The 72089-nt window shown below is 39.3% G+C and overlaps 1 protein-coding gene across 1 annotated transcript; it reads left to right on the top strand.

The window, feature by feature from the left end:
* The first annotated feature begins 25823 nt into the window (after positions 1–25823).
* ZRANB1 (zinc finger RANBP2-type containing 1) lies at positions 25824–70915 on the top strand. The gene is made up of 10 exons (XM_065894458.1): positions 25824–25864; positions 27177–28027; positions 48062–48249; positions 54391–54544; positions 56722–56793; positions 59078–59276; positions 66838–66958; positions 68469–68598; positions 68703–68932; positions 70100–70915. The coding sequence occupies exons 1-10, from the start codon at positions 25824–25826 to the stop codon at positions 70316–70318; spliced, it is 2205 nt and encodes a 734-aa protein (XP_065750530.1). The 3' UTR covers positions 70319–70915.
* The last annotated feature ends 1174 nt before the right edge of the window (positions 70916–72089 follow it).

Raw genomic sequence — 72089 nt, 5'->3', positions numbered from 1 at the left:
GCAATACAGCTGAGAATTTGTTCTCGTAACAACTGAAGTTTCTAGCCTTTCTTTTGAGGGAAGCTCACCAATTTTGTACAACTTGCTTCGTAAAAGCACAGATTCCCCCAGCAGTCCCTGGGAAAGCTGGACCTGTCGTCATCTCCTTCAGCTAAGTGCCTTTAACTTCCCTGATTTGGAAATGTCCGCCTCTAGGTTGCCTCTGCCGTCTGGCCCCCCTGTTCCAGGCCTGACTCTGGGCTGCTGAAGCATGTTGGGAAAAGTGACTCCTTTTGCTTTTCTTTCTTCACTCTTCTTGGTTTGCTTCCCCACAACCTTTATCCCAAAGTCCCTCTGTTATCCTCCAGCTCCCAGCCCAGCCCTTAGCAGGTGACCCGCACTTGACTCCCCCAGGAGGAGAAAGGGTATGAAGTCCACTCCATCACCTGTTCTCCTATCAGAATTTCTCTGCAACTCTATTTTTCACATCTTCCTTTTCTCCTGTTTCTGGGAAAGAAATTGCCCCCTTCCTATTCCCTTAGCTAGCTAAGACGCATCAGACCGCTCTGGATTACCTGCCTCCTGGATTTCAATCCTTTATTTTTTCCCCTCTCCATCCTCTCTCCTCTGTTTATAAAAGTGCTCAGATATGCTCATTTTAAAAAGTGTGTAAAAGAAAACAAAACCTTTTCCTCATTCCTGTTACTCCCTGTGTCTATTCTTATATCTCCTGCCTTCCCTTCCTTGCCAAATGCCTTGGACTGGTCTGTAATCACTGCTTCAAAGCCCACACATGCCTTCAGCTTTTGGAATCTGGCTTCTGTCTCCACCATCCTACTGAGACCTGTTCTCTGGTAGGTCACTAAGACTCTTGTTTGTCAAATCCAGCAACCTTTTCTCTGTTCTAATTCCTAAGTCTGTGGAATCTGACACTGTTTGTTACCATGTTCTTGAGGCTCACCACCCCCTGGGCTTCCAGAACACCTTTTCATCTCCTGGCTTTCTGACCCATCTTTTTCTCTTCCTTTGGGAGTTTCTCTTTTTCTATCCCACTCCTGTGGCTTCAGTGGCAACTTCTACATAGATAACTCTCTGATGTTTATCTCCAGGTCCAGCCTATCAAATTTTTAGCATTTCCCCCTGCTTACTGCATATCTCCTCCTGAGACCAGCATCTCAACATACCTCGTCCAGCGGTCAACATCGCCTCTTATTTAGTTCCTCTCCTGTGCTTTGATTCTGACTTTCAATTCTTTCATCTGCCCCAGATTCAGACACCGGAAAACCCTGAAGTTCTATGGTCACCCTATTTCATTTCTGACCCCTCCTTTCCATTCCCACAGCTACTTTGGTTTTGGGTTCTTGACTCTTAATTGGTTTCTCTTTCCCTGATTCTAGTTCTACCCTGGTTTGTCCCACAGGTATTCCAGGTTAAGGTATAAGTACTGGCTCTTGCCTGCTCAGAACCGTTCCATGGCTTTCTACTAGTGAAGGAATTAAGTACAGAGCCACAGTTTGGCGTTCAAGACCTTCACAGCAAGGCAGGAAAAGTAAAATGGAATTTTGTCTTCTCTAGGTAGTTTGAAAAACACCTGAAATAAAACTCCAAACAAACTAGTTGTCAACAAAACTATAATGTCCCTACACTTTAGTAAAAGGGTTGTAAGAAAAAGAATATATATTTTTTGCAACAGTGGATACTTTTTTCCCAAATAAAATATTTCTCAGAAATATATGTAAGGAGAATAATTTATTCTCTGTGCCAAACAGCACGAATTAGATCCTTCTTTGTGATAGTGCTGTCTGCTGCATTTGCTGACATCCTTTTTACTCAAATGTGGTGCATTGGGAAGGAGATTTGACTGGGGAATCAAGAGCTTTGTGTTCTAATTTTAGACCTAGATGGTCTGGCTTTTGGTAAGTCACTTAAAATCTCTAGGCACTAGTTCACACATCTGCAAACTGCAGGCCTGGGACAATGTCAATATCTGGCTGCACATTACAATCACCTGGGGAGTGTGTTTAAAACCTAGCCAATGCAAACTCTCGTCCTGGGGATGGTTTCAGTAGGTCTGGGTAGGGCCCAGATAGGTATATTTTGAAAAGCTCCTCATGTGTAGCCAGGGCTGAGAACCACTGGCTTGGTAACAAGTGCCTTTTCAGCTTTACCGTAGAGTCACTTTTGGATTTGCTCTTTCTCTCAATTACAAGATGGTTTTCGTTTGAATTTACTCAGCACATTCCACCTCCTATTGTCATTATGGTTATTTTTGTCTCATCTGCTTTCCTATGCTGTAGTTCCCACAAACACAGAATGTGTCTTACTCACCTCTGTGTGCTTGTTATTCCTTGACACATGGACTTTAAGTTTGCTAAACTTCATGAAGAGTTAACAAGCTTACTTAAACAATATCCCTTTTCCTTAACAAAATGAATTACAACTCAAACTAAACAAAAACACCTGATTCTGTGGTACTTGGTAACTTGCTGGTGAGCTTCAGGAAGGGCAAGCTGGAGGTTCTCAGAGGCTCTTAAAATATTTTCAAAGCGAAATGTTGGTGGAACCATTCGTTCTTACATAATAACGTGGTTTAATTTTATCTACAATTGTGTTAATTATATGTTTGAGAATGTGTGTTAAGTTTTGTAGGTAAATGACTGTTGCAGTTTAAACTCTGTTGATGAGTCCTTGAGCAAATAATGTTGCTCCGGGAAGGTGGTGGTTATTAAAACTCTCGACATCACAGGAATGGCTGCAAGGGTAAAATATACCACTGATTAGGAAAGAGGTTGTTGATGAGAGGAAGCTATATCAGGTATTTCTCTTCAGTGGCCATAGTGAAGCTATGAGAATACCAGGCATAGTTTTACTATATGAAGTCACCGTCCGAGTTTTAAAAATCCAGTTAAACTCTGAATAATACATTCTTTCTGTTGAAGCTGAGGCGTCTGAAACTTCAGACGCCTCAGTGCTTTTTGACAGTGCTAAGAAGTTTACAACTTTTAAAGACTCTCTGTGTTTTTACAGTCATTCGAATTCTTGAAATAAAATTTGAAGTATGAAAAATGCAAGGCAAAGTCTCATTGAGAAAAGCAAAGCTCTCCAGCCTGAAAAATATGACATACTCATGGGGTTTTAGTAATTGGGTAAGTGATTTAGACTACTTGGCTATATTTACATTAAAAAAAGAAATATACTAAACATCACCATATAACATATTCTCTTTGGAACTTTGGCTCATGTAATTCTCCCGGCAGTTCTTTTCCCCCCCATGGCTATAATTTAATCTCTCCCTTACATTTACAATTTACAGTAAAAGCAAACCATTAGAAAATTAGCTTTACCCAATACTAGAGCTATAAAGTAGTAAAAGAGAGCGAAAAGCAAAGTATCCATGGCTTTTTAAAAAATTAATTTTATTGAGATATAATTGGCATACAACTCTGGCTTTTCATCACGAATATATGCATGTACTTAGGTAATACATACATTATAAATTTACACATTCACAAATATAAATGGATAGCTACCTCGAAGACAGGAATAAAAAAAGACATTGTAAAAAAAAGATATATGAAAATGAAATTGTCTCAACCTAAACATTTATCTTCCCTGGTGTCTCATCAAGAGTTTGAAGCTGTATAAGAAAAAGTGATGCAGAATCTGTCACTAAGTAGTTCACTTGGTGAGACTTGGAGTTGACTTAGAAGTCGGCTGTAGGAGCAACCGAGACCGAGCACTAGGAGCTGGGCAGCCACAAGAACGTCCTCCCGCCCGCCCCGGCTGCGTCCCCGTGCCCCGCGCACGCCGCGCCGTCGCCTCCCGGCGTGCCCCGCACGTCGCCGAAGTCCCGCAGCCCCAGCCAACCGGCCGCCGCACAGGGGGCGGGACCCAGGGGCCGGCACGCGCCGCCGCCTCACAATCGGGGCCCGGCGCCGGCGTGACGTCCCCCTTCCGCGGCCCGCCTTCTGCGCCCGGAAAGAGGCGGCCGACCATTGGCTGCGCCGCTGGCGGCCTCGGGGCCAATGACACGGCGACGAGCGGCGGGGTCTGGCCTTGACGTTGTGCTGCTTGCCGTGGGGTTTTTTTGGCTCCGGGGCCCCTCACCGCCGCCATTAGGAGCCCGCTGCTCCCGAGGCCACCCCCCCTCCTCTCTCCCCCCTCCCCCCCTGTGTCCCCCCGCCTCCGTGCCTGCTCTCCGCCCCTCTGCCCCCGCCTCCGGCAGCGGGAGTCGCGCGCGGGCCCGCGGTGACCATGTCCTGACTGAGGGGAGAGGGCGGAGGCGGCAGCAGCGGGGCGGGCGGCGGCGCGGAGGGAGGCGGAGAGGGGCCGGGCTCGGCTCGTCGCCGCGGGCTGCTCGGGGAGTCGCTGCCGCCGCCGCTGCCGCCGGGCGCCGACCGTCGGACGGGGAGGAGGAGCAGGAGCTGGAGGAAGAGCCACCGCCGCCGCCAGGTAACCGGGCCCCGGGAGGACGCCCCGCTGCAGGCCCCTCGCGGCTCTGCCGCGGCCTGCCCGGGCCCCTCGCTCCCTGATGGCGCCCAGGCCGCTGGGTCTCCCGGGCCGTCCGCCAGCGACCCCCGGGTAGGCGTCGCAGGCGAGGAGAGGGGAGGCGGCAAGGTCTGGCCCCTCCACGCTTCCATCTTGGGCTTTCCCGATGCGGGGACAGGCCCGGGGCTGTGGGAGGGTGGGTCCGCTCGGCTTGTTTACCGACCATGGATCAGCCGCGGCTGGACGCGCCGCCTGCCTTGCCACCTCTCTTCCGCCAGATGACCCCCCTTCTCCCCGACTTCTTTTCCTGCCACCTCCGGGCTGGGGAGTGGGGTTGCGCTCGCGCTCTGCGGTAGGCCCTAAATACTTGGGTCCATCGCCACAAGTTGGTACTGGGCCCCAAACTTCGGTCCCTTGGCCGCTTCCTCTTCGCCTCCCGCGGTGGCCTTCCGTTGTTGCCTTTTCTGTCCTAGAAAGATGGGGGGCGATGGGGGTGGGCTGGGGAGGAGGAGCTGGAACTCGTGGCAAGATCGTCTGGCTCTTTCGCTCGCGATAACGATGGTTCCGTGCAACTCTCTCTTATTTTCTCCGCTGTGGTTTGGTGTGGGTCGTTTCACAGACAAAAGGACTGTAATGAATACTTGTGTTAAGCACAAGGGACCAGCAGTTTAGGTTCAGCCTGGAAGTTTGAACCGGCCCATTATCTTTGAGATAACACTGGTGTTTTGAAACTCTGGCTGAGAATTTGGTATTTCAGTCAATTGATTCCATAACTCCGTAGGCTATGAGGTTAAACGCCGTCCCCTCTATCCAATATTTTGGTCTGTTTGCTCACCGTATGATCTGTTATGTTGTCAATAAATTTAATGTACAGTTGAAGAGAAATCTTTACCTCATGGAAACGTTATATAATGAGTGTTTTTTCTAAAGTCTCTTTTTTTAGTTGACTTCTTTATCACTTGTGCGACCTCAAGGGTACCCATGTTTTGATCAAACGTGGATGACTCAGTATTCAAACTATAAGCCAGGGGAAACCATAAGGAATATTGATCTTGGCTTGTGCCAGGGGTCTTAGGAAAGTCATTAAACTAGGTTTGTGAAAAATTAAGCTGGATCTCTCCTCCTGGTTATTAACATTATTAATTAAATGAGGAAGTTGTAAAGAAATCTAGAATCCTGATTCCCCCTTGATTTCTGGATCTTATGATATGCAGTCACCTGCTTATACTAAAGTTTCATAACATTGTTTTTATAGGCTGTCAGGGGGACTGAGAGGACAGTAATGGCACATTTTAATCTTTGGGGAGGATATTATTTGAATGTCACAAGGGATTTTTATTTCTGTTGATGTTTCAACACCTTTTGTTAATGCTTCAGAACATTGAGACACCCATTTATTTACTCTTGAAATGTGCTTGGGTTAGTATGATGAGCTCATTCATGGTAGCTTATGGCCTTGATCCAGCTCTGTATGCTGATGAGGGTTTGGCATATTGCATTTAAAGTCAGAGGATTAGCATAGTTTTGGAACTCATGATCCAGATGTAGGATATTTGAGGTAAATTGCCTCCTGTGTGTAACTGATACAGTGAGAGCTCTTCAATGTGCTTTATACTTATATCGCTTTTATAGTAGATGGAGGCTTTAAATAAATGGGAGCTGCAAAAGTAGACCACTGTAGCTTTTTATTTAACTTGGTTCAGTGTTATTATTTGAGCATTGCTGCTCACTTCCCTCCTTCCCCAATAATAAGCTTTTGCACCTGGGCTTTGAATACGTTTTCTCCCAGTGATGTGTTTCACCTGGACTATTTGTGCTCCGCTAATGCCTTGGGTAAATAATATCTTGCACATTTTAACACTCACCTTCTCACATCACAACATAAAAAGTTCCGGAACTCTCCTTGTTACATGCAAAGTAAGGTTTAAGCTCCTTGGTGTGGTTTTCAGGTTTCTCTGTAATCTGGCCCTGATCCATTCTTCAGTCTTAACACATTTCTTCCCTTTGTGAATCTTTAGTTCCAGCCAAACTAACTTGTTTGTTGTTCCTGTGAAGTCCCTCCTCTTGGCCTTTCTTTGTGCCTTTCTTTCTGTTTGAAACTCTTTTCTGCTTGTATTCACGGATACTCCCTTTACTCTGGGCCCAGTCTCTTGAGAAGCCTTTTTGACTAGTTCAACCCCAAGGGATCTATTCATACCTCTCCTGTGTGGGACTGTTTTCTTCTTTTTTTTTTTTCCTTAGCATATGCTAGCCTGGATTTCAGTTTATCTTTTAATGTCTTTATTCGGCTTCCCAGTTAGATTTTTAAGACCTTTGAGGAGTGGGTATGAATCCTAAACCATGTATCTGTGGAGACCGTATATTAAGTACTGAAAATATGAATACGTTGACAAAGTATTTTGGTTATAGAGTTGTTCTAGAATATGAAGTTTGTACTCCTCTGAGTATTGGAGTTGCTGATTTCAAAGTTGGACTTTGATGGGTTTTTAAAAAAAATTTTATTTTATTTATTTATTTTTGGCTGCGTTGGGTCTTCGTTGCTGCGCCCAGGCTTTCTAGTTGTGGCGAGCGGGGTCTACTCTTTGTTGCGGTGCACGGGCTTCTCATTGTGGTGGCTTCTCTTGTTGCGGAGCACGGGCTATAGGCGTGTGGGCTTCCGTAGTTGTGGCACGCGGGCTTAGTAGTTGCGGCTCGCGGGCTCTAGAGCGCAGGCTCAGTAGTTGTGGCACACGGGCTTAGTTGCTCCGTGGCGTGTGGGATCTTCCCGGACCAGGGCTCGAACGCGTGTCCCCTGCATTGGCAGGCGGATTCTTAACCACTGCACCACCAGGGAAGCCCGGGCTTTGATGATTTAATGAGACAAAATATTTGAAACCATGGCTGTCTCTAAAAAGTTTTTTTTGGCCAGTATGTTTATATCTATTATCAGCATGGTTCTCTTTCTGTAGAGGATGCTCAACATTTTGATAATGGTATAAGTGGTACAGATCTGTAGTTTACTTCAGATTTGAGTTTGGGGCGGTTACTCTGGTTTGAGTTTGGCACCAGTGGCACTGTTGTCGTTCCATATTTGTACATAGGTAACATTTAGCATCATGGGCAGGAGACAGTAATCTGCAGTCTCAGTTTGCATCCTTAACCTCAGATGTTGGCGGCATGTGTCATTGATCATGAGGCAGATGAGACTCAGGAGAATGTGTGATTCACTGCTACCTGTCAACACTGTTGGAAGAAACACAAACAAGCCCATCCATAGTATTTTTGTATCCCAAGGATAATTACGTGTAATTATGTAGCACATGGGTGGTTGCTGATGTAGTTGGAAAACAGGTGTGTACGTTCCTCTTGTGTTGTATGTGTGAGTGAGAGGCCTGATGTTTTATGGATACAGAGTCTCCTAGCAGTAAATCATCTAGATTTATCCACTGCATCTTTGTGGAAACTTGTGTTCTTCCTCCAGTTCATCAAAATATTTTTTTTCCCCTGAAATTGACTGGTTTTTAGAAACTAGTTTACATAAAAACTTTTTTTTAAGCTTCAGAAACCTTTTTAGTATAATTGAAGCTAAAATTAATCTGTTAACTTTCCAGAAATACTAAGCATTTTTACTTAGGCTACTTGCATTTGTAAAAGGGACTTTCACAGAATTACATCAGTAATTTCACCACTTGAGAAATCTGGATCAGTAAGCATTCATTCTTTGCTCTCTGGGAGGGTGGTATTTTGGTTAAGATTAAATTTTTGAAAAGAGTCATTAGTTTGAATTTTAAAGTGGAGGTTGGTCAGGAACATAAAATTTATTTTTCAGGTGCTTAATGAATTGAACTTTTTAGTAATGAAAAAACTAATTTCCTTTAATTTTTATTATTTTTTTTTTGCGGAACGCGGGCCTCTCACTGTTGTGGCCTCACCCCTTGTGGAGCACAGGCTCCGGATGCGCAGGCTCGGGCCCAGCCGCTCTGCGGCATGTGGGATCTTCCCGGACCGGGGCATGAACCCGTGTCCCCTGCATTGGCAGGCGGACTCTCAACCACTGCGCCACCAGGGAAGCCCAATTTCCTTTATTTTTATAGTTTATTTATTGAGGGAAAATTGCCCTACCCCCTCTCAGCCAGCACAACACACTTTTGGCTTTTTTTTTTTGTTTTTTTTTTTTTTTGCGGTACACGGCCCTCTCACTGTTGTGGCCTCTCCCCTTGCGGAGCACAGGCTCCGGACGCACAGGCTCAGTGGCCATGGCTCATGGGCCCAGCCGCTCCGCGGCATGTGGGATCCTCCCAGACCGGGGCACGAACCCATGTCCCCTGCATTGGCAGGCAGACTCTCAACCACTGCGCCACCAGGGAAGCCCCTCACACTTTTGGCTTTTTATTTTGTACAGTTTGGCAAGTCAGATTTTTATGTGGATTGAATTTACATAAATAAAAAATATTCGAGCGGATGAGGCATTGTTGGAAATCAGTTGCATATATCTCCGTCTTTTAAAATTTTTTAAACAATAACAGCTTAATTGAGGTTCAGTTCATCAAACAAAAAATTCACCCTTTTAAAGTATGGAATTCATTGGTTTTTAGTGTATTGATAAAGTTATGTAACCATCACCACTATTCAGAACATGTTCATCACCCCCAAAATAGACCTTGTACCCATTAGCAGTCATTCCCTCTTTGCCCCAGTTCCTGGCAACAAGTAATCTGCTTCTGGCTTTATGGATTTACCTGTTTTGTACATTTCATATAAATGGAATCAAACAATACAGTTGTCCTTTGGTATCTGTGGGGGATTGGTTCCAGGATCCCTCTTGGATCCCCAAATCCAGGGATACTCAATTCCCTCATACAAAATGGCAAAATATTTGCATATAACCTACACACAACCTCCTGTATACTTTAAATCATATCTATATTACTTATAATACCTAATGCAATATAAATGCTATGTAAATAGTTGTCAGTGCGTGAAAATTCAAGTTTTGCTTTTTGGAACTTTCTCTATATGACCTTTGGTATCTGGCTTTGTTCACTTCACTTATCGTTTTCAAGGTTTATCCATCTTGTAGCATGTATCAGTACTTCATTCCTTTTTATGGCTGAATAATATTCCATGTATGGGTACATACCACATTTTGTTTGTATTTTATTCATTGATTGATGGGCATTTGAGTAGTTTCCACTTTTTGGCTTTTTATGAAATATGCTGCTGTGAGCATTTGTGTACAAACTTGTGTGTGGACATAAGTTTTCATTTTTGGGGGGGTATATATTGATACCTAGGATGGAATTGCCGGTTCATATGGTAACTCTGTGTTTAACCTTTGAGCAACTTTGTGACTTTTCTAAAGTGGTTGTACCATTTTTGCATTTATACCAGCAATGTATGAGGGTTCCATTTCTCTACATCCTCATCAACACTTGTTATTGTCTGTCTTTTTTATTATAGCTGTCTTAGTGAAGTGGAATCTCCTAGTTTTTATTTGCATTCCCTAATGGCTGGTGGTATCGAGCATCTTTTCATGTGCTTACTGGTCATTTGTGTATCTTTAGAGAATGTCTACTCCAATCCTTTGCCCATTTTTCAGTTGGGTTATTTGTCTTTTTATTGTTGAGTTGTGAGTTTTTTATATATTCTGGATACAAGTCAGATGACTTGCAAATACTTTCTCCTGTTCTGTAGGTTATCTCTTTATTGATGGTGTACTTTGAAACGCAAAAGATTTTAATTTTGATGTCCAATTTATCTGTTTTCTTTTGTCACTTGTGCTTTTGGTGTCATCTCTAAGAAGCCATTGTGTAATCCAAGGTCAAGAAGATTTGCATTTCTTCTAAGAATTTTACAGTTCTTAGCTCTTACATTTAGGTCTTTGATAATTTTGAGTTAAGTTTTGTATTTAGTATGAGATAGGGATCCAAATTTATTCTTTTGCAGAGGGCTGTCAAGTTGTCCCAGCATCATTGGCTGAAATTCAGTTAGCTTTAGTAACATAATTATTCTCAGCCATCAATTGATTATTGCAAGACAGCATTCCCTGGATGTATGAAGAAATTATCCTTACTTTGCAGATGGAGAAAAGGATTTCTACTGAGTGTTGCTCATTAAGTTGCAGCAGTACGCTTGTGATTGGAATTCTGAAGGCAAGACATCATTTCTGTAATTCTGTAATGGTTTTTTTTTTTTTTTTTTTTTTGGCCTCGCCGTGAGGCCTATCATTTCTGTAATTTTTAACCACTTTTAAATCCTTTTCTGGTTGGGGTGGGTAATTAACTTCATTTTTTGGTATTTAATGAAGTTAAAGTTTGTTTTTAAACGGGAACGACAGGAATTTGTAGAACTTTAGACTAATCTTTGTTTGGAATACTATCCTTTGATACCAGGAGAATATTGAATTGCTTTTTATTGTCTAAATGATTAGTGAGCAACTGTTTTACAGCAAACACTGTTTATAGAGACGTAAAAGTGAATTTTTCAGTTGATCATTAGAAAGAAACCTTATTCCACAAAACTAAGTACTATGAAGTGGTAAAGAAGTGACTAAATTAGCACAAGATTAGGTTTGGGTCAAGAAGGGTTTTACAGAAGTGTGAACATTTGAGCTAGTCTTTGAAGAAGGAGTGACAAGTTTCTAGGTATATATAGAACCAGGTAAGAATGGGAGGTGGGAGTGGGAGAACATCGTGTGCAGAAGCAATTGTAAGTGAAGGCATGGAGATATGAAAATTACATGCCACATATAAGGACCAGCAGAGGGTACAGTATGGCTAAAGCATGTGGATGAGGTTGGAATGGTGCTCATAGCGCCTGGATATGAATGCCTTATTCCTTCTCCAGTCCCTGATCCTCTTTTTCCCCTTGAGCTAGTATTGTCAAGGAGCTGGGAAATAGAAAGGAGAAGTGATCCTCTTCAGTGTGGATCATCTTTACAGGTGGGAAGAAGGAAGGGTTCTCTGTCTCCGTGTGTGTGTGTGTGTGTGTGTGTGTGTGTGTGTGTGTGTAGGGGGATTTGTTTGAGGATATTTGTTGTATTAAGCTTAAAATCTGAAGGCCTTGTTTTTATAGAAATTCATTCAAATTAAGTTAATAATTGTTGGGCACCTGCTGTGTGATCTGAGATTGTTGAGGATTTTCAAAAAAGTAGATTACATGAAATACTGTTACAAAGGCTACCGAGTTAAAACATTTAGTAACGACTTGTTCAGTGCTAAGCATTTTAGAAAGTGATTGTACTGGATGTTCAGATATAACTCTACAAACAAGGCAAAGTCTGTTACTTGTATTTACATTCTAGTATAGAGAGCGCAAACAAGGAAAGACAAAAATAAAAACAAAAAAACAAAAAAACCGAAACCAAACCCAAGTAGTGATAAGTGCTCTGCAGATAGTATAATGAAAGTAGGGTAATGTGGTGGAGAATGACATCAGTCTGGTGAGGGAAAATCTTTCTGAGGTGTTATTTAAACCTGGCTTTCGATGACAAGAGCTGACCATGTGAAAATATGGGGAAAGAGAATTCTAGGCAGAGAGATTTCTAATACAAAACTCCTATGGTGAGAATGAGCTTGCTTGTAAAAGGAACAGAACAAAATCCGCTTTTATGTAAAGATTTGCAAGAAAGACTGGGGAATTTTAATTTTATTCTGAGTGGGTTGGGAAGCCATTAGAGGATTTTAAGTCCTTGTGTTGTGACCTGGTTTATGTTTCTAAAGGATCCACCTGGCTTCCATGCGAGGATGATGGATAGAATAGAAGCAGCAAGATTAGTGGGGAGGTTATGTAGTAATCGTGAGAGTTGATGGTGGCTTGGACTAGGGGTATGGTAGGGTAATCTGGAGAAAAATTCAGATTTTGGGATTTGTTTTGGAGGTAGTGTCAGTGTCTTGTTGTAGATAGAGACAGTAACTATATACAGTCAGTCCATCTTGTAACCTAATATTCACATTTCGTTCTAGGGAAATAAGTTTTTGTAACTCTGGAAGGCTGTGGTGCATTTGTCAGAGAAAACAGGAGTCAGAATCTGGGCTTTACTTCCTAAAGCTTTGTAAGTGTGGACAAGTCATTTCACCTTTCCTGAAGCCACAGATTCCTTGTCATTAAAATGAAGATACTTGTACCTCAGAAGGATCCTGGGGTACCTTACAGGAAATTACCTGAGGGTTCCGAAGATGAAGTGAAATAATAGAAGTTTTCTGTGACCTGAAGCTTCATATAAAATTTAAGGTGGTGTTATTTCATGCTGACATTTGTTCATAATATTAATTATTGGATGTGGATCTTGACATTGGTGTTAGCCCTCGTGTAAGGACAGGTAAGGCATTACCATAATTTTTTCAGATGAAGAGGCTTGGATCTTAAGGGTTTGGCCAATATCCCTGACTTAGAGGTGGAGAGGGACATGAACTCACATCTAAAAATTGCAGTACATTTTTCTCTATATAAAATAACAAGAGATGGAACTGATCTTCCCACAGTAAAATAAAGTAGATTTCCCCTTAATAATGCTTTGGTGAAAGGCAGTAAATCGCTGAAGGGAAATATTGTAGGATATTCTTGACACACACGTGTGTTTGTGTTTGGAAGGTTCTTTTATGTCCTGTTTAGGATTTTTCACCTTAGTGTTAGGGTGTTGAAATTTTTAAAGCTGCTGAATAACAACACCAGACTTTTTTTTTTGGGGGGGGGGACAGATTACTCTGGCAGGGATGTGGAGTATGAAGGTTGGAAGACCAGTTAGAATAATAAATAAAATATTTGAGAGAAATGATGAACTAGGGCTTGGTTGTAGGGGTAGAAAAAACAGACAATTCTTTAGAAATTTTTAGATATAGGAGGCCACATTTACTCTCATATAAAAGGACTGTTGTGTACCTATTTCTTGGTTTTTGTCAGAATAACAATGATGTATGTGAAAGTATTTTGTAAATTATAAGGTTTATTGTGTGATGTGGACATATATAAGTACAAATGTATTTTTCTCCCAGAACTGTTTGAAAGTAAATTGCAGACTTGATACCCCTTAATCTCTAAATATTTCAGTGCGTATTTCCTAAAAACAAGGTCTTTCTCTTATGTAACCACAATAGAGTTATCAAACTCTGGAAATTAACATTGCATGATTAATTCTTATAAGAATAAGATTCTATAAATCTTATTTAAATTTTGTCAGTTCCATTAATATTCTTTATAAAGACAAAAGAAAATCTCAGATCATGAGTTGCAGTCTATTGCCATGTTTTTTATAGGTTCCTCTAACTGGAACAAAAAAGTCCTTGTTTTTCATGATATCGATGTTTTTGAAGAATATAGGACTAGTAATTTTGTAGAAGGTCTCTTAATATTGGCATTTCTGATATTTTTGCATAATCAGAGTCAGAGTATGTACTTTTTAGCAAGAATGCCACAGAGGTGATGTTTTGTTCTTAGTACAACATATCAAGAGGCAAACGATGTCATTACTGGTGTGGTTAACTTTGATTACTTGGTTAAGGTGTCTACCAGGTTTTGTAACATACCAGTTATTGTTGGGAGATACTTGGAGACTATTTAAATATCCTGTTAATTCTCAAATTTTCACCCACGAGTTTTAACATTCAGTGATGATTTTCTGAATCTGTTGTAGAGATTGCCTAATGGTGAATTTCTAATCCAGTTATTCATTTTGCATTTATTAGTTTGATTTCTGTTGTAAGGAAGAACTTTCTCCTCCATTATTTATCTGTTAGTTTGTGTGTAGAGTTTTGTATATTTGTCTTAGTCAGTGCTTTAAAAATCCTTTACTGTTGTTATTTATGTGGATGCTTGAGTTGATCCAGATTTGGCCAGTGAGAGCCCTTCATGCTAATTTCTCTCTCTCTTTTTTTTTTTGCCGTACGCCGGCCTCTCACTGTTGGCCTCTCCCGTTGCGGAGCACAGGCTCCGGACGCGCAGGCTCAGCGGCCGTGGCTCACGGGCCCAGCCGCTCCGTGGCATGTGGGATCTTCCCGGACCAGGGCATGAACCCGTTTCCCCTGCATCGGCAGGCAGACTCTCAACCACTGTGCCACCAGCGAAGCCCTCTATGTCTTTTTTTAATTAAAAATTTTAGGTGTGAACATATTTCAGATTTTATTTTAATTTTTTAGAGCAGTTTTAGGTTCACACCAAAAGTTCTTGTGTCCTTTTTTTAAAACTTCCCATCATTCTTTGAGAACTGATTTTTTCAAAAAAATGTTTCCTGGATATAGTGACTAAAAACATTGTTAAGAAGTAGATTTTTAAAAATAATCTTTAGTTTTTAGAGCAGTTTAGGTTCACAGCAAAATTGAGCAGAAAGTACAGAGAGTTCTTATACCCCCCCCCACACACACATGCATAACGTCTCCCACTGTCAGCATCCTGCAACTGAGTGGTACATTTGTTACGTTGATGAATCTACCATGACACATAATTATCAACCAGAGTCCATAGTTTACATTAAGGTTCGCTCTTGGTATGTACACTTTATGGGTTTTGACAAATGTAGGATGACACGTATCTACCATTATAGTATCATACAGAATAGTTTCACTGCCCTAAAAATCCTCTGTGTTCTGCTTATTCATCCCTCCCCCTCGCCATCCCCTGGCAACCACTGATCTTTGTCTCCATAGTTTTGCCTTTTCCAGAATGTTATATAGTTGGAATCAAACAGTATATAGCCATTTCAGATGGGCTTCTTTCACTTAGTAATATGCATTTAAGGTTCCTCCATGTCTCTTCATGGCTTGCTGGCTCGTTTCTCTTTAGTGCTGAATAATATTTCCTTGTCTGGATGTACCACAGTTTATTTATCCATTCACTTATACTGAACTTTGGTTGCTTGCAAGTTTTGGCAGTTGTGAATAAAGCTGCATCCATGTGCAGGTTTTTGTGTGGACATAAAGTTTCAACTCCTTTGAGTAAATACAAGATGCACAATTGCTAGGACATATGGTAAGAGTATGTTTAGTTTTGTAAGAAACTGCCAAACTCTCTTCCTAACTTGGCTATACCACTTTGCATTCCTATCAGCAATGAATGAGAGGTCTTGTTGATCTATATCGTCAGCATTTGGTGTTGTCAGTGTTCTGGATTTCGGCCAATCTAATAGGTGTAAAGTGGTATCTCATTGCTGTTTTAATTTGCAGTTCTCTAATGAGGTATTGTTTGCCATCTGTATACCTTCCCGTGAAGTGTCTGTTCAGGTCTCTGCCCATGTTTTAATTAGGTTGTTTATTTTTTTTTTATTGAGTTTCAAGAGTTCTTTGTATAGTTTGGATAACAGTCCTTTATCAGATATGTGTTTTGCAAATATTTTCTCCTATTTTTTTGGCTTATCTTGTCATTCTCTTGACAATGTCTTTTGTAGAACAGAACTTTTAAATTTTAACAAATCTAGTTTCTCAAGTATATTTTTCATGGATTGTGTCTTTGGTGTTTTATCTAAAAAGTCATTGACATAGTCAAGGTCATCTAGATTTCCTCTTAGGTTACCTTCATAACAGGAATTTTATAATTCTGCATTTTACATTTAGGTCTGTGATCCATTTTGAGTTAATTTTTGTGAAGGGTATGAGGTCTGTGTCTAAGTCTTTTTTTTTTTTTTTTGCGTGTGGATGTCCAGTGCTTTCAGCACCATTTTTTGAAAAGACTTTTTTTTTTCCATTGTATTGCCTTTACTTCTTTGTCAAATATCAGTTGACTCTATATATGTGGGTGTATTTCTGAGCTCTCTGTTCTATTCCATTGATCTGTTTGTCCATTCTTTCACCAGTGTTTTGATTACTGTAGTTGTATAGTAAGTGTAGAAGTCAGGGTAGTTAGTCCCCTGACTTTTTTTTTTCCTTCGGTACTGTGTTGGTTATTCTTACTGTTTGGTTATTCTGGATATTATGCTTCTCCATATAAACTTGAGAATCAATTTGTCAGTACCCACAAACTTGCTGGAATTTTGATTGGGGTCGCATTGAATCTTTTGATCAAGCTGGGGAGAACTGAGATTTTGACAATATTGAGTCTTCTTATCCATGAACGTGAAGTATCTCTCCATTTATTTAGTTCTCGGATTTCTTTCATCAGAGTTTTGTAGTTTTCCTGATATAGATCTTGTACATATTTTGTTAGATTTATACTTATGTAATTCAGTTTTGGGAGTGCTAATGTAAATGGCGATGTGTTTTAAATTTCAAATTCCATTTGTTCATTGCTGGTATATAGGAAAGCAATTTACTTATTTAACCTGTATCCTGCAATCTTGTTATAATTCTGTATTAGCTGCAGGAGTTTTGTCGATTCTTTTGGATTTTCTTCACAGACAGTCACGTCATCTGCAAATAAAAACAATTTTATTTCTTACTTTCCAATCTGTATTTTTATTTCCTTTTCTTGTTTTACAGTATTAGCAGGAATTTCCAGTTTAACACTGAAAAGGAGTAGTGAGAGGGGACGTCCTTGCCTTATTACTGATATCAGCTGGAAAGTTTCTAGTTTCTCACCATTAAGTTAGGTGTAGGTTTTTTTTTTTTTTTCTTTCTCTTGGTACGCGGGCCTCTCACTGTTGTGGCCCCTCCCGCTGCGGAGCACAGGCTCCGGACGGGCAGGCTCAGTGGCCATGGCCCACAGGCCCAGCCGCTCCGCGGCACGCCGGATCCTCCCGGACCGGGGCACGAACCCGCGTCCCCTGCATCGGCAGGCGGACTCTCAACCACTGTGCCACCAGGGAAGCCCTAGTCCTTTTCTTGTACATTGTTCTGTATCCACATTCTCTGCAACGGATTGGATCCCTTGATTTTATTTCATTTTCTTTGTGACATTTTCCACAGATATATATCATTGGCTGCTGCTTTGGGTGTTGAACGTCCTTCTGGGTGTCCATTGTTTCCACGTAACACAGAGAAACTTGCCTGCTTTTCCGAACAGGTTCCGCCTCGCCGCTGTAGTTTCAGCAGTCATAAAATTATTCTGTAAAATTGCTATAAAAGTTTGTAAATGCTTACTCTCAGTTTCTCTACAGACTAGTAAACAGTTTGTACAATATCGCAGGGCCCTGGACCAAGTTTTGAGTAGCACTGTTAACAATATACAGCATACTGCTTCTTGCTCCTTTTCTAATCTTAGCAATCTAAGCCTTAATTCTTAGTCTATAATAGCATTTGTTACCTTCTTGATAGATTTTTAAAACTTTTCATTATGAAAAATTCCAAACATATATACATATAGAGAGACTAGGAGAATGAATTCTCATGTATCCATCACCCAGTTAATAACATATGGCCAGTCTTGTTTCATTTATATTCTTCCTGCTTCTTCCCAGTGGATTATTTTAAAGCAAATTCAAGCCATTTTATAACATTGTAAATAATTCAGTATGTGTCTCTTAAGGGAAAAGTACTCTTTTAGAAAAATAGGTACCATACTGTTAATCACACCTTAACATTTAAACAACTTCTTAATATCAAATCAGTGTTCAAATTAATTTTTAACATGTATATAAGTTTTAATATACACACACCCATAGGAATTTGCTGATTGCATCTGCACGGAAATCAGTTTGTTCCTCTATCCCCTGTGATCCTGTAAACTGGTAGTTAGATCTAGAAGCTTGATCACATTCAGGTTTGATAACTCTTACTGTTATTTGGCACAGATAATTCATAGGTGGTATGATGTATGGATGTATGATATAACTTTGTTTTAGAAATAGGATTTTGTTACTGCTTAGATACATTAAGTGATCATTAATATTAAGTATATATTTTAAAATTTGAGCTTGTCACTTGTCACAGATGGAGCAGGGAAAAGTTAAAAACTGTTTTAATTAACTTTGGAAATAGAGTATTTGCAAAATAAATTGAATAAGCAAGATTTTAAAGTGAGTCTTTTTAAAAAAATTTTTATTGGAGTATAGTTGATTTGCAATGTTGTGTTAGTTTCAGGTGTACAGCAAAGTGAATCAATTATACATATATCCACTCTCTTTTAGATTCTTTTCCCATATATGCCATTGAAGAGTATTGAGTAGAGTTCCCTGTGCTATACAGTAGGTTCTTATTATCTATTTTATATATAAATCCCAACCTTCCAATTTATCATCCCCCCTAAAGTGAGTCCTTACATAGAAGAATGTGAGACTTTGGAGATTCTGGAGATCATCTTGTTTAACTCATTTATTTTTTCACAGATGGGAAAATGGAAGCTCTTAGAGATAAAAATAATTTATTAACTATCTCACAGATAGTCATTCTTTGCTTTTCTTTAACACAAGGTCATGTATAGGTAGTGTGATTAATACACACCTGTCATTTGGGGAGACTTTTCCCTTTTTCAGTTGTCTCAATGCAAATGGAGGGCTTTATTATTTTAATTGACATACAGTGGTTTCTTTAGTAATCTGGATTAGTGTATTGGTTTAAGAGAAGTCAGGCTGACTTTTATTAATAATATTTTCTTTCCCAGGGATTGCCTCCAAAATTAAAAATACTTAAGGCATTTTATAGTCTAAAGTCGTGATAAATACCTCAGATTGGTGGTTTTTTCTTCCACTCAATTTTACAAGGAAAATTTAGTATATCTTGTTTTATAAATAACTTTTTAGGTCCTGCTTACTTAACTTTTTAGTCATTTTGCAGTAGTTCTCAATCTAGATAAGCTTTGGGAAGATTCTCTGTAATTTTGAAAAGCTAAAATGTGAGCAAAATGGGTGTTAACAAGTTTTTTTATTTTTTTAAGTTTGCTTGTTTAGATATTGTATGTTATTGGTTATCTAGGATAGACTGTTTAGTGAGGCACTACATGCAGTTTATTAATTGTCCAAATTCTGGACAGTGGGAATAAGTGACTCTGGGCTGCAGTATAAATGTATTTTCATTACATTGTCTGTCTGCTACAGACTTTGGAGCCAGAATGCCCAGGTTCAAATCCTGGCTCTGCCACTTAGTAGCTTTGTGACTTTGGGCAAGTTACTCAACTTCTCCTTTCCTGTCTCCAGTCTTTAAAATTGGAGATAATAGTAGTACCTGTTTCATAGGGTTCTGAAGATTAGATTACCTGATGTATAGGTACAGTGCTTAGAACAGTGTCTGGCACACAGTACACGCTTAAGTGTTAGCTATTTTCTTTTCTTAGTTGGATGAGGCTGACCCTGGCAAAGTTGTGAAGTAGACAGTTGGCCTGGACATACATCCATCTCTAATGGTTGGGTAAGCAGTCCTTTCAACCTGCTGCTGTCTTTGGCATTCCTTCCCAGGTTGCCCTTTGCTAAACTTTTGCCTACTTATTCTCCCTGTCTCTGCAATGAAAATCCAACTCACAAAATCCCCACCGTACTTTCCTGTTATTCATTACAGTAGGAATTGTGAAAAAAGTAATCTAATTGAATGACTTCATACTATTAATAAGTAACACTTGTAAATAATTTGCCTTTATAAAATAAGTGTTTTAATTCATCTAACTTTAGGGGATTAGATGTTAGGGAAAATGACAAAGAAATTTGAACAGGGTCGAGGCGTTGGGGACAAGATGTTTTTGGACAAGAGAGTAGCTCTGAATTGGTTTTGCCTTGGAATATTTCATTCATTTGTGCCTGCTTTTCAAATCGTTTTCTTTCTTTCTTTTGTATTAGAACTCACTGATTAGTTAAAAATTTCTACCCCTCCTTTCTCTGTCACATAGATAACATAGTGTTTGGTTAAAAAGGTAGCCTTTAGTTGGACTAGGTTTAGTAGTGACTGTTGATTGGTTCCTGTGGATATTGTTAATTGGGACTAATTTGTTCAGTGTGAACAGAGAATAGATACGATGATAAAAGAAACCAAATTCTGAATGAAGTAGTATGTTCACAGCTTTTGCGAAAGTTGTTTTATTGTATTTTAAATGCTGGCTTTATATGCAGTCTTGGAGATAATCTCTCCATTTCCATGTACGTTTAAGAAAGCCGTAGTCATCTTTCATCTACTTAAATTGCAGGTGTCCTGAGTACAAGGACAGTATTTTATCTACGTGGTTATATCTCTCCACGTTTCTGAGTGCGTAGTAGACCTTCAGTAACTTGTCATAGGTTGTTAACATTAAATTAGTTTTGTTTGGGATTATAATTTGGGGTACGTGATTGACCTGTGATGTCTCTGAAACTGTGTAAAGAAATCATGCTAAGATGGGTTCTACAGTAGCTCAAGATGGATCTATCTATCTATGTATCTATCTATGTATCTGTCTGTTACTCCTCCTTCCTTTCTAGTTACTGTCTAGGAACTGGAGAGTACAGGGGAAGTTGATGAAATTACAGATAAAGCCCTAGTATATAAAGAGGTAGAATTCCTCCAGAAATGACTAGAAGATAGATTTTTAAAAAGGAGCATTACTATTGTTTTGTGTAAGACTTGACACACTGTAAGTTAATTTTGTGTCCATATATCTTCTTCCATTCTAATCAGTGGATTACTAATTATCCAGCGGTTTAAAGAAAAACCATTAGCATTGTAGCTGTTATTAGTTTTCCTAATTAACACCATGTTGACTTATTGAAATGTAAACTTTGTATTTCTTGTTATATTTTAAGGACTTAGGTTTGGTGGAATGAAGTTAGATGTACTGGTTGTACTGGTAATTGACTTAGTTAATTAAGGCATAGTGCCAGTAAGGCCAAGGTCACCATGACAGGTGTTATTTAACTGTTATTATTTTAACTATTATTTTAACCAGATTAATTTTGTCTAGTTTGTCCACACATTCCTTGGAAGGGGCCTTCTTAGCAAATCTCATTAGATGCAGATGACATAGATAACAGTGATCTGTATGGGAGGAAGGTCAGCATATTTTTGGGTCTCACTGATTCTTAATCATGTATACATAATTTCACAAAGATTTAGGACTTTTAATGATCACAAAGGTTTGTGCACTTGTGCCCTTAACACCACAGGACTTGAATAGTTAACCAGCTCATGCATGCCTTGCCTTGGTACCTAGGTGTTAGAGGCAGACACTTTGTACTGAGGTCTTACCACAGGAGTGGATCCCATCCTCTAGAATTTCTCCTTTTTCTTGAAATTGCTCAAAAGCTCCACTCCTTTCTTTGTTCAGGTCACTCAACATGGTCTCTTCTCTGGATTTTACTGAACATAGGGCTGGTCCACATTCCATGCCACTAGAATCCCTGAGCTTATGTATGTATGTATGTATGTGTGTGTGTATTTATTTATTTATGGCTGTTGGGTCTTTGTTGCTGCACACGAACTTTCTTTTGTTGTGGCGAGTGGGGGCTACTCTTCGTTGCGGTGTGCAGGCTTCTCATTGCGGTAGCTTCTCTTGTTGTGGAGCACGGGCTGTAGGCGCGCGGCCTGTAGGCGCGCGGCCTTCAGTCGTTGTGGTGTGTTGGGCTCAGTAGTTGTGGCTCGTGGGCTCTAGAGCGCAGGCTCAGTAGTTGTGGCGCATGGGCTTAGTTGCTCCGCGGCACGTGGAATCTTCCCGGACCAGGGCTCGAACCTGTTTTCCCCTGCATTGGCAGGCTGATTCTCAACCACTGTGCCACCAGGGAAATCCCTGAGCCATAGTTTTTGAAAGCTTGGCTACCTGATTGAAAATTGAGGGGAGGAAATGATATGGGGAAGACACACAAGTCAGTGTTCCAGAAACTAGCCCCAAGAAGACATACAGTAGGTGCCAAATGTCGATAGAAGTGTGGTTGCTTGGAGTGTACTTGAAATGATTTGAAAAAACTTTACGAGAGAGATGAGATTAGAACTGAACCTTAAAGGATGGGTAGGATTTGCCAGAACTGAGTGTGTGTCTGTTGTGCTTGTTTTTCTAAGGTAGTGCCTTCATGTGTGTATTGTGGAGGGATGGTGGTACCTGAATGAGTCTGGGGTGTGTGTGGTGTGTTTGTATGCTGGTAAGGAGTTGAGAGTTTATACTGTTACAGAAGAGCTTCAGAAAGAGGGACTTGTTATTAGGAGGATTATTTTGGTAACGGTGAGCTGGATGGATTTAGAGAGGGAAGGCGCTTAGGAGGCTATTATAGTAGTTCTGACCTGAACTGCAAAAGGGTTGATGGCAGCTGAAATGGAAAGAAAAGGACTGTTTGGACAGAAACCACTAGAAAGAATCTATGGGGAGAAGGCAGAATTCAAGGTAAGTCTGAGTTTCTATGCTGGGTGCAGTAGTATTAGTGGTGTCCTTAACGGAAACTGGAGAGAGAAGTCAGGCCTAGGGGTTTGTTGTGAGAAGAGGATAAGAGGATTTTAACATAGGATGTGACAAGATATTGGAGCCCGGAAATGAGGTGAGATTTGTAGATGGAGGGTTCACCAGTGCTTCTAGTTTTAGCTCTTTTTAAAATAAATAAATTTATTTATTTTATTTATTTATTTTTGGCTGCATTGGGTCTTTGTTGCTGCACGTGGGCCTTCTCTAGTTGCGGCCAGCGGGGGCTACTCTTCGTCGCGGTGCCCAGGCTTCTCATTGCGGTGGCTTCTCTACTTGCGGAGCACGGGCTCTAGGCATGTGGGCTTCAGTAGTTGTGGCACGTGGGCTCAGTAGTCATGGCTCATGGGCTCTAGAGCACAGGCTCAGTAGTTGTTGAGCATGGGCTTAGTTGCTCCGCAGCATGTGGGATCTTCCCGGACCAGGGCTCGAACCCATGTCCCCTGCATTGGCAGGCGGATTCTTAACCACTGCGCCACCAGGAAAGCCCCACTTCTAGTTTTAGCTTTCATCTTTAGTCCCCTAAAATGCTTTCTGAGCATTTTTAAATCTTCACAGATTTATGCTAATTAATATTTATATCAACAATTTATATTAATTAATATTTATATTACTAAATATAGACTTAATAAAGCTAATATAAAACCGAAAGACTGTCAGTCCTTCCTTTGGATAACTGCTCATCATTTGACACTAACTGACAACTGAACTTCTCTCAGTTTGTTTCTCAAGGAGTCTGTGCTTGGTGAGGATCATTCCACTTCTCTAGTTCTCTCTCATAGGGTTTTTAGTAGGTGGTTGGGGAATTTGTAGTGTAGCTACAATTTTGAGTAATTGACTTCAAAATAGGTATATTTATTCTACATTGTTTAGTAATGCTTCACAAATATGGTCTAATTAATTCACTACTAAGCATGACAGTATAAAAAATGTTCAGTTATGAGCCCCTCCCTTTCCCTAGCCATTGACCCATACATCGTAATGCTCATGCTTTTATTATTGTTTGAACTGGGAAGTATATAATCAAAAGCAGTTATGAATTTAATACTAGAAAATGGTTGCTATACTTGGAGACATTATTCAATCTGTCTACAGGTAGAGGTTGATGTATAAATAGATTCATGGACTCTTTGGTCCACAAGATGGGAACTGCTGATACTGCATTTGAACCAAGGAATATTTGTTTTAAGAGTAGCACTTGTGTCTAGATCTGCTTAAAGAAAATCCATATTATACAGATTTTATTGTTGCTTTGTGTACCGATTAATTGAAGTATGATTCACTGGCTAGAATTTGGAAATCTGTATTTTATGCAGAAGTAGACTTGTAAATTAAATTTACTTGGGTATATGAATATATGGTAACTTGAAAGATATTTAGTAATTGTTTTATTTCAATGCACAGTATTGACTCTCAGAGCTGTTTGCTATTAAAAATTATTTCATGTTCTTTTTGACATCTGGTAGAAAAAGTGTACTCAGTGTTAATTTCACCTCAATAATGCAAAATCACATAGTTGAACTGATGTTACCTTTACTCTTCCATTCCATTTACTGTTACCACAGGTACAGGTGACTCTCTCAGATAATCCTCTCCAATGAATTTTAGCTTTTGGTTATGAAAAAACAATGATCCTAAGACAACGTCTTAATTCCCTATAGAGTTGGTACCGTGTACATCGTTATCTAATATAATGCACTTACTTAAAACTCTTTTTTAATTTTTTGGCCACACCACGCAGCATGTGTGATCTTAGTTTCCCCACCAGGAATCGAACCCGTGTTCCCTGCATTGGAAGCGCATGATCTTAACCAGTGGACCACCAGGGAAGTCCCAAAACTCTTGAGCTTGGTTTTGGTATTGCTTAGTTACCTGAATTTTTGGGAGGGGTAGCCTGTTTACCAGGCATATATGACAATGATTCTTTATTTTTTGTTTGTTTTTTGTCAGACATGGACATTTAAGTATGTTATGCTGGCACATTAATTCCATGAAGATTAGTTAATGTAAGGCCACAAACTATTTAGTTGAGCCTACATCAAAGTAAGACTTAACAAAGCAAGCATGAATTTTTTTTTTTTTTTTTGCGGTACGCGGGCCTCTCATTGTTGTGGCCTCTCTCTTTGTGGAGCACAGGCTCCGGACGCGCAGGCTCAGCGGCCATGGCTCACGGGCCTAGCCGCTCCGCGGCATGTGGGATCCTCCCGGACCGGGGCACGAACCCGCGTCCCCTGCATCGGCAGGCGGACTCTCAACCACTGCGCCACCAGGGAAGCCCAAGCATGAATTTTTGAATGTGAATATTTTAACTGAAATACTGAAATTACTTGTAGCCTTGGATATGTTCATTATGTCATTTGTTTTTGTCATAAGTTTCTGCTTGCCCAGTTTAGTTTACAATAGCATGAGCAAGTAATTTATTTATATTTAATTCCTGAGAAACCAAAGGAAGAAACTGCCTAATGAATATGAAAGTTGCCGTTAAATCTCAGTTGTCCATTTTATGGATGCTTTTATGATTATAGTCTTTGCCCTTCAACACACTTTCAGATTGCTGTCAAATGGTGTTTAATCAGTATGTACAAACTAAAGTGAAAAATCTAAATTACCTGGGTTAGAGGAAAATAAAGTTGCTGAAGGAGAAAAAGACTTCAAAGTTAAATATAAGCTATATATTTTTGCTTTTTCTGTTTACTTGGTTTATGCCCCCTTTCCCCCTTCAATAATAACAAGTAATTCAGTAGGAATTAATTTATTAGGACTACCAATTTAAGATTAATGATAACAATAGTTCACACACACATATGTTTAAGGTTTTAGGGGAAAATATCTTTCCTATGTCTGATTTGACTCACCAGCCCAATCAGCTGATTTTATTGCTGTGTTAAATTAAAATTCTGAATATAGTAGTCCATTATTAAAATAAATGAGTAGGATTAAAATAGAGAATTTATTAAAATAAAGCCTTTTAAAAAAAATAAATACTTTTGGATAAAGTAACAGGCTTCAAGTGAAATTCAGTTTTGGTCTCCTTTACAGGAATAGCTATTCACAGTCATACAGAACCACTTATCACGTTTTGCAGTATCTCCTGAGGAAGTCAGAATCTGAGCCACCATGACGACTGAATCTTGTCTTTGGTCTGATTTATAAGCTGTATTTTTATTCTGACCATGTGCAAGGTGGAGGCTATAGCATGGAAACTAAAATCTTAGTAAGTGTGATTTTTATTTTAGCTATTAAATAGTAGCCTCTCTTAACAGTGAATTTGTCCTCTTAACAAAGTTTACACTATAAAAGGGGTGAGGACTTGGCAAGCAGGGACATAATACTAATAAAGTGAAAGATTTTGCTTTTCAGGTTCAGGAAAAATCCCTGAGAATGAGAAGGAGAAGCTTCTATTACTCTGCCTAGAATTTCTTTCACTTTTCTGGTTACAAATAGGTGGCAGGATGATACTAATTTAGTTGAGAAGGGATTTAAGAAAATGGAGAGGCTGGCTTTAGTGGCCAGTGTCTAAATTCAAGCTATTTAAAAAAAATTATTATTACATTTGCTGTGCAAGTTGCTTCATTTATAAATGATTGTCATTAAATTATAGTCTTCATTGTATTGCAGTGTTAGGAAGCCCAGTGTAGAATCCTAGGAGCCTCTTAAATAGTTAATATGTTTTTAATATGAATTGAATTTTGAGTATATTTTAAATATTGAATATTTTGAGTATAAATATTCAAAATTATATTGGAGCGATTATGCTAGTTGTTATGTCAGGGATGTTTCATCAGTTGATTGTCCCAAGTATAGGTGATGTGCAGTTTTCATGTTCTGCACTCTAGACAGAACAAGATTTTGAGGATATAGGCTATCAAGGAACTTTATCTCTGTTTCACAGTGTTACTTTGTTAATTGTAAGGATTACTACTTAACATCTTTCTTTCCTACCTGTGCTTATTAAGAGCAGTGGATAATTAGCACGTTTAGGCTGCTTTTCTCCCTTAGCAAGGATGATAGAATTGACTGTTTGATTTTCTGAATTCTTTAGTGAATCAAACATTGTGGTACTATACCTAGATAGCGTAATAATCTATGTTGCTCATAATTTGAGAATGGTTATGTGTTTAAGATACTTGGTTTGTGTTCTGTCCCTTCCCTTTGAATCTTTTAACTATTGGTTGTTTTTCTAAATTGATGGTGATGACCTGGCTGAGATTAAACATTTCTGTTAGAGGATTCCTGATTTAACCTCATTCCCTCTTAGAATAAACCTCCCTTTATCTTCTGCGTTTTCTCTTGCATTCCAAAGTACAGTTTCATTAAATCCCCAGGTCTAAGATTTTTCTTTGGGAACTTATGTCCAGTATCTCTCTGGAAATTTTAAGAAAAGGTAGTTGAGTGTGAAATGTTACATGCATCTTTTGAGAAATTGAGGTTTTATAAGTTGAAGGGTACTTTTATATTTTGGGCATGTTTTCAGGGGTGGGATTATGTAGTTATTGTTTTAATAACCATGTCCTAATTATTTATAGCTTCCTGCCTGACATAACTCACTTCAAGAAGTGCACAATGTCAGAACGTGGAATTAAGTGGGCTTGTGAATACTGTACGTATGAAAACTGGCCATCTGCAATCAAGTGTACTATGTGTCGTGCCCAAAGACCTAGTGGAACAATAATTACAGAAGATCCATTTAAAAGTGGTTCAAGTGATGTCGGTAGAGATTGGGATCCTTCCGGCACCGAAGGAGGAAGTAGTCCTTTGATATGTCCAGACTCCAGTGCAAGACCAAGGGTTAAGTCTTCGTACAGCATGGAAAATGCGAATAAATGGTCATGCCACATGTGCACATATTTGAACTGGCCACGAGCAATCAGATGCACTCAGTGTTTATCCCAGCGTAGGACCAGGAGTCCCACAGAATCTCCTCAATCCTCAGGATCTGGCTCAAGACCAGTTGCTTTTTCTGTTGACCCTTGCGAGGAATACAATGATAGAAATAAACTGAACACAAGGACCCAGCATTGGACTTGTTCTATTTGCACATATGAAAACTGGGCCAAAGCTAAAAAATGTGTTGTTTGCGATCATCCCAGACCTAATAATATTGAAGCAATCGAGTTGGCAGAGACGGAAGAGGCTTCTTCAATAATAAATGAGCAAGACAGAGCTCGATGGAGAGGAAGCTGTAGCAGTGGCAACAGCCAAAGAAGATCACCGCCGACTACGAAACGGGACTCTGAGATGAAAATGGATTTTCAGAGGATTGAGTTGGCTGGTGCTGTTGGCAGCAAGGAGGAACTTGAAGTGGACTTCAAGAAACTAAAGCAAATTAAAAACAGGATGAAAAAGACCGATTGGCTATTCCTCAATGCTTGTGTGGGTAAGTTTCTTCATTTTTTGAATGGGATGGGAAAAGATACTAAAAATGACATGAAAGATATAAGGAAGGTCAGTATTATTTAGTTCATTCAGCATGATAGCTATAATCCCAGTATGCATGCATAAGAATCTCTGTATTTGTGATCTTGTCATAACGTTGTCTTAAATTGCCTCCCATTTCATTGTGCATGTGTCTTTCCGTCATTAGAAAAACTTTTAAGTTATAGCAAAGATTTTTACATATCAGTAGTAAACCGTATACCTGGAGTTTAAAACTGCTACTCTATTTATTGTAACAAGATGTGACTGAGGAACACCAGCTGCTGCTTCAGAGTGTTTGTAAACAGTGTGAGCATCTTGTGATGATAGAAGCTTTAGTCAGATGTTAAAAATATCACAAAAATGTGTGACTCCAAGAAGTTGAACAAACATAATATTGACCTTGAAAATACTGATGTTAATTTAACATGAATGTCATGTAGTGAATATTTGCAAACTTTATGGAACTGATTTCACGTGGCCAGCTGATTCCATAGTTCAAATTATGAATTGTGTGTTTTGTGTTTTAGTGCTTTCCTAAGGAAATTCTGGATATTGGTCTCAGTCTCTGGCTCAGAGCTGTTCAGGGACAGAGACGTGTTGAGAGAGTAAGGTTTCCTCCAGTTATTGACCTTGTGAGTTAGTTATTCGTCATGTACTTCATAGAAGCAGTTGCTTGACTCCTGTGTATTTTTTTCCCTCCCCCTCTCTTTTTTTTGAATAGGTTAGCTATTTGAATTATGTGATTTAAATTATTTGGATGGGGTGCTTACTTTGACATTAAGTTTTGTAAAGAAAATTTTGAGTAACTACTAAAGTTAAATCTGTGTGGAACAATAGCTAAGCCTTCACCATGGCTTAGCTGTATATATATATTTTTTCAGTACTAATTTCTTTTGTTTATCACCCTGAATATAGCCCCAAGAATATGGAATACATAACTATATGAACCTGCAAGTCCTAAGAGTAGATTTCAAGAAATCTCAGTTTTTTAATTTTAGTTTTGTCCTGGCCAAAAAAAAAAAAGTCCCAGCTGATGAGCCCTTCTGAACACCAGACACAGCAGGCACTTAGTAACTGTTAGCTCCAGTGTCCTCCTGTCCTGAGGAGGAGGGATGAAAGCACACTGAGCTGTCTTCAGCCATCTGTGCTGTTCCATTACATCGCATTGATTTTTTTTTCTCTCCCCAAATTGAGGTACCACAGATGGTGTGAATGTCTTTTTTTTTTTTAAACCAGGAGCTACAAAAGGGTTTTATTTATTATGAATTTTAAAAAATTGAGGTCAAATTCACATAACATAAAATTCATCGTTTTGAAAATGAACAATTCAGTGGCATTTAGTGTATCCACAGTGTTGTACTACCACCACCTCTGTCTAGTTCTGAAACATTTTCATCACCCCAAAGGAAACTCTATACCCCTTTAAACAGTACTCCACGTTTTCTCCTCCCCCAAGTCCCTGGTAATCACCAGTCTGCTTTCTGTTTCAGTGGATATACCTATTCTGAATGTTCCACATAAATGGAATCTTACATTATGTGATCTTTTGTATCTAGGTGTGATTGTCCTTTAATTACCTGTATGCCTTTTGGAACACTCTTAAAATTATTTTTGCAGGCAGTAGCATACTATGTAAATGCTAACTACAAGGTGGTGTTATAGTACATGTAAATTTATAGATGGTAATGAACTACACTGCAGTGATTTTTAACCTCTTTTGGGGTCACTTTCTTCAAGTTAGTGTATCGTATGTTAAGAACTCTTGCTTTGAATTATTTTCTCCCCTTGACACACACGTTAGACCAATCAATATATCTTTGTCTTTATGGCTATTATTTCTTGTCTTTGTGACTATTGTGTCTTCTTGGTGCTGCCTTTATTTCTTTACCTATATCTACTTCTTTTGGATAACCATCCTTGTACCTCTTTGTATTCTTACAGCTGAACAAAAACTTCTCCCAGTAGGACCGATATTAAATTTGGTCTTATTTCATTTATAAAACAGTTTCTTTGTCATTAAATCCGCATTCCCACATACTCCAGAGTTTCTAGGTTCTTAGGGCCAAGGATTGATTGTAATTGGTTCTTGGTAATGTGGATTCTGTCTTTCCTATCAGCAAATATTTTTGACTATTTCACTGCATAATATGGTTCTCAACTGTTGTAGAAAGATTATGGCTCTGTCTTTATTGGGTAGTCATATCCTGATTTGTAAATATCCTTGAAATATGTTAAAAACTTTTAGTTGTTTACATTGTATTGGGTTAACGGAAGTCCACAAGTATTGAAAATTAATCATTTTTTTTTTTTGTTTTTTTGGCCACACTGTGCGGCGTGTGGGATCTTAGTTCCCCGATCAGGGATCGAACCCGCGCCCCCTGCAGTGGAAGGCGGAGTCTTAACCACTGGACCGCTGGGGAAGTCTCCGAAAAGTATTCTTTACTTCTCCCTTTCTACCTGTCTTTTGCTCTCCAGATTTCATTAGATATGGTATTTTATGGTTTATCGATGTTAGGCATTTAAGAAAACTGTCTTAGTGTTTGCTCTGGCAGCACATATACTTAAAAAATCATCTCCAAAGTACATACACTAAGTATAAAATGTATAATGTGCATAAAATTTATACTAAGTATAAAATGTGAGACTTTCCCATTTGAAATTGAAATAAAAAAAATCAACCTCAGCCTTGTACCTGGTAAAATGGGAATGAGGAAGATTCAGTATTGAGAAGGGTAAAGCTAAAGCTTCCACGGTATTAAGTAAGTATCTTTTACATGACTGTTGGGTATAAGTTTCACATAGGTCACATTATCTTACGTGATGAGAGGAAGTTGGGGACGTCCAACGTCCAACATTTTACTGGTGCCAAAACCTGACACCAGTAAAAATGGAATCTGGGAGTGGGAGTGAAATGGTAATGGCAGAGGTGTGAATTTAAATGTGCTGTTGTCTCTGGAGTGTCAGCAGTGTGGTGCCAGGTTATTTTCTGGGAGGTCATGTCAGTGCTAATCATGGTCTAACTTTCCCACTGGACAGATGATAATGTCTCTAGAGATAAAGTAGCACTACCTAACATACCGTTTTAGTTCTGCTGTTGTATTGAATCAGTTGCCCTTTAGAAGAACATTTAAATTTGTGATCCCAAGTTGATCCCTTGAAAAGTTACAGGGTCAGATAAGAATCTCAAATTAAATCTGTGTAATAACTTTTGTATGCCTGAGCCCTGGACTCTCATATCCAGTGGCCGCCTATACAACATCTTCTCTTGAATATGTAATATTTCAAACTCAGTGAGGCTAAAAAACTGAACTGGTCTCTCAAATCTGTTCTCTCACTCCCCCCATTTCAGTTGATGGCAAGTTCATCGTTTTATTTGCTGCGTCCAGAGCCTTGGTCATCCTTGGTTTTCTTCTTTTTCTCTTATACTCCATTCTCACTGGCTTTGTCTTCAAAATATACCCAGAATCTGGCCACCTCTCAGTACACTGGTCCAAGCCATGATCCCCTCTATGTCTGTGTCCTCCTTTACAAACTGTTCTCTGAATAGGAGCTACTCTTCTAAAACTTCGCTTAGAACCCTCCAGTGATTCTCGCTGTGTTGCTCAGAGTAAAAGCCAATTTTATAGGCTCTCTCTGCTTTTTCCCCACTTTTATACAAACAGACGTTTCCCTCTAAACTTATCTATTACTCTCAACCTCGCTCATTCACTCCTGCCCTCTAGCCACCTTTCTTGTCTGCAAATAAGCCTCAAGTTTTGTACTTGCTCTTTCTACTGCCCGGATTGCTTTCTCTAGATTGCAGGATTAGCTAATTTACTTCTTTCAGGTGTTTTCTCACATGTCACCTTCTCTGTGAGGCCTCAAATTTCAGCCCTGTCCTGTCCTCTCTTCCCCCAACTTTAATTTTCTTCACAACACTTGTTACCTCCTAATACACTTATTAGAAGTCACCTCATTTGTCTCTCTCTTGCTTAGAACTTAAGCTTTCTGAAGGCCAGGAATTTTGTCTGTTTTGTTCACAGCTGTTTGCTAGTACCTAAAACATTGCCTTATATATAGCAGGCATTGAAATTTTTGTTAATGAGTGAATAAACATTTGTGGAAACTGGAATTTGGACAAATAGACCTTCCAAAGACAAATAAACCTTTTTGCTTTTCTCCTAAATTTCTTAATTCTTTGCCTTCTTCCTAGCTTTCTGTACTTTTCACCTTACAGACTACCTGGAGCTCAACCCACTGGGAGCCAACTTGGCTTCTTCCTGTCAGGTGAAGACAGAGCAAGTAGGTCCCATAGGGTTTTATTGGAAAGAGTAGAGAGGCCTCAGTTTATCACTAGGCAGTCTGTGGATATGAAGAGTCTAAAGTCAGATTTCTTTATATTTAATTTCTCCGTCTTCCTGATGAATATTTGATAACTTGATGAATATATAAGGAAAAAAATCGTAGTGTTTTCTATACCTAGAGTCCTAAATCAAAGTTTTTACTTGAAAAGTTTTTATTCAGTTGTCATTGGACGTGTTGCTTCCTGTTTGGCATTTCGCCTTAAATAGCTGCATCTTTCTTCCATTTAGCTTGTCTAGTGATCCTGCTAACAAAGATGGGAAGGGTTTGAGATTGGGGGGCAGCGGGAGGGAGTGCTGTTGAAGGCGTAGGGGGAAAAGAATCATGCTCATATAACAAGTACATATTGAAACTGGAATTTTTATGCTGAAATGTTCAGTTAGCCCCATGGCAATGGCATTATAGAGAACATATGAATTAGTAACATCTCCATTGCTCCCAAGCTTCGGGGGGGCCTGCAGTATGTACTGGTTTACCGTGTTGAGAATCACTGACTTACGAGCTTAACCAGAATCTCATTATCAAGGAGCATGTTGAAATGAAGTCATGAGGATTGTAGTCGTATTACTGAGCAAGATTTTGATGGTCTAAAAATATATATGATTCTTAAAACGTAGGCAGTACATTAGAATTAACTTTTTCTTGCACGTGGTCTACAAAAATATTGTTATATTTGATCTTATGTTTCCCCCTTCTCATAACTGTTGAAAATTAATATTTGTGGCAGTTGTTTATTGATGCCAATTGTATTTTGGCCCCCTTACTGGAAAGCTGTATACAGTGTTATGTATAGGTGTCCACTCCAGAGTGTCAGATATAACTGTAGAAATATCTAAAACTTGCATGGTGTTAAACATGTCAGAATGTATTGATATTTGTTTATTTGGTTTCATTAACACGTTTTTCATTTTAACCAAAATTAGCAATGTATAGGCTTATTATATTTTAAAATGTTCTTTTCAATTTACTTTGGTATTGGTATTAAAAATCATGTATATGGGGCTTCCCTGGTGTCACAGTGGTTGAGAGTCCACCTGCCGATGCAGGGGACACGGGTTCGTGCCCCGGTCCAGGAAGATCCCACATGCCGCGGAGCGGCTGGGCCTGTGAGCCATGGCCGCTGAGCCTGCGCGTCCGGAGCCTGTGCTCCGCGATGGGAGAGGACACAACAGTGAGAGGCCCGCGTACCGCAAAAAAAAAAAAAAGATCATGTATATGGATGGTTTTTCTCAAGGAAGTAAGTTTTTAAGGTTGTATTAGTGTTACTTTTCTTCCTTTGGTGAAAAGGGTTCCCAGGCCCAGTTCCATCATATGTGTATGTGTGTGTGTGTGTCTGTGTGGTGGGGAGCTTCCTCATACCAACAGGCAATTCTCAGGCACCAGCAGGGTGACCGAGAATTCAGCTCAATTCTGACACTGTCTACCCAGAGGGAGAATCAGATTCCACATGTGAAGGGCTTAGCCCCACAAGACCTCCCTCCACTTCAGATGCCAGTCACAAGCCCAGGTTGTTAACCTGTACTTGTGACCAATTGGCTCTAAATCAGAGGTTCCCACGACCCCCCGCCTTGGGTTTGATTAGTTTGCTGGAACGCCCCACGAAACTCAGAGAAACAGTTTACTTACTAGGTTACTGGTTTATTATAAAAGGCTATGATAAAGGATACAGATGAACATCTAGATGGAAGGGATGTATAGAGGGCAAGGTTTGGAGAAAGGGCATGGAACTTCCATGATGCTCTTTCCAAGTGTGCCACTCTCCTCAAATCTCTGTGTGTTCACCAGCCTGAAAGCTCTCCAGACCCTGTCCTTTTGGGGTTTATGGAGGCCTCATTACATAGGCATTGTTGATTAAATCATTGGTCACTGGCGATCTCTGGCCTCTCTCCCCTCTCTGGAGGTCAGGGTGGCATAGTGGGTGGGACTGAAAGTCCCAACCCTCTAATCCCCTGGCAACCAGCTCCCACCCTGGGGGTGGGATCCAAAAGTCACCTTCCCTGAAGTGTTTTCAGGAGCTGAGGACCAGAAACCAGATACTATCCCATTACTTTTATCACTCAGGAGATTCTAAGGGTTTTGGGAAGCTGTGAGCCAGGAATTGTTCATGAAGATCAAACATATATATTTGGTCATCTGAATGACAGTTTTTCCTATATCACACTATTGCATCTAGAAAAATCTGTTGCAGTGTGTAATCGTCTACGCTGACTTTTTAAATTCCTAGTTTTGAGATATAGTGTCTGGTCAAATGAAAGGAGTGTTGTGCACTAACCCGAACAGAATCAAATTAGCGTCAATGGAAGAAAAAGTCGTAGAAGGTTAGTTTTTGAGAGGTAGTAGTACTGTGTACTGGAATGATAATAAGTTGATTTATACCAAGAAAACTACCACATCAAAACAAAACAAAAGGAAATTCTTGACATAAGACACAATGGTGATTTTATACATTTATTCAGATATCTTTGTGGCTGACGTTTTAACTCTAAAGGTAACTCAGGGCATATAAGTTATTGTAAAGAAAAAATTAGAAGAAACTTGTTTTCTAGTTCAGTAAGTACTCCTTTAGCCTTAAAAATTATTAATTTGCTCCACAGAGGTATTTTATTGATGACTTGTCAAAAAACACAAAACATTAGGTATCTTGAAAAATACAATATTAATGGTGAGGTAGTGTCCAAATTTGTATTTTTTACTTGCCCAGTACTTGACTTCCTTGTAGGCTCTTCTCCCCACCCCCTTTGGGTTTTCTCTGATTTACATGACTGATTTAAGTAGTGTGACAGGTAGAATATTGCACTCTGGCCCCGCAAAATGTCTAAATCCTAATCCCCAGAACCTATGAATTTGTTACTTTACTTGGCAAAAGGGATTTTGCAGATGTAATTAAGGGCCTTGAAATGGAGGGATTATCCCAGATTATCCGGGTGGGCCCAGTGTAATATGGGTCCTTAATCAGCAAAGGAGAGAGATGGGAGACTGAGATGTGACGGTGGAAAAGCAGAGGTTTTAGTGATGCGGGGGGCCCTTAGCTGAGGAATGTGGGCAACCTCTAGAAGCTGGAAAAGGCAAAACTACCTTAGAGCCTCCCTGTGGAGTGCACCTTGATTTTAGCCCAGTGAGACCCATGTGGAACTTCTGACCTCTCCCAAATTTTAAGATAAAAAATTTGTATTGCTTTAAGTCACTAAATTTGTAGTAATTTGTTTGAAGCAGCAATAGGAAATTAATACAAATAACATTAAAAAAATTACAAATAGCATCTTAATTTGACAATTTCAGAAAAATTTAACTTAACCTTCACTGGTTCTGTGACAAAACAAGAGTTGTCGTTTTGTTATTTTATACAATGGGAGAAGCTGAGGCGCAGAGAGGCTTACTGACTCAGTGTGATGTAGCCATGTTGTTATCCTTTTCTAGACAAAGGTGGTATATAGGTGTGTTTGTAAGTAAAAACTCACTTCTTTGTGTCTCTAGCCTTACACTACATTCATAGCAGCAATGGCCACCAAATGTATGTATGTGTATCGGGGGGGGGGGGGAAGGTGGGGGCAGATTCCCAAACCAAGCTATTCTCAGATTCTCCAGACACCAGGGCATTTTACAATTTAACTCAATTCTGACTCTACCTGGAAGTAGCATCAGATCCCACAGGTAAAGGGCTCAGTCCCACAGTACTGCCTCCCTTCCTCCCTACCCCCTTCACGTGCCAGTTGCTAGTCCAGGTTGTCAGCTGTGTTTCTGATTGTAGGCTATAAATCGTAGGTTCCCACAGTCACCTCCTTGGGTTCAAATAATTTGGTGGAACAGCTTTCAGAACCTGGGAAAACATTTTACTTACTAGATTACTGGTTTATTATAAAAGGATATGACCCAGGAACAGCCAGGTGGAAGAGGTGCATAGGGCAAGCTTTCCGTGTCCTCTCTTGGCCACTACTCTTGCAGCACCTCCACATGTTCACCAACCTGGAAGCTCTCCAAACCCCATGTTGGAGATTTTTATAGGAGCAAGATGGATTAAATCATTGGACATTGGTGATTGTTTGAACCTCAAGCCCCTCTCCTCTCCCAGGAGGTGAGGGTGGTGTGGGGCTGAAAGATACAACCTTCTAATCACTGGGTTTGTTCCCCTGGTAACCAGCCTCCATCCTTAGAGGTCTTCCAGAAGTTAACCTCATTAACATAAACTCAGAGGTGCTTGAAGGGGGCTTGCTATATGAGCAACAAAAGGCTCCTATTTATTTCATCTTTATCATTCTGGAGCTATTTAGGGACTGAGAACAAAACTAAATATTACAACAAAAGACACCCTTATGGCTCTTATATAGGAAATTCCAAGGGTTTTAGGAGGTATGTGCCAGGAACAGTAAATGAAGACCATATATTTCTTATTCACAGTGGTTTTTCTCGCTTGATATGGTTGAAAGGAATACTGTTACTGGAACTTTTGAATGATGTTTGATGCCTATGAATATTAATGTTTTCAGTCCTTTTTTCCAAGTCAACTAAATAAGTATGCCTATGTGAAGTTGATTGCTGTGTCCCAAGGTAATCTATCACTTGCTAATATTTCTCATCATTCCATAGCAAAGCCACATTATTTGGGCTTGATTTTTAGTATGGCATTTCTCTAGTATTTGTTCTGTTAGCTTTACTTGTGTTTGCTTATACTTGGTATACCTTAGCTGTTTGGACAATATTTTCCATCTTCAGAATTTTTCCTGCCCTGTAGAATTGCTTCATTTTAAGTTATGGTTGTATGCTGGGCCATTTTGTTTGATTATAAATTTGATTTTATATTGATACCAGACTGTTCTACTAAAAGATACTCCTATTTAGTGTCCCTTTTCCCTTCATATATTGTTTTACATATGAATGAATGTGGAGCCTGAAAGAAGTCTTCTTAGACTTTGACATTTAAAACCATCACACTTTTTTAAAACATTAAAAATAAATGGTTTGAGTTAAAATATTCTATTAAAAGCTTTTAATAGAATCCAAAATATATGTGGACTCCTGCAGCAAATCTTTGGCACTGCATCCATAAAAGGAAAGTAAGCTGCTAGAATGCTGGCAATGCCTTGTATGTCCTTGGTTAACTTTGTGTGATACTCTTACATGGGATGTGTGCGTTTAGCTATAAAAACTGCGGTGACTTTTCACTCCATACACATTCTTGGTTGTGAATCTCCTTCCTGTCCCAGGTAGTTGATATTACAGGTAATAGAATTATTTTTAGCACTGTGAAAGGAGTATTATCTTCAGCTAGTTCTGTCTTGTTTTCAAGTTTCAAAGGATTTCCTCTTGTGCTTTTGGAACTCTGGATTTAAAATAACATTTTATGTCATGATTTTTAAGTGAATTGTGGGAATTCTCAGCAGTGTAAGATTCTAATCTGTAGAGAATACACACACATTTTATTCCCCCTGGCCAGTTTAGTCTGGCTTTTCAAAGTGCTTCCTGACATCTGGGATATGAAAGAAGCTTCCAGGAATGAGTGTGTCAAGGCAAATGGATAGCAGTGGCAGAAATAGAGCCCCTGCACTATCCTTCTGGTTGCCTTTAGTCTGCCTGAGACATAATTCCTGGCTTTTAGAAATGATTGATTACACAGGCCTGCCAACTAATAATGTGCCTCCTAATGCTGAGAAAAGGAATATGTGTGGTGAGCCTCGATTGTATGACAGTGACATTTGAATATGCATCATTGAGTAAAGGCTTTCATTTTTTTAAAAGCACTATATTAAATGAACACATTGAATTATGGAATCCAAAAGTATCGTTTAAATATTAAGTATAAAAAGATGTATTTAGACTCCAGAGACCTTTACTGTTTACCATAAAGTAACTTTAACTTTAAACATTAATTAAACTATGCACAGGGTTATAAAAATCAAGCAGTTATAGAAGGAGTTTATAAAGAAAAGCAAGTGTCTTTTTCTTCCCTCCACCTTCAGTCCTTATCTGTGGAGGTAACCCCTGCTGTTCCCCATCAGCCTTTCATTCTGAGAAATTTCAAAACCAGTAGAGAAGTTACAAATATAATACATTGAACACCGAATGCTTTTGACCTAGGTTTTCTGATTGTTAGTACTTCGCCACATTTGCGAGCTCTATTTGTCTTTCTGTATGAGTTTTTCCTGAACTATTTGAGAGTTAGCTACAGATGTCATGACATTTTGCCCCTAAGTATTTCAGCCTTGTATTTTTATTTATTTTTTTTTTTTTGTGGTACGTGGGCCTCTCACTATTGTGGCCTCTCCCGTTGCGGAGCACAGGCTCCGGACGCGCAGGCTCAGCGGCCATGGCTCACGGGCCCAGCCCCAGCCGCTCCGCGGCATGTGGGATCTTCCCGGACCTGGGCACGAACCCGTGTCCCCTGCATCGGCAGGCGGACTCTCAACCACTGCGCCGCCACCAGGGAAGCCCGTAGCCTTGTATGTTTTAAAAACACATTTTCCCTACATATTCACACAATATAATTATCCAGAAACTCTAATATTGGAAGTCCATATTCAATTTCACCAATAGTTTCACTAATAGCTATTGCTCCAACCCCATTCCATCAAGGATAATCCGTTTTATTTAGTTGTTTTATCTGTTTAATCTCTTCTAATCTAAATAGTGCCTCAGGTGGGGTTTTTTTTTTTCCTGTTTACTCTTCATGTCATTAACATTTTCAGAGGCTAGGCCATTCGTTTTACAGAATAAGTCTCAATTTGGATGTGATTAGATGAAATTTAAACATTTACTTTTTCGTGGGAGGGAGGATATTACATAGGTGACGTTTGAAGCAGGACCTCTAATATCTCTGAGTAATGTCCTTTTATCCTTTTTTCCTTTTAAAAATTGTGGTAAAGCATACGTAACAAAATATGGCATCATAACTGCTTTTAAATGTACAGTTCAGTGGCTTTGGTACATTCACATTGTTGTGTAACCATCAATAACAACCATCTGTGTGCAGAACTTTTTCCACCTTGCAAAACTGAAACTGTATACAGTAACAGTAACACCCCAGTCCCCCTTTCCCAGCTCCTGGCCACCACCATTCTTTTTTCTGTCTCTGTGAATTTGACTACTCTGGGTACCTCATATAAGTGGAGTCATACGGTGGTGTTTGTCCTTTTGTGACCGGCTTATTTATTTCATTTAGTGTAATGTCTTCAAGGTTTATCCATGTTGTAACTGTCAGAATTTCCTTCCTTTTTTTAAGTGTGAATAATGTTCCATTTTATTTATATGCCACATTTTGTTTATCCATTCATCTGTTGATGGACATAGCAGTATTTCTTGTTTTATCAAATTTGGCATTATATACTGACTTCCTATAACAGTATATAAGGGTTTAATTTATTTTTAAATAATAAAAGCAGAGCATACTCATTGCAGAGTATGTCAGAGGTGAGAAGAGCTATGAAAAAATATAGTTTATAATATTACTATCTAGAGGAAATCTCATATTTGTATTTTCAGTTTTTTAATATTTATTTTTATGTAACGGAAATAATGTACATTCTTTTTTGTTGTTGAATTTTACATTTTGAAGTAATTAAAATATTTTCATCTTTAAAAAAATGAATGTGTAATATGACTTCGAGTTGCTGTACTTTAACATAGCCCTTATTATTGGCCTTTGGGTTATTTGAAAATTTTTTATTCTGATAGTGTTTTGATGAACAAAATCGTCAGCATTTCTAATGATTTTCTTAGGTTCCCAGAAATGGGGTAACAGGATCAAATGATGGAAACGTGTCAGAGGTATTTTGTGCATGTTGGTAAATTGCTGTGTGGAAGGACTGTACTGATTATATTCTCATCATCAGTGTAAGAGAGTACCTGTATAGCTGTATCTTTGCTGATGTTTGTTATTAATGGAGGCAAGCTATCTCATTTAATTAGTCATTTGTATTTTTTTCTGTGAATTGTTGATTTATGTCTTTTGTCCATTTTCCTTTGTGATTTTATCAAGTTGTATCAAGTCTATATGAATATAAATAATGTATATATTAAAGATATATACCAGACATATTTGCACATTTTCTTTACCTTTTTTTTGTGGGGAGAGTTATAACATTTTATCTTTGTTTTTCACAGTTTTTTGGATTGAACTAAGGATTAAAATATTTTTTACAGATAATTTCCGTTAATATGATTTATTAAATTCTTTCCCCATTGATTTGGGTGGTTCTGTCATATATAAAATGATTCTGCTTCATTTGTTTCAAGGCTCTTTAGTTAGTTTTTTTTTTTTTTTACATCAGTATCACACTTTTGCTTAAACAATTATGGCTTTATTAGATATCTTAAAATCTCAAAAGACAAATGTCCAACCTGCTCCACCCTCCACTTGCTTTTCAGAATTGTCTTCATTTTCACCTTTTATTTGTTTGTTCGTCCATTCATTTATGCATTCAGACGATCATTGAGTGTGCTTCCAAGCACCGGGAAAGAAGTCAGGGCTCTCAGTGAGCTTGTGGTCCAGTGAAGAAATAATTTAACAGGTCAATAATAGTGTGATAAGTTCAGGAGAGGAAGTATAGGGTGTTAGAGGAGGAGTATGTACCCTAATCTCATTTGGACATTTGGAGAGGGCTTTCAGGAAGAAATGACATCTAAGCCAAAACCTTAGAAGAGGGAAAAGAGTGCTTCTGTCAGAGGGAATTGCATTTGTTAAGACTCCAGAGGCAAGAGAGCATGGTCCATCCATTCAACTGAAAGAAGTCTATAGCGCTGGAGTATAGAATGGGAGCTGTGAGAAATAGCTGCAGGATAATGCTGGACCTTTCAAGGCCTGTTCATCTGGTTGAAGATTTTCGCTCTTAATGTAAGGGCAATGGTAAACATTTGGAAGGAGACTGCCTTAATCTGATTTGTGGTTTGGGAAGCTCACTCTGGTCATAGCCTAGAGACTAGATTGGGAGGGGGCAGCAGTGGAGGCAAGCAGACCTTTTAAGGAGGAAATTATAGCAATCCAGGTGAGAAAGAGTACGGCCTTACCTAAGGTGGAGGCAGTGGAAAATGGGGTAAGGGGGATGTATTTGAGAGAGACTTTAAAAAGATAGGATGGATAAAACCTGGAAGAATTGATATTGGGGCTGAGGGGAGAGTTAAGAAAGATGCCCAGGTTTTTTGTTTGGACACTTGGGTTGGATAGCAGTATCATTTTTTCCTAAATGTAGAAAACATGAAAATCAGTTTTAGACATGCCATAGTGAGGATTCTGATGGGTTGTTGGTATGGGCCTGAAACTCTGGGGAAACATCTACCATTCGGTGGTAGATCCATAGTTTTATGTGGATAGTTGTGGGGCCATGAGCATTGACGGAAGCTGTGGAACCTTCTCTTGCAGTAGCGCATTATAGGGACTTTCTTGGTTTGTGCTTCTACTTGGGGACCACGTCAAGATGCACTGACTTTTAAATATCTCTTCCAATTTGATGATTCTCTGTCTTAATTCTATTAGTATTTTTGGCTAGAAGAAGAGTTATATGGACATAATCTGAATAGTATAAAGTTATGTTGTGAGAGGTTTTCTTCTTTATCTGTCCGTCCCTTTTAAAAAGCTTATTTATCCTCTAATTTTCTCACTGGTAAAAGAGAGTGGCTAGACTATTCCGTTCCTCTTAGAAGGCCAATCTAAAATAGAATAATTCTAAAAGTCTAATATTTGCTTTCAAATTTGGCCAGGATAACTTGACAGATGAAATTTTTACCTGAAGTCAAAAACTTTTGGACTTGGTTTCAGTGCAGAATGTGGTTTTGACGTATACTATTTTATTTGACCAGAACCTCAGATTTTAAGAACTTTAATATCCCTTCAGTTGACTTTTTGGCAATATTTTAAGTAACCTTTCTGATTGTAACTCACATTCATCTTTAACCCATTAACACTGATCCTCATCTCTGATCACCTTCCCAAAGATAACTTTGTGACATGTTCCTTTATATCCTTCCATTGTGCTTTTAGCAGTAATTCTTCCTGCATGGCAAGATCTTCTTTCTTATGAATGTACTCTATCAATTCAGGTATTTTTTTTCATGACTTTGGGGATTTATATTTTCACAGCAGTTTGGTTGTTAACAATCTGATCAAAGATTTAAGGAGGTAAGAGCACCAAAGTATAAGCTGCATTTGGCATAGTTTGTCATGGTTAATAATAGAACATTTAAAGGCCTTATTTAGAGATTATTTTGACTTCCCTATAATTTGAGTTTTTAATTTTTCTGAAGAGGATATTTTCAGGAGTTTCCTGGTGGCCTGGTGGTTAGGATTCTGGGCTTTCACTGCTTTCAATCCCTGGTTGGGGAACTGAGATCCTGCAAGCCGCACGGTGTGGCAATCAATCAGTCAATCAATAAATGTTTTCATAATGGAGTAAGTTTATTGAATGAATTGAATAGAAACCCATCGTGATAAAGCATAGATTAGATTAAGAATTTATTTCCAATTTGTGGTTTTCATCTCTTGGTTTTTTTGAAAAGATTGTTGTTCAGTAGCACTATTCTAGGAATAGAAATGGTAGATTTTAACTTGTTGCCTTTGGTTATTATGTAAAAAATGCATCTGGGAAGTGATTTGTTTGGTCTGCTCAAACTACTTTTGGGATTGCCATAGCTTGTGTCTACTTAAGATACATTTAAAAATATTGAGGTCATTTTATTTAAAAAGAAGGTCATGTTTGAGTATTGAAAGAGATTGCTGTGTCTGTCTAAGCCAAGTTTGTCTTTGAACTATAGCCAAATGGTTAGGAGTATGAAGAAAAAGTATAACTGGGTGGTATAGTTTCCTTTTTAATATGCAAAGACAGTTAAGTGAATTAAACTCTGAATAGAGGAAAACTACCCAGACCTCGTAGCCACCACATCTGCATCTTTCTACTGACCATGGTAAAGGACATTCTGAACATTACCACTTAAAACTAACTTTTCTCTTTAAGGGCTCCTGAAATTGTGCCAGCTGACTCCAAGTCCACCCTGACCCCACAGCATAAACCATGCTGTGATGTCACAGCTACCATAGAACTCCAGGGTAGTGTTGAGCTGGCCCATGTGGGCTCAGGTAAGTCCTGGCTTTTTTTTTACCATTTGGCATTCTTTTCAAAGTTAGTTACCATTATGGTTTTATGTCAAAAGAAACAAGGCAAAACTTTGAAAACGGTGCCATATATGGGGGAAAAAATAAGTCTGTTTTCTAAACATCTATGAGCCAGCTCCATATTCTAACCAACGGAGTTCCATAGTAGCTGTGAAGTGTCCCCAGTGAGTTGTGACCCGTGACTTCAAAATATGTTAAATTCTACTCCTGGCCCAGCTTACAGAACAAGATGAGCTTTTTTTTTTTTTTTTTTTTTTTTTAATAATTTCACTTACTCTCAGGTCTTTATGCTTTTAAAGTATATTAACTTTCCTTTATCTGTAATTATGCACCACCACTTAGCTAGCTGTGTAGTTCACTCAATTTTGAATGTATATTGATACAGCACGTTAGTTTTATAAAGTTAATCTTCTTAAGAGTGCCTTCAGCTGTCTTTTTTTTTTTTAAGCAGGGGGCACTTGGTTTATTTATCTTCTTGAGAATCTATTTTGAATCTCAAATAACATCCTACAGCTTGGCTTGGGTTGTTATTTTTAAATTTATTTATTTGTTTATGGCTGTGTTGGGTCTTCGTTTCTGTGCGAGGGCTTTCTCTAGTTGTGGCAAGCGGGGGCCACTCTTCATCGTGGTGCGTGGGCCTCTCACTATCGCGGCCTCTCTTGTTAAGGAGCACAGGCTCCAGACGCGCAGGCTCAGTAGTTGTGGCTCACGGGCCTAGTTGCTCCGCGGCATGTGGGATCTTCCCAGACCAGGGCTCGAACCCATGTCCCCTGCATTAGCAGGCAGATTCTCAACCACTGCGCCACCAGGGAAGCCCTCAACTGTCTTTTTAATTTGCCTTCATAACATGGAAGAGGAAGGGACAGAACATGTAATATTTAACGTTTGTTAAATTTTCAAAACAACATATTAAGATGCTTTAGTTACTCTTGGAGATAGTGTGATATGTCAGTGACCTAGAAATCATGTGTACATCACCTCTTTCTCTTCTGCTGGAACTTTCCTGCTTTTTCCTGATCTTTGTTACTTTAAGTGAGGTTTTACCACTTAGATTTATTTACTGTATTTTCCTACCTACCAACTCTTTTACTTTTTTCGGCTTTCCGTTTTATTCCGTAATCTTAAAAGGTGGTAAAAACGTAATGTTATGTGAAGAACTCAAAGACATTTTCTAAGTTGTTTTGCATATAATCTGATGCTTCCCCACCCCCCCCACCCCCAAGTAGAAAACATGTGGTAGCTAAAACTTAAATTATCTCAGTATAGGCCACATTCTTTAGACACCATGTTTACAGTGAAAACCCATCTGTGAAGAAACTTTAATCACTGGCTCCTCTTGAGCAGTGTGTAATAGAGATACAACAAAAATTAGGACAGTTCATTGACATTCTCATGAAATTTGATTTGTAATAAATTTACTCATCTTTGTAGCCAAAAACTCACCAGTAACTGAAACTGTGAGCTCTAAATTATGGTTAGTGAAAAGAATGGAATTATATATTCCCAAACATTAGACAATAAAATAGTTTTCTTTTAAATATTATTTTGTCCCTATACTTAAATTTGTGTTTTTCATGTTCTGGAAAGTTTGGAGGTTTTTTATGCTGTGATGAATAGAGAACAGAATCTATTCTGTTCTCTATTCTGTTCACCCTCCTGTGTATGTTCCATGCTAGTCGGGGCAGGATTCCCTATTTGCAGTTTAGTGCAGAGCTTGTGGTCAGGGGAGATAATTGTTTTTTATGTCTTGGATTAGGCCAAATAGAAGTCCAGTTTGTGTGTGTATATGTCAGCTTTATTGAGATACAATTCACATACCATGCAGTTCATCATTTGAAGTTCTGTTTTTATTAAAAACGTTTAGTTTGAAGGCAGACTGTAAATGATAATTCCAAAGCACAGTTGCTGACTTTGTTGTGCTGTTTGGTCTGTAATCCTCCCCACCTTCGGCTAGCTAATTAGTTTCTAATTACAGAAATCCTTCAGAAACATTAGAGAGGAAATGAATTCTTAAGCAAGTATTTCTAAGATGAGATTCTTTCAGACATCAGCTATTTGATGAGTTAGCTAAAAATAGTGAAGACAGTGATTTAAAAGATCTCCCCTTCCTCCAACCAAAAGAACAAAGTTAGTTGACGTTTACCTTTAGACTACTTCATCTTTGTCTTTGGGAAACAAAAAAATATATGTGTGTATTTACACGCACACGCATATACATGTACTGTGCAGGTCTTCCTCTTTATCTTTTCAGGTAAATCAGACCTTTTGGTCCTTGTGTTGCTTTTGGAAGTGCCTAGAACATTTCTTACATCATACAAAGAAATTTTATAAATACATATTTTTAGGTTGAAGCTAAGAACTGTAAAAGGTGTGGTGATACTGCACACACCTAGAAATAGTTATTAATAGCTTTGATAGAACTGAAGTGAACAATAGTTGCCTTCATAAGGAAATATATACACACAAAAGGAAATGGAGTAGGGCATGTTCAGTTTGAAAAAAATATACAGCATTAAACTATTCAAAAAGTTATGAGCTCTACTAGATTATTCTCATCTGTTCATTAAAACAAGTTAAGCAGATTTTAGATTTGTGTGTCTGTTCTTCAGGTTTGCCCTTTTGAGAAGGTTCACCTACCCTTGTCTCATGCCAACTATATTACATTTTAGCCTTGGTGATTTCTCCAGGGCACTAAGCCTTGTAAGGGTGTGTTGAAGTCCTTTATGTATTGCAGTGGGGGCTATAGCTGTCCTTAGGTGTTTATATTGAGGAATGTATTAACCTACGTTGCTGTGAAAATAAAAATTTCTATAAGGTATTCTCATTTGAAATCATGGATTGTTAACCTGAAAAATATATGTTTCAGGGGGAGGGGGTCATTTTTCTGGCGAGAGGATCTAGTTTTGCAGAAGGGATCTTTCATCCCAGAGTTGGAAAACTTGGAAGCTGGCTTTTTGTGGCTCACAAATGTGATGAAGGACTGTTTTGAGTATAGGAATCATGTTTTTACTGTGTTTATGTTTCTCACAGTGCCCAGCATATTGCTTTATGTGTCATGGGCATTCGGTGAATGTGGAAATTATCATTTTAAAGCTTTGTTATTTTTAATAACAGGGGAACTTGTTGCATTGTACCGATCTGTAATAATCTAAGGAATAGGTCTCATTTATCTAATTCCTAAGTCAAGATAGCAGTTGAAAATGCTTTTTTTAAAGTACCCTAAGAATATTTCTAGCTAGTAGTAGCATTTTATGTAACAAATTTTTCTTGATGTAATTTAGGAAACAAACTTATTTAGTCCTACAGTCTTGTGTGTGTGTGTGTGTGTGTGTGTGTTTAATACTATTTGTGGTAAATTTGAAGCTAACCTACACCTTCATTTTTTGCCAAGGCTCTTTATTATCCATAGATGTACTGTACTGCTTAGTAAATAGGATTTTTGTCATTACCTAACATTAATTTGTGTTAAGAATAATAGCATGGTTCAGTGGGAATGGAAAGTTCTTTATAGATTTGGAAAAATTGATACTTGTTTTGTATCTCTACTCCCCAACTGGTTTATAGTGTTTTATTTTAGCCTGTTTCTGTTCAGAATCATCTAGCTCAAGTTTTACTATATTAATAATTCTTAATGGGTGTAAGGAAGACTTGGCTAAGAGAAATTCTGAAATCAAAATATTGCTAACTTTTACTTACATTAAAAATAGTTTTGACTGCTCTAAGTCGTCTCCAAGCTAACAAAACAGTAGTGTGGAAGGCTCAGCATTTGTTTTGATCCAGCTTTAAAAGGGCAGCATAGGGAATTCCCTGGCAGTCCAGTGGTTAGGACTTGGTGCTTTCACTGCTGTGGGCCTGGGTTTGACCCCTGGTCCAGGAACTAAGATACCGCAAAGCTGCCCAGTGCGCCAAAAAAAAAAAAAGGCAAAATAAAGGGCAAAAGCAGCCCAACACCAACGAGAAGCACATCCCTGTCTCCTTGGTTTCTGCAGAGCCAGGACCAGAACAGGAACTTAGTGTCTTTTGTGAAGTCTAGTTATTCACACTAGATTGTTGATCTTTGATCCAATTAATATATTCTAATAATTTCTCTAAACATTACCAGAGCATGGAACCAGCACTAATGTGATGGTAAGTGCCTAACTAGGCAGTTCTAATTCTGGAAGGAAATTAAAGGGAAAGGAATACACTATAATTTTCCTTATATATATATATTTTTTTTTCTTTTTTTTTTTTGCGGTACACGTACCTCTCACTGTTGTGGCCTCTCCCCTTGTGGAGTGCAGGCTCAGTGGCCATGGCTCACGGGCCCAGCCGCTCCCCGGCATGTGGGATCCTCCCGGACCGGGGCACAAACCCGTGTCCCCTGCATCGGCAGGCGGACTCTCAACCACTGCGCCACCAGGGAAGCCCAATTTTCCTTATATTCTGTAGGACATTTAAATGATGCCCCGGGATCCAGGAAGCACAGAGAATCAGAGTTTAGAGTGAATGCTACAGGTTTATGCTTTTTGAAGAAAAATAAAATTGAACTTTTTTCTGTCTTGATGCTTGTTTTAGGGGTTGTAGAAGGTGATTTAGCTGCTATAGAAGCATACAAATCATCAGGAGGGGACATTGCCCGTCAGCTCACTGCAGATGAAGTACGCTTGCTGAACCGTCCTTCGGCTTTCGATGTTGGCTATACTCTGGTACATCTGGCTATACGTTTTCAGAGGCAGGATATGCTAGCAATATTGCTTACAGAGGTGAGTGTGACATTTTGATTAAACATTCTTTTATATGAAGGAAATGTGTTCTTTAGTTTTCATTTTTGATGTTATAATGTTTCTCAGTTCTTAAATGTTTTAGATTCAATCTTCTCTCTTCTTTTAAAAATGACATTAAACTTAGACTTTGAGAGAAGTAAATAATTTTTAAGGATATGTGTTTTTAAAACAGGACATTTTGCTACAATATTTGAGTCATATGTTTGATTTAAAAAAAACTGGGATGTATCTGTCATTCATCCAACTAACATTTATTGAGTACCTACTACGTGCCAGGCACTGTGCGTAAAAGGGCTATAATTGTGAAGACATTGGCTCTTCCTTCAATGAATCTCCAGGTATAGTTACTCTATAGAGAGTGCAGGGTTTTTTTTTTTTTTCAAAAAAAATCTTTCTTTCTCTCCCTTTTTCTTTCTCCCCCCTCCCCCTCTCCCCCTCCCCCTCTCCCCCCTCCCCCTCTCCCCCCTCCCCGTCTCCCCCTCTCCCCCCTCCCCGTCTCCCCCTCTCCCCCCTCCCCGTCTCCCCCTCTCCCCCTCTCCCCCTCTCCCCCTCTCCCCCTCTCCCTCGGGTCTTCGTTGCTGTGAGCGGGCTTTCTCTAGTTGTGAGCGGGGACTACTCTTCGTTGTGGTGTGCGGGCTTCTCGTTGCGGTGGCTTCTCTTGTTGCAGAGCACGGACTCTAGGCATGCGGGCTTCAGTAGTTGTGGCACACAGGCTCAGTAGCTGTGGCTCACGGGTTCTAGAGCGTAGGCTCAGTAGTTGTGGCGCCTGGGCTTAGTTGCTCTGCGGCATGTAGGATCTTCCCGGACCAGGGCTTGAACCTGTATCCCCTGGATTGGAAGGCAGATTCTTAACCACTGCACCACCAGGGAAATCCCCAGAGTGCAGTTTCAGAGATGTAAATGCCAGGTGCTGTGGAGAGTGCTTGAGAAAGTGTTTTGAGGTATCTTACCTTGTTACCTGTAGCAGGTAACATTTTAGCTGAGAGTAAAATGAAGGAAGGAGTAGGAGGAATTAGCCTCAAACAGTAGGTGGAGAGAAGGGAGTTGAGGAAACATTTTATTCAGAGGCAAGGGCGGTGGTATTTGTGGTGAATTTGGAACTTGCAGGTAGCTCAGCAGGGTTGTGATGGTGAAGGGGAAGTGAGAGAAGCAAGTAAGGGACGCAGTGTGAAGGATCTTCTAGGCCAAAGAATTTGAAAATTATTCTGAGGGCAGAATAAGGCTTTAAAAAGGGTTAGGTAGAGTGGCAGGGGAGTGACAAGATCAGACTGTGTTTTGGCAGCTCACTTTATTTTTTTTTATTTTATTTTTTGCAGTATGCGGGCCTCTCACTGTTGTGGCCTCTCCCGTTGCGGAGCACAGGCTCTGGACGCGCAGGCTCAGCGGCCATGGCTCATGGGCCCAGCTGCTCCGCAGCATGTGGGATCTTCCTGGACTGGGGCATGAACCCGTGTCCCCTCCATCGGCAGGCGGACTCTCAACCACTGCGCCACCAGGGACGCCGGGCTGCTCACTTTAGAGAGGGGCAAGCGTGGTTAGCAGGACACTGCAGTGATGCTGGCAGGAACTCTGCTGGGACAGTAGTGGCAACAGCAAAGGAAAGAAGTGGGCTGGTTTGAGAGAGATGCTGGTGATGTAGGCAGAACTAAGTGGATAGATTGGCCATGGGGAGTAATGGTGAGTTAGGGGTCAGAGTTGATTCTGGGGTTTCTGGATTAGATAACGAGGTACATGTTACAAATGACAGAGGTTGCAAATGAATTAGGATGTGACTATATTATCCAGGTAATTAAAAAAAATATTCATTTATTTATTTATGCGGCTACACATCTTATTTGCGGCATGTGGGATCTTTAGTTGTGGCATGCGGGATCTTAGTTGCAGCATGTGGACTTTTTAGTTGTGGCATGCAGACTCTTAGTTGCGGCACACGGACTGTTAGTTGCAGCATGCATGTGGGATATAGTTCCCTGACCAGGGATCAAACCCAGGCCCCCTGCCTTGAGAGTGTGGAGTCTCACCCATTGGACCACCAGGGAAGTCTCCAGGTAATTTTTTTTTTAATGATAAGAGAAATAGGGTAAAAGTGCAGAGAGTTAGATCAGTTGTGGATTCAAATCCAATTTGGTCAGTATACTCCTGTGTATGCTTACTTGCACATTTAAGTTTGCCAATATCTGGGAACATTTATGTACAAAGCATGGGGTGAGGGGATTAATAAATATGAACGTTAGATGAAAGCATGATTGAGATGGCTAGCCATGTGTTTAGTTTGGTAAGAGTCCAGTGTAACCAGGGGCACCTGATAGAGCAAAGGAGGGCTTGAGAGACAGCCATGCTGAAAACAAAGGGCAGGCTTATTGAGGATAAGGGAGAAGGGGACTGTTTGAAAAGCAGCTGTGTGATTAGAGAGACCAGAGTTCTGGAACATGGGATGGAACAGTAAGAAGTAGTTCCTGTAGTATCTGAGGTCTGGCTACATTTCTGTTGTGATGCCCAGTTGTGTACTGGAAGGGCTGGCATGTGGAGTTATAGTTGCTGGTGGTGGCTGGAGACAGGAGAGAGAAGGCAGCTGTGAACCAAGGCTCAAGTCTTTAGGGGATACATAGGTTTCTCTCAGGCTGGTAGAGGACTATGAGAAGGTTCTGGAGGGACTGGTGTAAGTCGCTGGCCTCCTAAGAGCATTCTGGGGACTAACAGCAGGAAGACGGTAGAACCCCAGTGTGTTTATTATTTACTGCTATGTAACAAATCCCCGCAAAACTTAGCAGCTTAAGACAGCAAACACTTGTTATCACAGTTTCTGAGAGTAAGGAGTCCAGGAGCAGCTTAGCTGAATGATTTTGGCTCAAGGTCTCATGAGGTTACAAACTGCTGGGGGCTCCACAGGGACTAGAGGATCTGGTTCCAAGTACACTCACCTGGTTGTTGGCAGGAGGCTTCAAATCCTTGTTACCTGGGCCCCTCAGTAGGGCTGCTTGTGATGTGGTAGCTGGTTTCACCTAGAGCAAGTGATCCAAGAGAGGGAGAGAGCATGAGAGAATGATTCAAGTAGAAACTGTAGTGTCTTTTCTGTATAACCTAATGTAGGAAGTGATATACTATAATTTCTGCTATATTCTGTGGTACACAGACACCACCCTGGTACAAGATGGGGGAGGTGGAAAGGAGGCTTGTTCTAGGGGAAGAACAAAATCAGTGATGGAATTTAGTCTCAATGGAGTAGGCACTCTACAGGACAGAACTGAAGGGGCCAGTAGGGAGACTGGAAGGGGGAGAGTATGAGTCTGGACTAAGGGATGTGTCTGCAAACAGGGCACAGAGCCAAGTACTTTTGAGATGGGAACAGGAGAACATTATATTTTGGAAATATGTGTCTGGGCCAGGGGGTTTAATTGGATTTTAGATAATGGATACTGTTGTAGTCTGGTGGAACCTATGGACTTCTTCTCAAAATACTGTTTTTAAATGTATAAAATAAAAAATAGGATTACAAAGGAAATCAGTTATATTGAAATAGTTATCAGAATATTAAATATATGTGATGTAAAGAAAATGAATTTTAGGGCTTCCCTGGTGGCGCAGTGGTTGAGAGTGTGCCTGCCGATGCAGGGAACACGGGTTCGTGCCCCGGTCCGGGAAGATCCCACATGCCGTGGAGTGGCTAGGCCTGTGAGCCATGGCCACTGAGCCTGCGCGTCCGGAGCAACGGGAGAGGCCACAACAGTGAGAGGCCCGCATACAGCAAAAAAAAAAAAAGAAAAGAAAATGCATTTTAAATGTAGGCAAGAGGTTAGTGAAAATGAAGGATTTAAATTTGATTGAAATTCCTATTCTAATTCATGGTCCCTTCCCAAGTTCATGGACCCTAGGTTAACCAGTAGCCTAAGGAGATGGTTGAGACTCATGAGGTTAAAGAGGCTAGAACAGCGGGCCCCAACCTTTTTGGCACCAGGGACCGGTTTCATTGAAGACAGTTTTTCCACAGACGGTGGGGAGGGGAGGTGGGAGTGGGGGATGGTTCAGGCGGTAATGAGAGCGATGGAGGCAACAGGTGAAGCATGGCTCGCTCGCTGCTCACCTCCTGCTGTACGGCCCGGTTCCTAACAGGCCGCAGACCGGTACCGGTCCATGGCCCGGGGGTTGGGGACCCCTGGGCTAGAAGATGAGAGGCAGGCCTCAGGGACATATGCTTAAGGATGGTGGTGGGAGAAGGAAGCTTAGAGGCCAATCACCAGCTGTAAGGTTTCTCTTGGGGTGTTTGCAATATTCAGGTTTCAGTCCAAGTTGTTTTTGAAAAAAATCTTCCCAGGATTTTGGAAAGGGGCCGGGGGTTAGCACATTGGGATAAGCTATTTTTGAATTTACTTTTGAGATGCATTTTAATGCTTTGACTTGAGAAATAGTCTGTTATATTCTGAAAATATTTAATATTTCGTTTCCCACAGTTTTAGTGTTGCTTAGATTGGGCTCATGGAGATAAGATGTGGTGACAATTTCATTGTTACTGGTAATCCTGGCTAGTAAAGTTTAGAATTGAATTTTTGTGTAGTTTTCAGAATAGGATGTCTAATGGTTGCATTGGGTATGCAGGGTTTTTGAAATACTGTTTACTTACCTTAATAGTAATTACAATTAAGCTGTCCACATGTGTTATGTAGATGACATTATCAGTAAAACTTATTCTTTGTGTGGCTTGTTGGAAGATCTGCTGCTCCAAGCCCCACTTGTGACTGGAAGTCTGCATTCAGGAAGGTCGTCCAGGTTAGTGGCTGCATCTGTAGTGACAGCAGAGAACAGAGCTAACTGGCTCGCTCAGGATCACACCAGACTCATTTCCTCTTTAGCAGATACTCACCTTGGATTTCAGAATTCTCTGTATATAGATTTCTTGAGCTCCACAAAAGGAGTACAAGTTAAGTGTAAGATAATGTCTTTTCATCGTTTGTTGTTATTCATCATTTAAAAAGGACAGGAAAGTTCTAGCCACCTCCTTGTTTAGAGGTTCTCTGTGGTAGTGCTCACTACACCGGTGCTCAGATTTCATTCCCCTTGAATTGTACTACTGCAGAGATTTGTTGTCTGTTTTACACTCGGAGAAGCCAGATGCTTTTTTAAAAAATTAAGAATTATAGGGACTTCCCTGGTGGTCCAGTGGTTAAGATGCCATGCTTCCACAGCAGGGGGTGCGGGTTTGATCCCTGGTCGGGGAACTAAGATCCCGCATGCTGTGCGGTGTGGCCAAAAAACAGAAAAAAAAAAAAAAAACAAAAAACAGAATTGTAACAAGTGGGGAGGGATTTGAAGTCATTGGGAACTAACCCTTTAAAGGTTGGGAATCCGCCTGCCAGTGCAGGGGACATGGATTTGACCCCTGGTCCAGGGAGATCCCACATGCCGTGGAGCAACTAAGCCCGTGCGCCACAACTGCTGAACCTGTGCTCTAGATCCCGCGCTACTGAAGCCCACGTGCCTAGAGCCCGTGCTCTGCAACAAGAGAAGCCACCACAGTGAGAAGCCCGCGCACTGCAATGAAGGGTAGCCCCCGTTCGCCGCAACTAGAGAAAGCCCGCGCATAGCAATGAAGACCCAACACAGCCAAAAATAACTAAAAATAAATAAATTTATTTAAAAAAACCATGCTTTTCTTTACTCTAAGTCAAAGTACTTGAAATAGTCTTAACAGAGCAGAAGAGTGTTTGTACTTTCCTCTTTCTCTGTGAGCTAGAATTCCCTGTTTTTTAATAAGAATGTTTTTATTAGGGGTATGATGGTTATTACTTTTTTTTTGTCCTCCCTCCCCCTCCTATGATGAACGTTTGTGAACAACTCCATTTTACATAAATTTTTATATGCATCTTTGTGTATTTCCTTGGGATAAACTCCACTAGAAAGTAGAACTACTGAGTTGAGAGGGTAAAACATTTTTATCACTTTTCCAGGGAAGTTGGACTGGTATATACTTATACTATTGAGGAAATAACACCCAGTACCTCATATATTTAAAACAAAAACACCTTGAGTTACTGGGACATTTTGGTAATTTCTTTTATACACTATTGTTTTCTGCTTCCACTGATGATAAATGAGATGTAGAGGAAAGTTTCTTTTGTATTTAAGGTGTCTCAACAAGCTGCAAAGTGTATTCCAGCAATGGTGTGTCCTGAACTGACAGAGCAAATCCGGCGTGAGATAGCTGCCTCTCTTCATCAGAGAAAGGGGGATTTTGCTTGCTATTTCCTAACTGACCTTGTAACATTTACGTTGCCAGCAGGTAACTCCAAATCTCTGTGTGAAAATAAATTTCAACTTTATTATAATTTTTTAATGTCTGAATGAAAATGTTTCTGTTAGAAAACAGATAACTTAGCTACTATATGTGGATCTTAAATTACTTGATTACCCTGTTTTACTGGAAGTGACCAGTACAAGGGCCATTTATAAACTAATGCCTTAGAGCTGATAGGAAGACAGCAGCTGATAATAAGTGACTTCTTTGTGGGCCTCAGATATTTTAAAAAGTCTGTTTTATCCATTTATTTTTCTCTTTGTTTTTATTTTAGAATATTATCAGTCTGCTTTTTTTCTTTTTCTTTTCATAGATAACTATTGGTTACCTGATATTAGGAGATAAGATCAGAACATGGGGTTTTGATGGGTAGAGTCAAGTTATTTGAGTCAAAGATACTGGCATTCTTTTGAAAGTGTCATTACTTTCTTCACTTTCTACGTTAATTTCTACTATATTTGTGAAGCAACTTTTTATTTTTCAGTTCCATGACAAGTGGAAATGTCTTCCAGGCTGTTTTTTGTCAGTTGGCATTGAATAAATGCAGTAAACACCAAAAGGTTCTAAATAAAACTTATATTTTGGTTTGGAGCGTTTTGAGCTTTTTTAATATTGAGATATGAACAGAGGTATTTACAAAATGGTAGAAAATAACAACTAAGCTTTTAAAAATCAGATAAATTTCATTTGAAATGCACTCTGTATATTTAAACTTAGTACTTCAAGTGATGATTAGATTTTAAGTTGAAAATAGTTCTAAGGTTAAAACATTTTTGTAAGGGTAATGCTTCTTACTCTAGACTACTCAGTTAGTAAACTGAACAGAGAGCATAGAGAATTTGAGAAGGTGAGGAAAACAGAAATCTGCATGCCAAAGTGAATGGCTCAGTAACTTGTATAAGGAGATTCTAAAGTCTGAAAATCACAGTCCTGAGCAGAGGTTGAGAGTGTGGGGGAAAGAGAGCAGACAAAAATGTGTTTGTTTGTTGTTGTTGTTTTAACTTGAATATTAGATAGCTCTGTTCTTTTTTCTTTTATTTCAACTTCATTAAATTATCATTGACATAGAAAATTGTAAAATATTTAAAGTGTACTTCGTGGTGATTTGATTTATACATTGTGAAAGTTAACTGTTAATTAACTAGATTCCCCCCATCTAGTTAATTAACACATTCATCGCCTCACATTTATTTATCTATTTATTTATATTTTGGGTGAGAACATTAAGTTTTGTTCTCTTAGTGAATTTCAATTGTACAATACAGTGTTACTGACTATCGTTACTATGTTTTGCATATAATCCTAGCTGTCTTCATTTTATGGTTTATCGTTTGTACTCTTTTAGCAATTTCTCCCTAATCCCTTCCTGCCTTACCCCTGGCAGCTGCTTTGCTACTCTCTGTTTCTATGAATTTGACTTTTTTTTTTAAGATCCCATATGTAAGTAATACCATACAATATTGGTCTTTCTGTTGAGCTTATTTCACTTAGCATAATGTCTCCAAGGTCCTTGTGTATGTTGCAAATGGCATGATTTTCTTCTTTCTCATGGCTTAATAATACTGCATTGTATAGCTATATCACATCTACTTTATTTATTCACCCATTGAGAGACACTTAGGTTGTTTTCATATATTGGCTATTGTGAGTAATGCTGCAACCAACATGGGTACAAATACCTTTTCGATACCCTGTTGTCATATCCTTTGGCTGTGTACCCAGAAGTGAGATTGCTGGATCATATGATAGTTTTTGAGGATACTTCATACTGTTTTCCATAGTGACTGCACCAGTTTACATTCCCACCACTGGTGCACAAGGGTTCCCTTTTCTCCACATTCTCGTCAACATTTGTTATCTCTTGTTGTTTTGGTAATAGCTGTATATAATTACTGGTCCAGATGATTTTATTGTTTGTAGATAGATCACAGTTTTGATAATGAAGTACAGAAAGGAAAATTTTACACCTCATACACACACACACACACACACACACACACACACACACACACGAGATACATGCATGTTTTTTAAAAGAAGCTATTCGACAGCCTTCGGTGGAAAGGGAGTTATTTTAGAGGAAGTTACTGTTAGATGCTGGCATCAAATTTTTTCAGTTATGAGACATATAAAGATTTTTTAAATCTGGTTTTTCTTTGTAGATATTGAAGACTTGCCTCCAACAGTCCAAGAAAAATTATTTGATGAGGTGCTTGATAGAGATGTTCAAAAAGGTAAGCATGGAATTAATGAGTATAATTTATCTTTTATTGATTTCAATAAACTTTTTGCTTTGTAAGGTTTGGAATAGTTTGGTGTATGGTCAACATAGTTTATTTCTACTTTAAATTGAAAATGTAAAGTCCTTAAGAACAGTGTTGTATTGTGCTGTTAGAAATGCTCATTCATAGCTCTTAACTGTGGTAGAGTGAATAAAGGCATAAACATTTTTAAACCCTGGTTATCTGTTTCCTATTCTAGAATGAGTATATTTTCATATTAAAAATTTTTAGAAAATAAATCATGAAGAATTTAAAAATGGAGTAAATTATTCTAGAGCCTTAAGGTGATTATTCTAGAGCCTTAAGGTGTTTCAACTACTCAAAGGTTTATATTTCAATTGATCAGAATTTAGGTGTTTATTAGTAAATTACATATTAAATCTATTAACTTCTAGAGAATAGGTTCTTTCTTCCACTGAATATCTCTTAATTGCAGAAGCATGAAAATGAACATTTTATTTATTTACTTATTTATATTGAAGTATAGTTGATTTACAATATTGTGTTAATTTCTGCTGTATAACAAAGTGATTCAGTTATACATACATTCTTTTTTATGTTCTTTTCCATTATGGTTTATCACAGGATATTGAATATAGTTCCCTGTGCTATACAGTAGGACCTTGTTATCTATCCATCCTGTATATACTAGTTTGCATCTGCTTACCCCAAACTCCCACCCCCTTCCCCATTAGCAACCACAAGTCTGTTCTCTATGTCTGTGAGTCTGTTTCTGTTTCGTAGATAAGTTCATTTGTGTCGTATTTTAGATTCCACGTATAAGTGATATCATATGGTATTTGTATTTCTCTTTCTGACTTACTTCACTTAGTATGATAATCTCTAGGCCCATCCATGTTGCTGCAAATGACATTATTTCATTCTTTTTTATGGCTGAGTTGTATTCCATTGTACCACATCTTTTTATCCATTCATCTATTGATGGACATTTAGGTTGTTTCCATGTCTTGGCTGTTGTGAGTAGTGCTGCTTTGAACATAGGGGAGCATTTATCTTTTTGAATTATAGTTTTGTCCGGATATGTGTCCAGGAGTGGGATTGCTGGATCATATGGCAACTCTATTTTTAGTTTTTTGAGGAATCTCCATACTGTTTTCCATAATGGCTGTACCAGCTTACATTTCCACCAACAGTATAGGAGGGTTCCCTTTTCTCCACACCCTCTCTAGCATTTGTTATTTGTAGACTTTTTAATAATGGCCACTCTGACCAGTGTGAGGTGGTATCTCATTCTAGTTTTGATTTGCATTTCTCCAGTAATTAGTGATGTTGAGCACCTTTTCATGTGCCTGTTGGCCATGTGTATGTCTTTGGTGAAATGTCTGTTTAGGTCTTCTACCCATTTATCAATTGGGTTGTTTGTTTTTCTGTTGTTGAGTTGTATGAGCTGTTTGTATATTTTGGAAATTAAGCCCTTGTCAGTCAAATCGTTTGCAAATATTTTCTCCCATTCCATAGGTTGTTTTTTTGTTTTGTTTATGGTTTCCTTTGCTGTGTAAAAGCTTGTAAATTTGATTAAGTCCCATTTGTTTATTTTTGTTTTTATTTCTATTGCTTTGGGAGACTGACCTAAGGAAAAAAATGGTACGATTTATATCAGAGAGTGTTTTGCCTGTGTCCTTTCCTAGAAGTTTTATGGTGTGATGGCTTGTATTTGAGTCTTTTAAGTCATTTTGAGTTTATTTTTGTGTGGTGTGAGTGTGTGTTCTAACTTTATTACATGCATCCGTCCAACTTTCCCAACACTACTTGCTGAAGAGACTTTTTCCCGTTGTATGTTCTTGCCTCCTTTGTTGAAGATTAATTGACCATAGGTGTGTGGGTTTATTTCTGGACTTTCTGTCTGTTCCATTGACCCATATGTCTGATTTTGTGCCAATACCATGCTGTTTTGATTACTGTAGTAATTGTCCGAAGTTTGGGAAGGTTAGACCTCCTGCTTTATTCTTTTTCCTCTGGATTACTTTGGCAATCCTGGGTCTTTTATGGTTCCATGTAAATTTTAGGATTATTTGTTTTAGTTTTGTGGAAAATGTCATGGGTAATTTGATAGGGATTGTGTTAAATCTGTAGATTGCTTTGGGTAGTGTGGCCATTTTAACAATATTAATTCTTCCGATCCAAGAGCATGGGATATCTTCCCATTTCTTTGAATCATCTTCAATTTCCTTTATTAATGTTTTATATGAACATGTTATTTAAATTCTTCATATAGAGTTAGAAGAAGAATCTCCAATTATAAACTGGTCCTTGGAATTGGCTACACGTTTGGACAGTCGACTGTATGCACTTTGGAACCGGACTGCAGGAGACTGCTTACTTGATTCAGTACTGCAAGCTACCTGGGGCATTTATGACAAGGACTCGGTGCTTCGGAAAGCCCTGCATGACAGCCTACACGACTGTTCACATTGGTGAGCTGACATCCTTCCCTTTTTGAATCCAGGAGTGCACTGGCTGAATCATTTCCTTACAGTGGTGGGATCCTTTTTGTCTGTTATATTTTCTGTGGAAGCTAGGGGGAAAAACCTTTGGTTTTCGGCACTGAGACACTTTGAACATCTCAGTGGTTTTTATATCTTTTTGCTAAGCTTTAAAATAGAAACATTGGAAGCTGTAGGGGTGTCTTAAATATAGAAAGGTCTTTGCTCATCTTTTAGTTTTCTGGTTTCACCTGTTTATTTATTTTTAGTGTGGCTAGTGGAAAATTTTAAACTACACGTACGCTGTATTTTGTGTCTTGGTCAGCTCCAGTGCTCATATTTTAAAGTAGCTTCGATTTCGTATTTGTTCAACTTTAAGAGATTATATTGATTGTGTATTACGAGTTTTTCTTCCTGAGACAGGTAGTCTTAAGACCATGTTTTATTTTGCAAATTTTCAAATCCACAGAAAAGTTAAAAAAAAAAAAATCAGTGCAAGGGACCCCAACATCTCCTTCATTGGATTGGCCAGTTGTTAATTGTTAACATTTTGCCACACGTGCTCCATCTCTGTGTACCTAAACACTCCCCTTTGCCAGTTAGTTTTAGGCATCCTGGTGCTTTACCCTTCAGTATTTCAGCATGCATCTTTTAAGAACAAGGATATTCTCCTACCCAGCCACATCCTCATTACCACATCTAAGAAAATCAACATCGAGTCAGTTATCTAGCATACAGTCCAAATCACACTTTCAACTTGTCTCAAAAATATCCTTTTTTTAAAAAACATCCAGTAGTCAATCAAGTATATGACTAGTCTTGAACTGTAAATTCAGATGGGAACCTGATTGGATAGCTAAAGAAAGAATGTGTCATTCAGAACTGATGGTTTAGACATTCGGCCCTTGTCCAGGGGAGAGGACTTTGTGCCTTTAGTGGAGGGTGATTGCTCCGGATGGATCTGGGGGGTGGGCAGTGCCATTCCTTGTGTGATGCGGATTCATCAGGCCTGGGAAGCCTGATGTCATTACATGTTCAGTCTGTCTGACCTCCAGATTGGATTACGTGCTCGTCAGACAACATCCTAATGATGATTTGGCTGTTTGTGTGGGCCTGCCCGCACCGAGAGGATGAGAGTCGTTTTGGATATTGTGGTTTTACAGGTTTGCCTTGTAGGTTTAGTTACTGTGACTCTGCCCTTGGAAAGATAGATCTGTCCTCTGGGTGTGGATGAGGTCTGGCTGCTCAGCCTGGAAACTAGATCTGGACCTTGGTAAGTCTACCATTTTACAAGTCCTTTTTAAAAGGCAGCTCGAGCCTTTCCTCTGACAGTAATATTCTGACCCTGTTGTAAGGTTGAAAGTGTACTGTAAATTTCAGTAGGTGATATGTACTTTTCCTAGCTGTGAGGGCTTTAAAAAGAAAAAGACATTGGTGGCTATTAATAGTTTGGGAACTTTATGCTACCTGTTTCTCAAAGCTGGCAGTGGGTAATCTTCTGGATTGGAGTTGTCACTTATATTTGTATTAGGACTGAAATTCTAGTTTTGAGTCATTTGAAGTCTCAAAAGTCTAATGTGAAAGTAGGGAGAAAAAGAAAAAGGTTGCCATAATCTGAGGTGGAAAATGGGCTAGATGAGAGTGAGAAGGACCTAGGTTGTAGGTTCTGAGTGCAGCCACTGGTAAGTGCTGTTGTGGCAGATCGTTTGGTAGTGGAGGCCTTGGTTCTAAAAGGATGCTTCGCTGGCCTATGAACAGGCTTTCCACAATAAAGAGTGCCTTGGTGCCACCTCCTCCAGTCCCTGCCATACAGGGTCTTCACCTGATGTTTTACAGTTAAGGCATAGGAAGCTGCAAGGATTGTAGTGATCACATAGACATCCTTTTCACTATCTTGGGGTGGAGAGGGGATGAAGATTATCAAATGAGGAGAGAGGAAGCATTGTTGCCGTAGATTCAAGGCATCAGTGATGTGGGTCAAATATATTAGCCTTACTGAATAACGATTAAATTGTTGACTATTTTGAGTTGTGACAAGTTTGTTGACTGGGCTGTTATATGACTATTAGAAGGTAGAATGAGAGGGCCCTGTCCTAGGTCAGGAGAGGAGCAGCCAGTATATCACCTGTGCAGTCTCCTTTTAAATCAGCTTTTTGCTAGGGTTTCCTTTGCTCATAATCCAAATCAGGTGGGATGAGACGTTTTTTAAGTCATAAAATATCTAAATGAGAACTGAGAAAGTAATTTTCTTTTATTTAAGCCCTTCCTCCTATCACTTAAAGATAGGACATTTTTTTTTGTGGTGGTAGCTGTGCTCTTCTGTTGGGTGCCTATGATTTGATCCGGCTCAAGTGCTCAAGATGGAATATTGTACTTGCCTTCGATTGACATGTCAATCCAAATAGAGAGCCAAATGGGAGTAATTAATATAAATAGGGGGAAAAATCAGTGAAAAATCAATTCTTTTAGAAATATCATCTTTGGATAACTTATTATTGTGCCTCTCTATATACATTTTTAGACCTTAATTTGTTGAGAGCAGTTTTAGTTCACAGCACAATGGAAAGGAAGGCACCGTTGTTTGCCATGTCCCCCCACGCATAACTGCCCATTACGAACATCCCCCACAAAGTGGTATGTTTGTGACAAGTGATGAACCGACACTGACAATATTCTTATCATCGAAAGTCCATAGTTCACATTAGGGTTCATCTTAGTATACATTCTGCGATTTTGGACAAATGTGTAATGACATGTGTCCACCATTATATTGATAGTATTGAACAGAGGATTACAATTATAGTGTCAGAGAGAGTATTTTCAATGCCCCAAAATCCTCTGTGCTCTGCCACTGCATCCTTTCCTCCTGCCTAACCCTGGCAGCCACTGGTCTTTTTACTGTCTCTGTTGTTTTTGCCTTTTCCACACTGTCATGTGGTTGGAGTCATATAATATGTAGCCATTTCAGATCAGCTGCTTTCACTTCGTAATGTGCATTTAGGGTTCCTCTGTTTTTTCATGGCTTACATAGCTCATTTCTCTGTAATGCTGACAAGTACTTCGTTGTCTGGATGTACCCATTTTATCCATTCTGAAGGACACTTTGCTTGCAAGTTTTGGCAGTTATGAATAAAGCTGCTGTAAACTTCCATATGCAGGGTTTTGTGTGTTCATAGATTTTTAGTTCCTTTGGGTAAACACCAAAGTTCATAATAGCTGGATTATCTAATAAGAGTATGTGTTTAGTTTTGTGAGAAACTGCCAATCGATCTTCCAAGGTAGCAGTACTGTTATGCATTCCCACCAGCAATGAATGAGAATTCCTGTTGCTCCATATCCTTGCCAGCATTTGATGTTGTCAGCATTATTACATTTAGATCATTGACATTCAAAGTGATTATTGATATAGTTGGATTCATAACTTCCATGTTTGTAACTGTTTTCTATTTGTTGCCCTGTTCTTTGTTCCTGTTTTTGTCTTTCACTCTTTTTCTTTCTTTTTTTTTTTTTTGCGGTACTTGGGCTTCTCACTGTTGTGGCCTGTCCCGTTGCGGAGCACAGACTCAGCGGCCATGGCTCACGGGCCCAGCTGCTCCGCGGCATGTGGGATCCTCCCGGACCCGGGGCACGAACCCGTGTCCCTTGCATTGGCAGGCGGACTTTCAACCACTGTGCCACCAGGGAAGCCCCTGTCTTTCATGTTTTTAGTTGAGCATTTTATGATTCTATTTTCTCTACTTTCTTAGCATATCAGTTATACTTATTTTTTTAACTTTTATTAGTGGTTGCCCTAGAGTTTGCAGTATATTTTTACAGTTAATCCAAGTCCGCTTTCAAATAAAACTGTACCACTTCATGGGTTGTGTCATTACTTCATAATAACAAAATAATCCTAATTCCTCCTTTCTGTCCCTTGTATCTTTATTGTCATTCATTTCACTTATATGTAAGCATACATAAGCGCATACCTGCACACACGCTCGCACGTTCATACACACACACTATATATATATACATAAGTATGCATAATCAAATATATTATTATTTTGAATAAACTATTATCTGTTAGATCAATTAAGAATAAAAACTAAAAGTTTTAATTTTATCTTCAATTTATTTCTTAATGCTCTTCCTTTTTTTATGTAGATCAAAATTTTTGATCTATGTTATTTTCCTTCTTTCTAAAGAACTTCTTTTAACATTTCTTGTGAACCGGGTCTCTGGCAACAAATTCCCTCCATTTTTGTTTGTTTGAGAAAGACTTTACTTCTCTTTTACTTTTGAAGGATCATTTTCACGGGATATAGAATTCTAGGTTGGTGTTTTTTGTGTGTCAACTTTTAAAATATTTCACTTCATTCTCTTCTTGCATGGTTTCTGAGAAGTCGGATATAATTCTTATCTTTTGTTTCTGCATAGGCAGGTGTTTTTTGGGTTTTTAAAAATAAATTTATTTATTTACTTTTGGCTGCGTTGCTGTGCGTGGGCTTTCTCTAGTTGTGGCGAGCGGGAGCTACTCTTCATTGCATTGTGCAGGTTTCTCATTGCAGTGGCTTTTCTTGTTGTGGAGCACGAACTCTAGGCACACGGGCTTCAGTAGTTGTAGCACACGCGCTCAGTGGTTGTGACTCATGGGCTCTAGAGCTTAGGCTCAGTAGTTGTGGCGCACAGGCTTAGTTGCTCTGTGGCATGTGGGATCTTCCTGGATCAGGGCTTGAACCTGTGTTCCCTGCATTGCCAGGAAGATTCTTAACCACTGTACCACCAGGGAAGTCCCAGGTAGGTGTTTTTTATATTCTGTCTTCTTTCAGGACCTTTTTCTTTAATTTTCTGTTGTTTGAATATGATATGCCTAGGTGTAGTTTTTCTGGCATTTTTCCTTCTTGGTGTTCTCTGAGCTTCCTGGATCTGTGGTATGGTGTCTGACATTAATTTGGTGAGATTCTCAGTCATTGTTTCAAATATTTCTTCCGTTACTTTCTTTTTTCTCCCTCTATTATTGACATTTGTATGTTATACCTTTTGTAGTTGTCCCATGGTTATTTGAAATTCACTTTTTTTTTTCTATATGTGTTATATTTGCTTTTTAGATTTGGAGGTTTGTATTGATGTATCTTCATGAGGTTCTTTGCTTAGCTGTATCCAGTCCACTATAAGCCTATCAAAAATGTTCTTCATTTATGTTGTGTTTTTGATCTCTAGCATTTCATTTTGGCTCTTTCTTAGGATTTCCATCTCTCTTCTTACATTGCCCATCTGTTCTTGCATGCTCTCTTTTTCCATTAGATCCCTTAGCATACTTATTACAGTTGTTTACAGTTTTTAAAGTTTTATTCCTGTGTTTTCACCTAGGAATTCCATAGTTTTAGCTTTTACATTTAAAGTCTGTGACCCATTTTGAGCTAATTTTTATTGAAGGTGTGAGGTAAAGATCTAAAATCATCTGTTTTGCATGGATATCCAGTTGTCCCAGTACTGTTTATTTTTTTTTCCCATTCAAATGCCTTGGTACTTTTGTCAAAAAGTATTTTACCTTAAAAGTAAAAGTTTATTTCTGGACTCTCAATTTTTTCCTGTTGATATGTATGTCTGTCCTTATGCTGACATTAGACTTTCTTGATGATTGTAGCTTTGTGGTAGGTTTTGAAATCTGGAGTATAAGTCTTCCAACTTTGTACTACTTTTTTCAAGATTCTTTTTGCTCTTCTGAATTCTTTGGATTTCTAGATAAATTTTAGGTTCTAGCTTCTGCAGAAAAGTCCTCTGAGATGTTGATAGAGATTGCACTGAATGTAGAATTCATCCATGAATGTGGAATTGACTTTTTTTAAAAATAAATTTATTTATTTTTGGCTGCATTGGGTCTTTGTTGCTGCTCGCGGACATTCTCTAGTTGTGGCGAGCGGGGGCTACGGGCTTCATTAGTTGTGGCACGCGGGCTCTAGAGCACAGGCTCAGTAGTTGTGGTGCACGGGCTTAGTTGCTCTGTGGCATGTGGGATCTTCCTGGATCAGGGCTCAAACCCGTGTCTCCTGCATTGGCAGGCAGATTCTTAATCACTGCACCACCAGGGAAGCCCCGAATTGACTTCTCAATGTTAAAGCCAAACCTGCTGTCCCGCTTGGCCTCGTATTCCTGGATTTGGTTTGCTTGTCTGTTCTCAGTGAGCCAGGTAGCTTGAGTGTTTAGGTCTTTGTGTGGTGGGTGTGATTATTTGAACATGCTTATTTATAAAGTATATTTTTGAACAGCCTTTTTCTGCAGTCTTCTTGAGTTTTGAGTGAAGTCATCATTTGATTTCTGGCAAATTTAGGTATCTCATTCATAAAGTGATCCTAGGCAGCAACCAAGAAATTTCTTAACTGCAGCAGCTTTTCTGTGTTTCATGATATTTTTCCTCGAATTTATTAAAACAATGTATTTTGTCATTGGTGCATTGAAATATATTTCTTTGTATCTTAGGTATTTTAAAAGAGGAATATCCGTATTTTATTTTTAAACATTTGGCATTGAAACTTACATTCCTGATTTAAAAAGAGAAAACCTATGGTTATCTGGCATAGAAAAGTTTTTTTTCTAATCAAACAAGAGTTAAGCCTCCGTAACATTCTTTTTTAAATCTAAAATATATTAATTTACTTTTTACGGAGCCCTGCACTAAGTTACTCTAAAGAAACGTGTGACGCTAAGACATTTAATACCTTAACATTTCAACAACAGCAAAAGAATGTTTTCTGATCTTTTGATTCTTTTACATAGAATTGAAATACATAAAAGTATTGGGGATTTCTGATAGTTCACTACATGTGAGAGGAATGTAATGTTATAAACAGGTTAAATGTCTTCAGAGGTCTTTGCTGGTTTGTTTTGTAAGACAGTGGATCACAGTTTTGAGCATAATTATATCCGGCTTTATTTAATTGTATACTTGCTTTAAAGAAAAAGAATGTTTTGCTTTTAGTAATTCAGTCTACCAGTGGCCTAGTTTGATTTTTAGTCTTCATAATTTATTAGGCCGAAGTATTTAAACAGGTATGAAGGGATTGTTCTTCTAGTTAGTGATGTTTTTATTTCAATTGTCATGTGATAATCAAATAATTTTATTTAATGAATGAAATCTCAAGAAAGTGATTTTGATATTCTTGTAAACACATGGGCTATTTCTAGTCTGTGACCAAGTAGTGGATAAGTATTCATTAATGGAGAAATGTAGTGTCTTTGATTTTTATCCAACCTCTCAGATGATTTTGAGTGTTTTTAGTTTTTATTTGTAAACCAATAGTAGACAATTGAAATCAACCGTTCTCATCACTAGTGTTCGTAGTTTTGATGAAAATTTGGTGGGTGGTGAATCAAATTATTCTGAGGATATGTTAAAAGATGTCTGCTAGCAGAAAGGAGGCATTTTTAATTGGAAAAATATACTGCAAGCCAGGTAAAATTAATTATTAATCTCTGCATTTGAATTGCTTAAAGACTACATTAAATAAATGATCGGAACATTAAATGAACTGTTTATAGAAAGGCTTCTTTTTTACTCTGTTGCTTTTAGGTTTTATACACGTTGGAAAGATTGGGAGTCCTGGTATTCTCAGAGCTTTGGTTTACATTTCTCCTTGAGAGAAGAACAGTGGCAAGAAGACTGGGCATTTATACTCTCTCTTGCTAGTCAGGTAAGAATGCTTCAGGGCATGTTGCTTCTATGAGAAGAGTGAGGCAGCTGGTCTAAATGCCTTGGTTTACACGAAGACCATGTTGGAGGCAGTGTGGCATGAAGGGAAGAGCGCTTGACTTGGCAGCAGGTGACTTGGGTTCTAGTGACTGCTGTTTATCAGCTCTGGGACCATAGGCAAGTCCTCGCTGCAGCACAGGGAGGGCAACATGTTTCTTACATTAAGTGATTAAAAAACTGTCCAAATAAAAGTTGTACTTGGTGATTCTAACCTCTTAAATATTTCCTCAGATTGCTCTTCAGTTATATTGTCCTCTCAGGTGACTTTTTGGGATTGACATATACACGCTATTATATATAAAATAGATAGCTAATAAGGACCTACTGTGTAGCACGGGGAACTCTACTCAATACTCTGTAATGACCTATATGGGAAAAGAATCTAAACAAGAGTGGATATAGGTATATGTATAACAATTCACTTTGCTGTACAGCAGAAACTAACACAACATTGTAAATCAACTATACTCCAATAAAAATTTTAAAAAATAATAAATTAAAAATTTTAAGAAGTGGTGGCTTTATGCCTGTTTTACCTACCTACGGGTTAGCTCCCATTCTGTGTCCGAGGGGACACTTCCGCAAGATCTGTGTACTAGTGGTGGGTGCTGATGCTGAGCTGTCAGGCCCCTGAGGATCAAGTTGTGATCTTCACAAGGCTCCCCAGGTGAGGAGCCTCCGTCCACGTGACGTAGGCCAAGGAGAAGGTGCCGTGGACGGGAATGATTAACTAACTTGGGAATAAACTTTTATAGGTGTATTGTGTAGGGCTGTCCCTCACACTCATGCTAGTTTTATTTTATGAAGCATATGAATATACTTATCTATAAACTTCAGATATATGCACAACAAACCACTTCTTTTCTTTGCAGAAGCGTCATAATTCGTTAGTGCCCTCTGAGGGAAGCACCTGCTGCCTTTGGGTCATTTGGGCAGGGTTCACAGTGGCTGTTCCACATCTGAGACATGTGCCTCCTGTGAAGGTGCTGTCAGAGTCAGCATGGGGGAGGGAGACCTGTTGTATGTTCTTGCCTCAGGTGATGCAGCCATTTATGTTTGTGTGAAGCAACGAAGTTCTTTTTACTTTGGGTGGACCTTGCTGTAGGTAGTACTTTCACAAGTAACTTAACCAGAAGGCAGTTGTATAAATCAAGCTTCCTTTGCTGTCTGAATCTCTTGTTTCTGAAATCAGTATTTAAACAAATCTGTTCAGTTCTTGAGTTTGGATAATGAAGGATACCTGTACATAAACTTTGCAGATTTCTTTTATTGGACTTTGCTATTTGAGGAATCAAACTCTTTAGTTGGACAGTAGTACTACTATATTTTTTAAATGAATTGAGATAGTGTAATAACGAAGGAGGGTAGCATTGTGTTATACACATCAGTTTTCCGGGGTGGTAATAAATGTTTGAAAGAATATTTGCTTTCTTTTATTTTGTTCTGTACAGCCTGGAGCAAGTTTGGAACAGACCCACATTTTTGTACTTGCACATATTCTTAGACGACCAATTATAGTTTATGGAGTAAAATATTATAAAAGTTTCCGGGGAGAAACTTTGGGATATACTCGGTTTCAAGGTAAGCCATTATCATGAGTGTTTGGAGCTTTCTTGTTTATTATCTTAATGCACATTGCAGTCACATCCTGAAAATCTCATTGTGACTTGCTTCCCTCTTTCCAGGTGTGTATTTGCCTTTGTTGTGGGAACAGAGTTTTTGTTGGAAAAGTCCGATTGCTCTGGGCTATACAAGGGGCCACTTCTCTGCTTTGGTTGCCATGGAAAATGATGGCTATGGTAACCGAGGCGCTGGTGCTAACCTGAACACCGATGACGACGTCACCATTACATTTCTGCCTCTGGTTGACAGTGAAAGGAAGTTACTCCATGTGCACTTCCTTTCTGCTCAGGAGGTAAGAAGCCTGTTTCTTGGATTAATTACTTCAAGTGGCAGCACTGTACCAGAGCCCAGACTAGTGGGTCCTTCAGGCGTGGTGTTCTCTGCGCCACCACTTACAGCTTTGAACTCGGTCGTAGTAACTGTCACTTTCTGTAAATCCTGGTCAGACAGACTTTGAAATTTATCTTTTCAGAATTGCTGTGTAGGATGTGTTCTGCAGAGATAAAGCAGTGAAGACCAAAGTCCTAGCCCTCAGGTAGTGCTGAGTGCTGAGGAGATACAGAGATGGGGTGAGGGGGAGGGGGGGATGAGGGGGCCACCGGGGGCCCAAGGTAAGGCATCACGGAGGAGGTGACACCTGAATTGAGACCTGGAAGAGGAAGGAGTCTCGCAGAACCTGGGGGAAGAGAGTTGTAGGTAGAGGGAAGTTCACGCCAGTGTGGTTTGTGGGGATTGGGCAAGCGGGGAGAGACGAGGCTGAGAGGTTAAGGGGTGGCATGGGGTCGTCAACGGTCTTTTAAATCTTTGGCTTTATTCTGGGTAAGCTGGGGAGCCAACAACCAGTTTGCCCAGAAGAGGAATACTGGCAACTCGGTTGAGACTCGATACCTGGGCAGTGGTGGGAACAGGAGCAGGTGGGAGGTCACTGGAGCTGCGGGGGAGCAGGTGGTGCACGCCAGGCAGGGGGGGTGGCGAGAATGTGTAAAAGAGCGCTCCAGCCCGAATTCTTATAAAATCATTGGTCTTTCATTTCACATACTAGTAATAATTATAAACTTCATAACCATGATATTAAGAAAAAAGTTCAGATAATTTTTGTACCTTGAGCCTATATACATAACTTTCTGAGTAAACTTACCTTGTTCTGTTTGAAGCTGCAAGGATCAGCTTATTAGATAACATTTGCTTTTTGCTATTATATCAAACAAATTAACTTATTACTAGGCTATTCTTCCCTCTAGGTTTTTCTGTGAATTTTCCCATAGATGTTTTTTTCTATTTAACCACAGGAAACTGGGTTTTAAACATAAAATTGATGAGAGGTGGAAACCATGTTGAAACACTTCGTTGCTCTGGCCTTTTTCGTTAATCATACCAGCTGTAGGTTTCTGTTAAATTTTTCCTGTCAAGTCTCTGACCTGTTGTGTTATTTTCCCTCTTCTTCACATTCCTCTAAAAGCTAGGTAATGAGGAACAGCAAGAAAAGCTGCTTAGGGAGTGGCTGGACTGCTGTGTGACTGAGGGAGGAGTTCTCGTGGCCATGCAGAAGAGCTCTCGGCGGCGAAATCACCCTCTGGTCACGCAAATGGTAGAAAAATGGCTTGACCGCTACCGACAGATCCGGCCTTGTACATCCCTGTCTGATGGGGAGGAAGACGAAGATGATGAAGATGAATGAAAATAATCAAAGAGCAGAAGAGCAAGGTACCAGCTCTGTAGTGACCTCCACGCTGCTGCGGTGCTCCAGGCAGAGTGCACGGCATGGAATGAAGCAGATCTGGCAGGATCTGCTTGGAAGGGTTTTTCTGACCCACACCCAGTGGAGACGATGCATCTGCTGTGAGGAGACAGAACTTTGGACTACAGTTTGTAAAAAATGAATTTTATTAAGACAGAACTTTTTTCCTTTCAAATTGTAAATCTGTCTATAAATGTAACGCATGTGGTTGTGTAAGAAGTTGTGTAATAGACAAAGTTGTACCAGCATCTTCATATTATTGAGAAGTTTTTTCCAGCATGGGCACCTCCAAAAGCACGTGGCAGATCACTCTTTGTTCCTTTGAGATAATTCTTTTTTAAGTAGAACCTGGCATTCTACTTGCATCTTAAAAGATCCGTTTTACATTGTATCTCACTAGAGCTCGTTAGAGATTTGGAAACTTTTTGTACAAATTACCCACAGCGAAACATAAAAACAAGCTTTTATTTTTATTAATAATTTAGTTCCTGTTGTGCCCAATAAAATAAAATAAAATCTTTAAGGAACAAACTGTAAGAAAAGTAAGGATTTTTTATTGAGTGAACTTTGCATAGACATCGTTCCCTTGTTTTGGAAAGGGTTTTGGTTTCTATTATTTTGTCTTTTTAAAAGTTTCTGATGTGCCCCTTTTCAGTGTTTAGGTATTTATTTGTTTGGAAGAGTGCCCTTAAGATGGGGCTTCTTCTACCAGACTCTGGGCAGCAGTCTCTGTGAATTCGGTGGATGTAAGTGAGGGGAGTGCTGGCGGGGGAGTGCTCGGGGGAGCTGGCCCACTTGTATGTAACTGAATGAATTGTGTGAAGTTCGCCCACTTGACTCTTGACAATGTTATACTCTCCCAGGTTGCCATGCATAGAGTCGGTGGATTCTTAACTGTCTTTTATCAACCCTGCTTTAAGCAAATTGTGTTAGAAAGGCATGCCTTTGCTTGGGCTAATTGGGAATATCAGTTCAGTATAGAATAAAGATTTAAGAACGCAGTAAGGCGGTAAATGCATTGTATAATGAATTTCTCAGTGAGTAGTCTGAGAATTTTTGCATGTTGGTTAATTGTGGCCATTCTTATTTAAAGTTAAGACTATAATCTTAGGTAGGAAAACTTTCTACAAAAAGTATTATTTGACCACTTCAGGTATACATTCAAAACTGGGTAAAAATTTCAGACCTATCTCAGGAACACAAAAAGACTTAGTGTCCTGGTAAGCACTTTGTAGACTATTGATGTGGCAAGGAATTTGGCAAGAAGCCCTACACACACACACACACACACACACACACACAATTTTCCTTCCCTTGGATGAAAAGGCTGTGAAAACCTTGAAATACTTACTTCTTGTTTTCTTCTAAGTTCTGTTTAGATGCTGTTGAAATGTGCACCACCTCAGATTTGATGCTGGAATACTAAAAATAGAAAATTACCTATGAGATGTCATCTCTCTAGTTCTTTCTTCCCTCTCTGAACACTCCTTGAAACGTGTTCCCAGGATGATTGCTTTTGCTGCATGCTACAACTTGCAGGAAAAATATTTGCAGTTTGATTCCATATGAATGAATTTTGATGTAATGTGTGTGTTACTGTTTCAAATGGTTAATGTTTTCTTACAAATTGACTCTATGGTTTGCTTTCATTTTGGACAGAATTAAGTTTTTAGAAGGCTGCCATTCTAATTACATAGCACAGCATCCCTAT

The sequence above is a fragment of the Phocoena phocoena genome, chromosome 16, assembly GCF_963924675.1.
Source record: "Phocoena phocoena chromosome 16, mPhoPho1.1, whole genome shotgun sequence".
In the NCBI taxonomy this organism is placed as follows: Eukaryota; Metazoa; Chordata; class Mammalia; order Artiodactyla; family Phocoenidae; genus Phocoena; species Phocoena phocoena.
This window is presented reverse-complemented; position numbering and strand designations above follow the sequence as displayed.

Excerpts from the sequence above, each read along its gene's own strand:
- ZRANB1 (XM_065894458.1), top strand. The coding sequence starts at position 25,824 with ATGTGCAAGGTGGAGGCTATAGCATGGAAACTAAAATCTTA. Across the intron at positions 25,865-27,176 it reads GCATGGAAACTAAAATCTTA|CTTCCTGCCTGACATAACTC; the intron begins GTAAGTGTGATT and ends AATTATTTATAG. Across the intron at positions 28,028-48,061 it reads ATTCCTCAATGCTTGTGTGG|GGGTTGTAGAAGGTGATTTA; the intron begins GTAAGTTTCTTC and ends TGCTTGTTTTAG.